At 39.9% G+C, this 72089-nt stretch overlaps 1 long non-coding RNA gene across 2 annotated transcripts; it reads right to left on the reverse strand.

Moving 5' to 3' along the window:
- Positions 1 to 8992: 8992 nt before the first annotated feature.
- Positions 8993 to 57547, reverse strand: LOC121133054. Of its 2 annotated transcripts, XR_005869798.1 has the most exons (6): positions 57506 to 57547; positions 55759 to 55857; positions 42530 to 42712; positions 40610 to 40686; positions 12209 to 12575; positions 8993 to 9080 (listed from the first exon to the last, which is right to left on the reverse strand). It is a non-coding gene; the product is annotated as an uncharacterized LOC121133054 (long non-coding RNA). The 2 variants fall into 2 exon arrangements; XR_005869797.1 differs by lacking the exons at positions 8993 to 9080; positions 12209 to 12575 and adding an exon at positions 39792 to 40049.
- Between the last annotated feature and the right edge of the window lie 14542 nt (positions 57548 to 72089).

Genomic DNA, 72089 nt, shown 5'->3' on the forward strand with positions numbered 1-72089 from the left:
ATCAGCTTTTAAATCTATGTTCTTTATAGCCACTGTCTCCACCTGAGTTTTAAAAATGCTTCCACATTGTGACTAAGATGGGAACTGTATGTGGGGCCTGGTTCACATGTCTAAGCACTGAATGTATAGTCTTGCCTTAGGAGAGACACAAGCTAGTTAATGTTGAACAATGCAGTATTACCTTGGTGCATCTTGCTCTCTCTTTCCCTCAGGGTCTTAAAGGAATGAATCAGAAAATTGTTCCCTCATGTTAAGCTAGCATCTGCACCTGTGTTAAATTCACATATAAATGGAATTGAAGGTTTGGGGGTAGGGATAAATGTCAGCAATACTAATAGGATGATATATCTGAGTTTAAATTCTCAAATGGACCAGCATCTGATGCAGAGCATCAACGGGAGTGTTTTTTATAGGTGCATTGGTTCACAACTAGCACTGAAATTAAGGATATAATCGTGCTGGCAAACTGTCCTCAAGCTTATGATTAGAAGCATCTGGCTGCAAATATTAGGAAACTCAGATGATCAGATATTTGGAAAATGTTGACAGGCCAAAATTTTCATTTTGCCTTCTTCGAGTACCCTGTATCATCTTTCAAGTTCTACAGCGAAGTCTGGACGGTTCAGATGCCTCACCAGAGTTTGTGAAAGCAAGCAAGCTATTGGAACAAACACAGCACAACCAAGAGCTGAGGGAACAGAAGAGGTGACAGGCATCAAGATCTGCAAAAGCCGGCAGATTTTGTGATGCCCTGGACAGGTGGTGGATACAAGGGAAAGGAGGATGCCTCGATAAACAACAGTGTGCAGATCTAAAGGAGGAAACGTATGTGAATAGAGCTCATTTTGTTGTGTTTCTTTTTCATGCACGGATGAAAGTGCTCAAGACAAATCAGCTTGCTCCACCAAGAAGCAAACTGGCTAATGAAATAATCCCATCTGCTTGATTCACTTTGCTCAAGAGCATACGTCGTTGGAGGTGATCCTGGACATTGTAGGAGATGCACTCTAGATGAAGACTTCTATCTGTGTGAAAGATGTTGCTACCAGGGAAAAGAGGAGGGAATGACAGGGAAATGTAGGGATGAGAATAAGATGCCCTTGCCTTATCAGCACGCTGCTGCACAAACTGAGGGGGACAATTATTGCATAGTGTGGTGGAGGCTGCTCAAAATCTAATCAATTGACTCCAGATGTTAGTTACTTGTGAGGTTTTTTAAGAGAGAGAGAGAGGGAGGGTGGAAAGGAGAGAGAGAGACAGAGAGACAGAGGGAGACAGAGACAGAGACACAGACAGAGAGACAGAGACAAGAGAGAGACAGACAGAGAGAGAGAGAGAGAGGGGACAGAGACCATAAACAAGCATAAGCTAACGAAATCACGAAGTACAAACAACTTCTTTGACTTAGAAGAAATCCTACCTCTTTAAGCCTTGTGATTGAAATAATAAAACAAAATGGTCTATGGTAAATTAGTTCAGGGATATTTACAGATGGGTGGCCTTTATCTAAGCAAAATATTCCCTACACAACTCTAGATGTTCTTGATATGGTCTCCAAATACACACTTACAGTGCAGTACCACTGCTAGTTTACAGTCTTCTGTCAGGAAGGAAACTCCAGGAAGAAAGCCCTGAGGCTCCATCACCAGGTTATGTGGGGGTTATGAATAGAATTTACATAAAATTCAAATATTGAACCTGGGAGGCTGAAGTTCTAACCTCATCTTTGTCAAGTTTTAAGGAGGTGTTGATGTCCATAGGGTTTTCGGTCTGTTTAGAAATTAACAGGGAAGGTTTTAGTTTTCGAACAGGATGATTTGGGAACTGGGGAGGCAGTTTGGTGAGGAAGCACTTGGCATTCAAGCATGGGGAGCAGGGTTCGGAGACCCGGCACCTATGTAAATGCTGGTCTGGAAGGCTAGTTTACCTGTAATTCTAGCATTCAAGGTTGCAGCCAGATCACTAGAGCAAGCTGCCCAGTTAAACCGAATGAATTGGTTACTTCTGGATTCAAGGAAAGGACACTGCCTCAATAATATAAGATGGAGAGCAATCAGAGACCCAAAACCAACCTCTGGCCTCAAAGGCACACTCATGTACCTGTATGTCAGCACACATGTGCCCACGTACACAAACACCCATGTACTCAAGGCACAACATGTACAGGTACACAAGAGGATGAATGAAAGCATAGTAAGAAATTTTGTAGAAAATGTTGCTGTTCTTGTGCTTTTTAGTTGACCAATTCTAACAGTGAAAACATAGCCTTCATCTTGGAACCAGAGTTCTTCAAATACCTTACTTGAGACTGCGGCAAGTGCCATTCAACTAGAAACATTTGGTTTTATGTATTTCCTAAATATTGGCTACTTAAGAGAAGTTGAAAGGACCCATTTCTCCATAACCTAGTCTCCACGGAAAACCAACTTGTTTTCATGTTCCCAGGTCCTTACCAAGTCTGTACCTGTGTGTATCTCTTTCCATAAAGTGGCAGATGTGCTAAAATTAACATTTCCCCTAAATGATAACTTAATAAGAGCCTTAATAATCAAAGACTTAAACATCATCCAATGCTCTAGAATCAGAAATTAAATTTTTATACCTATCTGGCTAATTTTTATCTAAGGTTTTTCTGGTTAATTATTATTAAACATTTTGTTTGTGTTGAGCTGGACTTTCCTCCCTAAAATAATAAACAAGACCTTGGTCTACAGAGTGTCACAATACTGTGCCCTGAAGGACCTTTACTTGGAATCTAATGCATTGGAGCTGATGTCTTGAAATTAAAAAAAAGTATTTATTTATTTATTATTTTCTTGTGTGTGAATATTTTGCCTGCATGTACATCTGTGCACCAAATGCATGCCTGGTACCTGCAGAGGTCAGAAGAAGCCACTGAACTTTCTGGAACTGGAGTTAGAGTTTTGAACTGCGATGTGGGTGCCGGGAATTGAACCCGGGTCCTCTGGGAGAGCAACCAGAGCTCCAGCATGGATTCCCCTACACACACACACACACACACACACACACACACACACACACACACACACACACACACTGTGCCTATTAGCAAGCAGTAAGGAGAAAGCTAGAAACACTCTAAGTGTGATTGCAGTGACTTGCTGGAGCCATTTTCACAGCCTTGGATCAGGAGTCAAGCTTGCCGCAGGGCAGAGCTTAAGGTTTCCCAAAGCTTGCTCACTTGAGTGGGTTGGAGAATTTGACTTCACGGTCCTGGCCTATGCTTCATATTTATTTTGCACTGAGCTCTACAAATGTAGGAGCCAGCCCTAATCTTGAGTCAGGGTAGCAAACTGGATCTTAGACAACAGTGGGTAAGCGATAGAACAGAGGCCCACCCTAAGACCCGCCACTTTCCACTCTACTACTCAGAGTCATCTTACTTGAGAAATAGCTGTGTGAGTGAGGGGCACCACTAGGTGCTTGGCCTCTGTGTGTGTCCTCTTCTCCGCAGTAGCCTGTAGGTGACCGGGACACTTCTCTCTTTAAGACAATGTAATTATCACACTCATTTATTTGTGGTTTCACGCTTGTGCGGACACAGCATGAAAATACCAGAGCAGAGGTGTGGGATCAGAGAACGATTTGGGAATGGGTTTTCTCCTCCTACCGTGTGACTCCTGGATGGCAAGTGCCTTTATCTGTTGAGCCATGTACCAATCCATGAAACTGTTTATTAACAATGTAGACCTGTGTTCAACCAGTTCTAGATTTCCATGGTTTCTTCTGGTGAGTGGAAAACCCTTTAAAGAGAAATGTATTGCCACTGATCCAGACCCCCTGAATGTGGGTGTCAGTGAGGAAGCCTAGGCAATCTAAGGGTCCTTGGGTAGTAGTATTTATCCCCGGCATACAAATGGACTTTGGGTGCCCATCCCACAATGAGAGATGCACTCTCAGCTTGGACTCTTGGTGGAGGGCCTAGGTCCTGCCCTGGATGAAATGACAGACTATGGACACCCCCATGGAGGGCCTCACCCTCCCTGGGGAAAGGAGTTGGGATTGGGGGAGGTAAGATGGGAGGGTTGGTGGGAGGGCATGGGAGGAGGGGAGGGAGAGGGAGAGGGAGCGGGAGCTGGGATTGACATGTGAAGCAACCTTGTTTCTAATTTAAATTTAAAAATAAAATTTTAAAAAGCTCATTACCATGGTTGAATTTTAGCTCATCTAAGTTTATAACTTAAAACCCTAATTTCTTCTATCTCAGAATGTGATTGCATTGTTGTGTTTAGACAGCACTTATGGGGGCAGTTAAGTTGAACTTAAACCGTCAGGATGGACCTGAATCCTATCTTCCCAGTGCCACCATAAGCAGAAGAAACTGGGAAGAAGAAAGAGACCATCGGGTGTGTATCCTGAGAGGAAGGACACACAGGAAACAGTCACATTTATCTTAAAGAAAGGACAGAGGCCTCAGGAGAGACCAACCATGTAACAGCTTAATAACGGATGCTCTTCTAGCCCCCAATTGCAGAGAGAGAAGATTCCTATTGTTTCCGCCTCTCAGTCTGTTTTTGTTTTATTTCAGTAGCCTAAAAAATTAGCGTATGTGCACTGCACACAATAAATTTATTACTCTTTTGTTGACCTCACTCATATAGTAGCAGAGTTCTACTAGGTACGTTAAAGTCAAAGATAAGTGAAGGCTATTGAGTAAGACTTGATACATCTATAGGAAAGAAATCTGTACGTTTGGAAAGCTAAGAGAGCAAATGGGATGGGACTAGACAAAAGAATTAAGAGGCCACCGGTAAGGAATTATTTAACTCCTGCCAACAGTTTACTTTTGATATAAGTAAGCAATATAGAATAATGCATATTATTTGTTTCTTTCCTGGATGTGTTTATTTTATGTATGTGAGTGTTTTTCTCATGCATGTTTGTGTGCCTGCAGAAGTCAGAAGGAACTGGAGTAATGGATGACTGTGAATCACCATGTGGGCACTAGGAACCAAACCTTGTCCTCTGTAAGAGTAACAAGTGCATTTAATAACTGAGTCATCTCTCCAGCTCATGTTGGCTGTTTTTTTACAGCCACTATATCAACAGAAGAAAACCCAAGTCTTTCTGTCATCTTCCCCCCTATAGGTAATATTCTCCCTGACTATTTTTTAAATGCACTTAGGAATGCATATTCATATCTACAATGCTTAATTTTGATGATCTCAGTTTCAATTATTTAGAAAAACATGAACCCCACAGTGTGGGTTTTTTCATTTGTTTTTCATTTAACTATGTGTTAAGGGTTTTCCATATCTGATATGTACTTCTCTTATAATTTATTCCAAAGATGTGCAACACAAGGTATAGATTCTTTATAATTTATAAGTAACTTGCCTTAGTGATAGACATTTAGATTATTTTCCATATTTTCCAGTCCTGGTGATGAAACAAATTTTGCATGTGCTAGACAAACACTATACTGGTAAGTCAAAAACACTCAACACACCCCATTTTATTTTTCTTTCTTAATTTAAGACCAGGTTAGGTAAAACTCATGATATACTCCTATGACTTTTAAAATTCTGGAATTATATATCTGTGGCCATCATACCTGGCTTTCTAACTTTTAATTATTAAAAATATTGCAAACATTTTTTTAGTTGGGGTTTTACTATGTAGCCCAGACTGTCTTGGAACTTGCTATGTAGACCAGATTGCCTCCCAAGAGCTGGAATTAAAGAAATATACCACCCCTCCTAAAAAAATAACCTTTTTTTTTTATACACATACATGTGGTGTTTAGATTTCTATCATCATGCATCTCAGGATTATTGATGACCCCAGATTTACTTCTGGATTCCTTTGGGGGGAATGTAAGTCTAAAACTGACTTTTCCTAAACTGCATCATGTATGCGCAAACAGGCTAAAATGTAACAGGGTTGTGGAGAGTTTCCAGCATGCTTGGTAGAACATGATAGGGCTATGTAGCAAGTTGTACCCAGGCTGGAAGTTTATAGTAATTTCATAGGAGGAAGGAAAATTTTTTGAGTTTAGCATGTAACCTCTTTGTGGTTTGAGGTGGAGAGATAATAGAGCTGTGGCCAAAGGTCTGACTCAACACCAGCAGACATCTATGTCCCGGGAGAATGGTACCAACTCAGAATGACAGAGGGTCATCTCTCAAGGGGCTGTGTTGGGCATACGCTTCTATTCTGAGAAGATGAAGTCATAACCTGAGTGAGGCTAAGCATTTCCTTCTCATTTCTGTGTTTCAGATCAGGCTTTAGGCATATGTTGGCACGCCATTTATGTGAGCAACTACATATCTGTGGTCTTTGACTTATGAGGGGCTGTATCCTGATAAAGCTGTTGTAATCTGACATTGCATTTAGCCCACTTATCCTACCTAATAAATCATCTTAACAATGCAGTATACTACAGAGGGCTGGCTGTCTCTCCTCACAATCGTGTGAGAGCTGTGGAAGCTGAGCTTGCCGCCAGTGCATGGCACCAAAGGTGCTATTGTACCACCCGCCAGTAGTCCAGGAAACAGTCCAAATTCAAAACTCAAAGATGGTTTCCACTGAATCTCATTCGTTCTTGTAGCTTTGTGAAGCTAGAATGTCAGGAGGAAGTCAGGGAGCATTCATGGCCACTGTTGCTTTGCGTGTTTTTTTTGTTTGTTTTTCTTTACAATTTTTTATTTTATTTTTATTTATTTTTTAATTTTTATTTTTAAATTTAAATTTAAGTTAGAAACAAAGTTGCTTCACATGTCAATCCCAGGTCCCTTTCCCTTTCCCTCCTCTCCTCCCACACACTCCCACCAACCCCCCCCCAATACCCCTTCATTTACTCCTGTCAGAATGGCTAAAATCAAAAACACCAACAACAGTTTGTGCTGGAGAGGATGTGGAGAAAGGGGAACACTCCTCCACTGCTGGTGGGAGTGCCAACTTGTACAGCCTCTTTGGAAATGAGTATGAAGATTCCTCAGAAAAATGGGAATCAGTCTACGACAAGACCCAGCAACTCCACTCTTAGGCATATATCCAAAAGATGCACATTCATACAACACGGATGTCTGTTCCACTATGTTCATAGCAGCATTATTTGTAATAGCCAGAACCTGGGAGCAACCTAGATGCCCCTCAACCGAAGAGTGGATAGAGAAAATGTGGTACATTTACACAGTGTTTGTTTGTTTGTTTAAGAAGCTAATATTTGAAGCGACTTATTCCAATAGCTCAACAAACAGAGAGGAGGGCACACTAAAGAACTATGTTTAAAGCCAGTGGGGAGTTAAGGATAAATCTGGCCATGTCCAGCCTCTCTTCTCCCCTCTACACAGCAGTAATCCTGTGGCCTTTCTCGGCGTCAGAAACCTTCCAGGGTTCAGTTCTCTTTGGCAGAGCTTCATGCCTCTCCGCTCCAGGCAGGCAATTTGTCAGAAAGGTCTGGCATTGTGGCTTGCCTCACCTTTACTGCTCTTTTCCTTCATCCACACAGGCTTCAAAAGCCTCTAATTAGCTACTTGCCTTAATTACTTCAGCCAGGGCTTCATCTGGTCGCTGAGTCTCCCATTGCTTAGGACTCAAAGTAGCCACACCTTCTCAAGAGGAAATGTCTCTTTTCCTGGAAATCCTTCCCTGCATCTCCATGCTGTCTGGTCACTTCCATAGGGTGACATGGGAGTGGGGTGTGTGTGTAAGTTTATATGCCTGATTCTGAGCCACATTTATTTTAAGTTCAAGAAAATAAAATTCTTATGCAGTGCCAAGTTGAACAAAGGACTCAGCACAGGCAAGAATTGGCTGCCTAGTTACTAAGCTGAGGACCTCAGCATGGAAAGCTTAGCTGAGGACCTCAGTGTGGAAAGCTTAACTAAAGATCTCGGTGTGGAAGGCTTAGCTAAAAATCACAGTACAGAATGCTCAGCTCATTTCTATCATCTGTGAAATATCAGATGATATTGAATTGGAGCCCGCCTTCTCTCATTTTAAATGACATGGGTTTTGTGTGCTTGTGGAGGTCAGGAGATGACAGCTTGCAGGAGTTGGTTTTCTCCAATCACCATGCGGGTCCCAAGGCTAGAATAAATCAGGCCATCAGGCTAAGCAGCAAGCACCTTTACTCATGGAGCCAACTTGCCTGTCCTGATGCCCTTGTCTTTACCAGACACCCTTGAGTGTTACATATTTTAGCTTATGAGCAGATAAGCCAAATTAAGATACTATCTGCCTTGAGGACAATGTCTAAAAGTTGTGAAACTGATGTAGGTCACAGCACGATTGACCTGTGAAGACTAGGTAGAGATTCCACTGACACCACATATATTTAAACATTCAACTTGGAGTTTCTCTACACTATCCCCAGAAACAAAACACATTATTTTACAGAAATTATTTTGGATGACTAATGAATTAGCTCTCTCAGTACCTTGGTAAGTAACAGTATTCATACTAGATATTTTACTTATAGAAATGTGTTATCAAGTAAAATTGTCTCTCAATTCAGTCATGAATAACCCTAGGCCTATCTTTTTTTGTGGCTGTAGTCGTGAGAGTTTAGATAGCCTTGTCACACTTGAATTAGAGTGTGATAGACACTGTCATGAAACTCTTGAGTATTTAGATATTAAATTTGAACTGGGAGCTGACTAGGTCCTGGGTTTTCCAAGCCCCTGAAGATAGAGTATGAGATCTACCAGCTAGAGCCCAGGAAGCTGCCTTTAAGACAGAGTACCTCCTTTGTCGATGATGTGACTGCTTGGCTGGAGGAGGGCTGTCTGTCAGTCATACAAGCCACGGAAGACTCCTGAGTCTTTAAGCAGGATGATTTGTTGTACTTGGAATTCTTGCACCATTAAGTTCTCTAAAAATCCTCATATATTTTTAAATTTATTTAAAATTCAGATTCTCTATTTCTCATTTTATCACTGCTTTAATTAGGCATAACAGATTGAAATTAGGTATCATAGAATAACTTTGCATGTTGAGACTAACAATACTGCAATTTATTCCACATGATGATACCCCCCTCCCATACTGTCTGAGTCACCAAGCAAACATGAATATGCAAAGAACAAAGCTTCATACTTCTGGGTTCTTGGATTCTGAAAGAAAAAAACCAGTCATTTATTTACAAGACTCACAATCTAATCCCAAGAGTAGAATTCTTTATTTGGGGTCTCATGGCATAATGGCACGTATTGGTATGCCATAGGAGAAGCTCCATAACATAACGGGTTCACATAAAAATAAATAAATAAAAAGGGAAATTAGCCACAATTTGCATATGATAATTTCATAAGATATTCCCCCTGGGAGATATGTGAGTGAAATTAATTCACAATCAGTAGGAACCCAGTGGGAATGTGTTCGTTGAAATAAGTAATCCAAAATTATTCTTGGGCTGTGAAGTTTGTTTACTGCCTTAACTGAAGTGTGTATCAAACACAGTGCATTAATGTCAGCTGTGGGCTGGAGGAGCCAGGTATCCCCCATGTTTTTGCCCATTCTACTGTTAATATTTCTTGGCCAACATTCCAAAGCATGAGTAAGATTTGTCCCGATGGTTGAATTCTTGAAAGCTACTTAACAGTTTGGTAACTTAAAAAAAAAATTAAAACACATCGCCACAGACCAAGAGCAATGAGGACCTTTCAAGAAATAGAGAGTTTCTCTCCACTTGGAATTCCCATGGCTGCATGTTATTCCTTGGAATATCTATTTCTGTCCAGCCTCCAGCTGCAGCCTTGTAACACTGTAGAGGTTGTCGCTGGTGATGTTATTTTAAAGGTTTCAGTGAAAGGAGACATTGTAAACTTCGTGCAGCTCTGGACATCAGATCAACAAGGTTTTATGTCCCCAAGGGAAAGGCCCAAAGCCTAAGGCACGGGTTCCATGTGCATCATCCTTGGGAATAATCTCAAAGTGGATGAGAAGATACTGGTAAGTAAAAGAAGCTAACAGGTGGTCTGTGGCCCTACTTGTGAAACAGACAGATAGCGTTACATTTCTACTGCACCTGCACTGAGAGAGAAGGGGAACACACATTGGTCTTAATCTTAGGTGAGAGCAAACCCTTGGGGTCCCTAATCATGACAGGTGAATGATTATTTAGCAATCCTTGTCTCCTGTATGCTGCTGAGGTCACTGGTGCAGGACTCTGGAGATGTGGGGGAAAGTGGATGTTTTAGGAGCTAACAAACTTTATTCAGGACAGAGAACATTGGGAATGGGAAGAAAAAGATAGATGTTGACTACACTTGTGTCTATTTCTAAGCTTTCTCTTTGATATGATCATTCTGCATGTTGCCACTTGGTACAAACCTGAGTGTGAGCATATTTTGTTTATTAAGCATACTGTGCCTGGCATTAGGCTGCAAAGAACTTGACAGACATGATTTTGCAAAGGTCTTACAGATTTGAAGTAACAAAGCAGGATTTTAACTTGTGTCTGGCTCGATTCCAGAGGCTGTTTACAACGGCAAGGTCCTCCCTTTTCCTCCCTCTTCCTAGACTAAATCTCTTGGCAGAAATATCTATCTCTTGGTTGCCCTTTCCCCCATGAAGGCTACCATCAGTTTCCATCAAGTTGGGAACCTCACATATAAAATGTTTGGCTGAATAGAGGTTGTACTTATACTGAGAACTATGTGTATTTTAGATCCATGTGAATGGGTAGATGGACTGATTCATGGATAGACAGTCACAATCACTTGCTTGGAACAGTGTCCCTGAAGTCTTGTGGGAGTAATGCAATGTTGACAAAATATACCAGCTAAGCAAAGGGATAATCAGGGCAGATACAAAAAAATAGCTCCTTCAAGGCATCAAGAAGGAAATACAGTGAGCTGTGGGTGGTCCCATGTAGTGACACTAAGCTAGATGAAATTAACCTCCAATTAGTGGTATATTATAGTGCCAAACCTGGAAATGATCATTGAAGGAGGAAACAGACCCAGAAAGACAAATGTCACATAGTGGCTTTTATTTGTGGATCCTGGCTCAATATCTCTGAATTTTAGCACATAACCTGATGTAACTACAGAAGCCAGGAAAGTAGAGGGAGACCATGGCAGGGAGTGGTAGAGAAGGAAGTCTAAAGAGGAGGCTAATGAGGCAAGTGTTGTGAGTGTACAGGGGAGAACAGGGCAGCAGGCTTTAACTGGTGAGGGAGGAGAGAGAGTAATACAAAGGGTGACGGAGGAAGGGGCAAAAAGTAGCGCTAAGAATGCCTGATAAAGCCAAAGTTAGTTGAGAGCCTTGATAGCTTCGGAAATTTTACTTGTTACTTCATTGTCATTTTCATTGAATTAAATCCCCTAGAGTAAGTTTCTATAGAAACTCTATTTATATAGTTTTTGCAAATATGGTTGTTGATCAATGGAGATCTATATTTAGAACAACTTTTGGCTAGTGCCATAAGGAATGGGAGCAGCAGAAATTGGGGAGGGGATGAAGGAATAAATAGTTTCTTTTAAGACAGTTGCATGACTCGACTTTACACTTGCTTTTTGTAAGACCACACAAAGAGGCCTTCTAAGTTAACCCATGCTCTGTATTGTCACTTTGCTCAGTCATGTCAAGAAGCAACATCATTAATTACACGAGTGGAGGGAAGGCCTGCCAAAAGAATGCGTCCTTTCATTAACTTACAAAAATACAATTAGTAATTATTAGTGATTTCCTGGAGAAAGTCCAGAGATGAATTAAAAATATCACGAGCCACAGAGATCTTCATTGGTTCCTCAGAGGGAAAAAAATCACACTGTGAGGTTTGTCCATTGTACTTTCTTTTAAAACATTAAAGGACTAATTTGTAACGCTTTTAATTTTCTTTTTCACTCCCTGGGAAATGTGAAGAATGTTCCCTGTTCTAAAAAAATGCCCTATAGCATTTAGTCTAGGATGAGAATGGTTGGTTATTCTTTCATTTGCAATTAGTGGATATTCTGTCAAAAATCATTGTGTCTATAAAGGCACATTTTTAAAAATTTTGAACATATTCTGTTTTAGTAGGAATGAAAAGGGGGAAAAACCCTAAAATAAGAACCTCTGGGGCCAGTGTATTCCTTTTATCACTTAATATCCAGGATCTTACAATTAAATAACGATTGCCAAGGAGGCCATTGCTGTCTGCTTGCTGTAGCAAGATCTCCCAGCAGTGGAGGGAACAAACTTCTGGATGCCAGGAGATGCCTACCTGCGGATGCTTTGCATCTCTTTGTGTACTTACTTGAAGAGAGACACACGGTGCAGACCTTCCCTAGGGTATAGCGAGGGATAAACTCCGTTTCCAAGCATATGGCTCTTTGAAGACAGGTGTGTTTTGACTGGGAAGACCCAGGGTCACCCGAGCTCTCCACTGGCACAGGGAAGACGGAAAAGGAGGCCCGGTTCTGGGAGCATTCGGAGCAGGACCCCAGAGGATTCTCTTGCTATGTTCATCTGCTTGCTATTTGTACAGAATTTCAGCCCGTTTGATGATCACTCCTCTTTTTCTCTCTTGTCTTTTGTTAAAATGGTGATACTGAGAATCTGTGGCACATGCTGTAAGGTTCAGTCATTTCTTGAATGCAGATGGCCTCATTTGCTAAGTTAGACTGAGGAATGAATAAGAAGTTAATTTGCTTCTTAGGGAAAAAAAAGAAAAGTAAAAAGAGAGAGAGAAAGAGAGAGGCATCCTCCTTACACAGCCACTCACCACATCCTCCATTCTGTGGGAAGGCTCACATAGAGTTACTCACATGTGTCTGGCCCTTGTGAGAGTTCATAGTTGTTACAAAGGAAACTCCAACCTGTATTTTTCAATCAGGAAAAAATTTAAAGATAGTGTGTGTGTGTGTGTGTGTGCGTGTGCACGCGTGTATTTGTACGTCTGCAGTGTGTATGTGGGATGGCCTTGGAGACCAGAAAAAGGTACTATGGGTCCCTTTTAGCTGGAATTATAGTGATTAAGAGGCACTGGATGTGGGTGCTGGTAACTGAACTTGAGTCCTGTGGAAGAGCAGCAAGCACTCTTACCCACTAAGCATCGTATTGGTTCCTTAATTAAGAATGTCAAGGTTCTAGGTCCACTGCGTGCAAGAGTAGATGCTATATCGTCACCCCGCCTGGGAAGCCCTTTCAGCCCCTCTATGCTTATGCCTGTGGGGTGGCTCAGGAAGGTGACAGGACTCTAGCCCAGTTATGGTCCAAGGTGACGGATAAGAAGAAAAACAGAAAGGATTGGGGCTCCTGGAAACCCACTTGCTGCCACTTTAATGAGACCCAAAGATAAAAGAGATGTCCTTTGTTCACTTGAGACTGGGTGTGGAAACATTGTTTTCAAAGGAATTGTGTCTTCCAGTGCTCCAGACATCAGGGAGAAAAGGAGAGAGGTTTATCTGTAGCCTGGGGTTCAAAGTAATAGATATGGGGTTATATAACTTTTGTAAAAACTTGTCTCTACTAGTAGAAACTCTAATGATCAAAAGTTAGATCTATGCTGTGACACATTGTGTATCCATTAAGTAAGAATGTAGCAGTCGGTGTAGCAGTTGTGGACCAGATTCTGTAGCCTCAGCTATGAATCCACAGGGAGGAGGAGCCCACCTCTAGGTTGGATACAGTTGGCGAACCAATGGGCAGAAAGAACTGCAGATTGCATTTGGAACAAAGATCTTTCTGAAACAGCAGGACTCCTTGTCTTTAATCTTAGGGAGCAAAATTAAGGCTTCCTCAGAGCAGTTTTACAATTCCAAGAGAACTGGGTGTTCTAAAGCCACACCTTGGTTACTTCCCAGCAATAATTACAATGAAAAGATCATTGTCGGATGCGTGTTCAGGAGGAGGAGAGATAGGAGATTGTAATTTGCTTGACTTCCATGGGAGGGGCAGATGGGAAACAGCCCCAGGGCAGTGAATCTCCTACAGGCTTGGTACAGTCCTTCAGGCAGGTCACTACTGCGTGGTCAGGGCAAGTGAACCTTAGACTCAAAGGAAAGAGTTTTCCAATTTCAGAAATGGGATGGTAGGTCTGGAGAGTTTGGTCACTTCTCTCTCAATCATTCTCTCTCCTTCTCTCCACAGTTTTGCAAATTCCCAACTGCTTTTAGTGGCAAAAACATTTTATGTTTTATTGAGTAACCATGGCCAAAATATTCTCAACCCATCACAAACTTTATAAAGAGATGTAGACCTGCTCAGAAAGCATCTCTCCTTTCTGATCCCTAGTGTAGGGAAGTGCCTCCAAGGGTCCTTAAGATGTGATGATGCTGATGCAAGCCTGCTCTCAGAACAAATCCCAGCTTTGAAGTTATGGAAAAAGAAAGACTACAAAAGAAAGCAACCTCAAATTTTCCTGCGGATTTTCATTTTAAAAATTGCCTGGAGAGGACATAGCCACTCTCAGTGATAAGAGAATTCCCTTGAAGGTACAGCCTTATAATGAACAGCTGAGAAGCGATACTTTAAAAATATTCTACCAACTGTTTCTTTATCTGTAAAATGGGCACCAGTAATCATCTGACACCTTAGAAAATTGTTACATGGATTGAATGTAGAACACTGCACAAGGAACGTGAAATAAAGCTACAAGCATACACATCACCTAGGACAAAACACAAACAAGTTGCCTGTGACCAGTTATACCTAAATACTAGATGAAATCTACTAATAAAACAAAAACCAGTGATTGTTCTGTGGCCGTTAGACTAAGTCTTCTACATGTATATTGTCATATAAGGAGCACTTTACACTATAAGATAAACCAGTAAGTGAAACTTTTCAACCTGGAATAGTGGTGCAAGTCTAGAATCCTGGCATTCTCAGGCAGAAGGATCACAAGTTCAAACCCAGCCTGGAATCCACAGTGAGATCCTGCCTCAAAAAAGTAAATGCATTAATAAAACAAGCCAATAAGAGACCTTCCAACATTGTGGGTCATGTCTGAAACTAGTTTCCAAAATTCTTGAAACCTGCCACTCTTTTTCTGTGAGTTACTTACTGATCGCCTAACAAAACAACTTTGTTCCTGAATTCTGTAACTCTGATATATGATGGTCCTCGTAGACACTTGGAAGAGAAATCATGTGCTTTTTATTCAAGGTGCTGGTCCTCAATAGATATACCCTGTGAAATCAAAGGACCAGGCTTTATACCTTCAGTGCTGACCAGTCTCCAAGTGGGCTGACCCTTAGGAACTGGGCATGTTTGAGGTAAAACAGCTTTCTGCGTGGAGGAAAATTCTAGAACAGGGATGCAGTTGTGACCCTCTGGCAGCTGAATGAGTGGTCTTTCAGAATCCTGGAACGTATCTCGGAGAACCAATTATCAGCCATTTTCTAAAGTTTAGATTTCTGTTAAGTAGTTTCTGGTAGTATACATTGACAGATTATTTTTTTTAATGATTTACACTTCCATCAGAAATGTATAAGACTGATGCTTTCCCAAATACTCATCAGCCCTTAGTATTAGCACATTTTCAAAGAGTAACAATTGTGTGAAATTGTTATTTGAAGTTTCCCATCTCTTTAGTGGTGTTGTGTTTGTCTCTTTTGGTAAAATAATATATATGCATGTATAAATGTATATATGTGAATATTGATTTGTGTATATATGAAGATGTTATATACAATATATACATAAATAGTATATATATGTATATATACATGTTATTTAGTCATTACCTTTTTGCATTTGTTCCTTTGTATATAAATGATATTAATGTATTGTAAAATAGATCTTTTAGATGCCTCTTGAAATCTGTTTTCTATCTTGTTGCTTGGAACCAAGTCTAGAGAATGCTCTTCTGACTCCTTGGAAGTCAAATGTGATGGTGTGACTACGTTCAGAATGGTGGACTATAAGGTGAAATGTGTTTCTTTTGATCTTCCTCTTTTGGGTGGACAAACAGAGTGGTTATGGTGGACCTGTGATAATGGAGGAGCACTGACCCTTAGTTACTGTGTGGAAGAACTGACCAGTCATAAGCTCTCATTATGGACTATTCAGGGGACAGACACAAGTCTCCTTCATATTTGAGTTACTTTCTTTTCTTAGGAATCGTGGCTTTAGTAATCCTAAAATGGATGCATTGTCTAACTTTTCTTGGGTATCATTTGTATTTGACCACATATGAGTGGTGCTTTTAGGAAAGGACAGAACAGTTTGATGCTATGAAAGCCAAAGGAAATAAGTATTTTTAAGAAGCAGGGTGTGACAGGCCATGTATCATGCTATTTGAGCCTTAGTGAAGGAGACCCCCAAACCTGGCTGATGCATGGTATCAAGCAAGGAGACTGTTTGGAGTCAGGTCCACAAGTATTAGGAATTTTCCTATGGTAATGGCATCTTACCTGGAAGACAAATGCATGCTAAATACCGTATTCTACCAAAGAATGGGTCAGGTCTGAACATGTCTGAAAAGTGACCACCCATGACTCAGCCTGAAAAGTTCAATCTACATATTCCTTTAGCCTGACCATCTGGATGACTATGGCTGAGCTGAGATAATCTGAAGGACAGTTCTGTCACCTTCAGAGAATCCCACTGGCCTCCAATCCTAAGCTTAGTGCAATTCTCTCAAGGGCAGAACTTTAAGAATCAAGTTGTTGCTTCCTGTTCCCTGTGGTCGGAGAACAATCAATTCCCCACAACTATTACTCTCTCTTGTTTTGCTACAGGTGAGCCTGGAAAAATGATGTCCATGGACAGAACATTCTGGCTTACAAAATCATGGGACATAAATAAATCATCTGATTTGTAACAATTAGCGTGGTGACATTCACATGCACAATCTGATACTTTTGCCTGCTCTTGAGATCATTTTGCTCCTCCTGGGTTGCCTCATCCAGCCTTGATATAAGGGTTTGTTCCTAGACTTACTGCATCTTCTTATGCCCTGTTTGCTTGATATCCCTGGGAGGGCTGCTCTTTTCTGAAAAGAAATGGAGGAGAGGGGAGGTGTGAGTGAGCTAGGAGGAGTGAGTGGAGGGGGAGGAGGCTGCAGTTAGGATGTATTGTATGAGAGAAGAATAAATAAAACGAAATTAAAGAAGAGGAAATGGATTTCAATTAATCCTTTATGTCAAATGGCTATGGAAATACTTTGCCCACTATAAAATAAAAGGTACAAAGATGTTCAGACGTGCTGAAAGACATCAACACTTGTGCTCATTAAAAGTATATAGTGCTGGATTTAAATAGCCTGGGACTGAAGGTGACTTTTCTAATTACCTATGACATGTGAAGTCAATTGTCCCTAATACATTCAGAATGACACATTACGAATGAATAGATATTACAGCTTTCTGCTCTACTGCTCATAGAAAAATCTGATGAAGGACCAGCACTTGGATATGTCACTTTATGTCACAGGAAAAGAAAAGAATGAAAAGATGACGAGAGGAGAAGACAGAATCATTCTTTTTCACACTTCTAGAAGTTTGAACATGGTAGAATTCTTCGAAGAAAAAATTTGTGTTTTAAAATCTAAAACATGTAGCAAGTTTAAACTATAGAATTTAAGATCTTCAATCTTACTCAATTCAAAATGCTTATTACTTCCTGGCAATTAAACAGCATACATGCTATCCATTTAAAAGTCATTTATCTCTAGTTTCTTTCTATGAACCTATTTAGAAAACCATATAGAATTTAGATGTAAGAATAAAAACAGCCAATTATTGTACTGCTGCCTGCCTACTATGTACTTTAAAACATGTATTTTCATGATCAGTTTTATAAATCACTCTTATTCATGTCAACAAGTAAAGGGGGTATTCCCATCTTTTTGAAAACCAGAAATTCTCCAGAATTCCATGACATTCACATATTCGTTAATATTGTAAATGGATTCCATACAAAATTGTTTTTATCTATACCCTGAAACATGAGCATGACATTTCCAATATTTATCAATATTTCTAGAGTTAAGATTATCCTACATATTTTGGATAAACTTTTCACATTGGGTCAAGGGTCATGGAAGGTAAACTCAGTAGTTTGATGAGCCTGGATCTGACAAACAGTTGCTAGTGAACACCTTGGTCTTTGAAAACTACTGTGCCTCTTCTTTTTCTTTTTTTTTAAAAATAATTTATTTATTTTTATTTTATGTGCATTGGTGTTTTGCCTGCGTGTATGTCTGTGTGAGGGTGTTGGATCTCTTGGAACAGGAGTTACAGACAGTTGTGAGCTGCTATGTGGGTGTTGGGAATTGAACCTGGCACCTCTGGAAGAGCAGCCAGTGCTCTGAACTGCTGAGCCATTTCTCCAGCCCCCTCTCTTCTTTCCTTAGAGGGCTTGCCACCTTCTGTTTTGTAGTCTTGTAATTCCAGAGTGTTTCCTTTTTCTCTGGATGTGTAAGCTTTTTAAAAAAGCACCATGTTTCACATTTTCTGGAGTCCCCAGGAATTCGTGATATCATCTGCTCTTAAAACATTTTTAACTTATTAAATGGCCTTGAGCAGGTCTCAAGGATATTCTATTTTGTCTTTTTTAAATTAACAAGATGAAATTGGTTTTATGTGAAAATAATTTCTAATGATTCGTCTATCAGAAATATTCAAATAGGACCGCTAGTCCTTATAAGTTGCACTAAGAGCAATGAGGAATTACTAGGCCTGCAGGGGACTTAGCAAATGAAGATCCTCTTATTATATCATTATCAGATCGATGTTTAGAGAAAATCACAGCCAAGTTTGTACAGAGGGAAGAGCTGCTCAGACTTATGCCACTCTCTTGGAATTCTAGGCTAAGACAGCATCATATACAAATGTGCTAAAGTACTATTGTTTTATTAGACATATTATTTGGCATGAAGGGGTAGCATTTTATGGTCTTATCTTGGTCAGAATGTATCTGTCTGTACCTATCCTCACATTTGACTTTATGAGCCTTTTTCATTTCCCACATTCAACATCTACTCACATCGCTGCATGTTCTCAAGGTTCCTATAACTATTACAACTAGTTCACCAATGATGGGAAAGCTATGCAAATGGTCATAGTCGGAGTTCTTGCTCTCCTTGAGCTCCAGTGTGCTCATTTAGCAAACCTTTTCTAAGACTATTGTTTCGAGTGACACATACTCTAACAAGATTTCTTTTTAGATTCTCATATAAATATAGGTCATTGCATGCATACCAATGCAGATATTTGTTCCTAATTTGTACAATACTTTATTCAATAACAAATTTTGCTATGGTAAAACTTTGACTTGTTTCTCAAACAGCCCCTGGGAGTCTTTCTAGATGACTGGGAAATTGTTGTGTCAGTGGCTGTTATTTGTTAACTGTAAGAACACCCAATATGAATCTAGAGTTAAACCTTGAGGAAAATAAAATGACTACCAGTGTCCGTGAACCCTTCTTGTACTGATCAGCTCAAAACTTCACAGAATTTCAGGTCTGAATTGTAACTCTGGAGGTTACAATCACCTGTAAGTCAGGCTTAAGTAATCCAATTTTCACACCACAGCTGCATCTGTCAAATATGAACGACATCATCCTATCAACCTTTTACTCCTTAGAAAACCCCTCAACTCATGATAAGCTGAAATCAAGTTAAAATGTTTTCCCTTGTATATTGTTTTCAATTGTGTTTATTGTGCATGCATGTGTGTACAGTGTGTGTGTGTGTGTGTGTGTGTGTGTGTGTGTGTATACTACACAAGTGAATTCAGGAAGCCAGGGAGACCTCAAAGAGGATTTTGGATTCTCTGGAGTTGGAGTTACAGGCAGCTGAGAGGCACTGGGCACGGGTACTGGGAAATAAACTCCTGTCCTGTGCAGGAGCATTCTGAGCTCTTAACTGATGACCCATTTTTCCAGCCCCCACAAAGTAGTTTCCAAACCTTCTCATCAGTCTGGATTTTTGTCCCTGGGAAGCTGTGTGATTCAAGTTAACTGTTGGAAGAAGCTGGATAATGTTGAGCATCCTCCCTTCTCCTCTATTCCACATTCATTCTGGTCAGAGATGTGGAGAGCCTGCATTGAAACAGCCATGGTACTAAGAACAACAGCCACACAGGCAAGCACAGGACACAAGTCTGCCTTCAAGGACTTGCCACTATATCTGAGGAGTCTGTCAACACAGATCAGGAGAAGTAGAATTTGGTCACATCTCTAAGGCAGTTGTGAATTGTATATTAGATGCAACAAGCAGGAGAAAATGCAGGCCTTGAAGTCAGGCAGATCTGGTTTTGAATGCTAGCTCTATAAGTTATTACCTATAAAAGATAGATAGATAGATAGATAGATGACAGATGATAGATAGATTGATAGGTACATAACTAGATAGATAGATAGATAGATAGATAGATAGATAGATAGATAGGGAGATAGATAGATAGATAGGGAGATAGATGAATGATTTCAACTTCAATATTTAAATGTGTAAAAAAACAATAGCATTCATCTTTTGAATTTCTTATTGTAGCTAGTTGGTACTTAGAATTAATTATTTTCATACCTTTTTCCCAGTGATTTGTGCCATGAAGAAAAGTATAATCAAATTAATTGGAAAATGAATAGAGCTAAACACAATTACTTATGCTTTCTGTTTGATGACAGGACTTGTTGAACATGCTGAGATGCTTTGGGAGTCTCTAAGGATATTGACGTCTCAGTGTTTCCCAAATTTCTTTGACCACTGAATTCTTTGGGTAGCAGCACACCAAACACTAACTAGCTCATGTTCTCCCGGAAAATGAAATGAGAAGTATTGTTCTAGAGGGATCTTTGGGCATGCTGAGTCGTCCCCTGGGCGTGTCTGAAAGCGAAACTATCCCTGTGGGGTCCTAGGAGTGGCCCACAGGAAAATTTACTCCAGACAAACACAAAGATAGTAAATGCTTTCCCTCCACTTCATGCAGGAAAAATGAGTCAGAAATGAAGTAAGAACTTAAGTCTAGAAAATTCTGTTCATTTCTGATGCGGAGGTGAGTTCTTGTGTTTGGAGAATACAGAAGGATTGCTATAATGAAATTACTATGAGAAATGAACTATAAAAAATGAAGAAAAAACGGAAGATGTTATGTGGTAGGTGGACAGAGTCAAGCATGAATTCGTTCATGAAATTAAATATTTCTGTTTATATGATGGAAAATCTGTACTGATTCATTAAAGCCCCAGCAAGTTCATCAGAAAAACTTTATAGAGACCTTGGGGAAAACTCAGCAGGGGGGCATTTCCTGTTGGGGGCTGGAAAGCAGGGAGAGAGTGTTTTCTCTTTATTGGGGTTTGCTTTGTTAATTGGTGTTTGAAGAAACCCCATTTCTTTCATAGTTGAAGCAAAGCCGAATTAATGTTAATTAAAAAATCATGTTAGTGTTCCCAGAGCACATTCAAGTTCTTATTTGAAAAAAAAATGCTCATTTCAAATGCCTTCATGATGGTGGCTTTGTTTGTTTGGGGAAGGATGGAGAGTAGGGAGTTCCATCAAGGCAGGAGAGAGAAGTATAGCTGATTTCCTAAGCAAAGGAAAGATGTGTTTCATGAGACATTAAAAATAAAAGACACATTATCTAGGACCTGAAGACTGAAGTTGAATACCCATAAGCTAGGATGCTGTGTAGACTGTGAGAGTGGGCATGGGGTTGATGTGAAAGACTTGTGTGTGTGTGTGTGTGTGTTATTATCACGGTTCTAGAGTATGCAGTTTTTAAACTACGTTTGAAGTAGACTGTGGTTTCCTGTACCTGTATTAATTTATACTGGGTCTTTCCATTTAATATTCTTTAAGGACTGTTTTATTCCTCTCACAGAGGACTTCAATAAATAGATACACTGCCATCAAATCCCTGAGGTCTGTGTACCTCCTTTGGGTATAATTAATTCAGATGGCTCACTACTTCTAAACAACTACCTCAGTACAGGAGGAAAATGGAAATGCTATATGTATTTTTTCTACAAATTCTGGAGCCCTCTGATTATTTTGAAAGGTATTAGTTTCATATGATAGAGCAAGAATGCCTAAAATTAAGTTACATTTAGGTAGAAGTAAATTGCCACTAACAAATGCTGAAACTTGACTTTCAAATTCAATGAAAATAATTTGATCATTCATTTTGGTAGTATTCATTTCTTTTTCAAAATGCCTTAAGTAATTTATTAGCCAAGATTGAATATAAAATAGGTTTGATCATATAAACCCAGGCACTGGAAATGTGATCTATCTATGAGGTGGGAACAAACCTGATAATCTCTTTTAGCCTTAATTTCCTGGAAGACCAGAATTAAATATAAGCATCTTGAATTAGTTTTGTTAAAAGTGAAGAAAAATACAGACAAATTTTTCTTTAAGGGTATTTGGTTTTTTTTTCTGTTTCCTTTTTCCTTCCTCCCTTCCTCCCTTCCTCCCTTCCTCCCTTCCTCCCTTCCTCCCTCCCTCTCTCCCTTATTTCTTTCTTTCTTTTTAATGTAGCCCAGGCTGACCTTGAATTCATTAGGCAGCTAAAGCCTCTGCCTCCTGTTGAGATGATAGGTACACACTGTCACGTCCAATGAAAGCAACTTTTTTTCTAGCACCAAATTGTAAAGGAAAACTGAGTTCTTTTCATGTGGTTTTCTTTTGGCATATGACTTAGCTCTTCGAAACTAAGTTTCAGAAATACAACTGATTCACAAACACATTTAAACCACACAGAGACATAGATTAGAAATGTAAAGTCCCCTCCATCCTTCCAAGTTCTCTCTCTCTCTCTTTTTTTTTAAATGTGCCCTTAACTTCTTTTTAAGCCCCATTTCATGCCCCATGGACATCATACAGAGAGATCATTTATCTGGATTATTTTTTGATCTTACTCAGCTACATCTTTAAGATTACCCATTCAATGTAAGTAACTCTTTTACAAAAGCTACTGCAGAAATCTAAAATTTACCAAAACATTCTATGTTTGAGTTTTTGTAGTTCTTAACTATAATAACTGATGTTATGATGAATATCACATATGTCTAAATATATCTGTGTAGTTTCTAAGATAGAAAGGTAGTAAGAAAGAGAAAGAAAAAAGTCATTGATATATACGAACCACAACCACAAGCCAAAGACTAAAGTTTAGCTAGCATTTCTTTGAAAAGGTAAACCGCCAAAAATAACTTTCTAACATTTTTGGCGCATCCCAAGTTGATAATATTTTATTCTCTTCTTAATTATTTATTTAGCTCTGGATTTACTTCCCACTTCCAAATCAGTTCATTTCCATATATACAAGTAGATTTTGGTTATGCTTAGAAAATATCTACTTTGGCTGATATTTCTGACTCTTCTGATAGTGTTTGAGAAACAGAATGACTTCTTTAAACCCAGGGTTCAAGGGACTTGGAAGAAATACATAGTGAAGACAGTGACCTGAACAATACATAGCATGCTTTAAAATCCTGTAGTTGTCCTCAAGGGCAACTTGAGCATAAAGAAGACAGAACTTTACACCTAACGTATACATGAGTATCTTCCTCCCTTCTCTGAATTTGCTGTTTCTGGTGGAGATTTAAAGTGTGTTGTGCTCCACATAATCCTTGGAGAGTTTAGTCATTAAACAATTGCACAGATCACTTCCCCTCTTGCAAACTCTTCTTTTCAGTTTATTAAGTTAGCGTCAGTCACTAATGATTTCACTCAAACTTTGAGCAAAGTAGGACAGAATGCAACAACATCCATTTCAAAATGATAACTATTAAAAACAGGAAAACAGGGAATACTGCAGAAGCAGATAGTTCACAATACCCACAACCACAGAAAGTCTTCAGAAATATGCTCTTGGTTATTTTGCTTTCAAAACAGGTATTCAGTTGATTGGCTGTGTTAAAGGATTTTGATGTTTGATGAAATGTACACATCTTCCCTACTTTACCCTATCCACACCTCCGCATGATTGTCTCAGAGGTTTGAACTTGATGTATCTGACTTGAGAAGTTAACATTCTGATGACAGCCCCTGAACTGACCGTATGGACCTATACAGCACTTCAATTGCTAAATATTGTATTTTTCAAGTAGGGGCTCCCCCAATTTACTTTTTTTGAGGGGACAGGAAACAGAGATGATCACCGGAATCAACAAGAATGAATTATGCTATTAATTCCCTTTCTTCCCAGATTTTCTTGAGTGTGAATCCCAACTTTGTAGTTAAAGCCGATGACATGGTGTTGGTGATCCCAAACAATGGCTATTCTGCCTACAAATATTGCCTATGCACTCTCCTAATCATACCATGCACTTTACATGGGCAACACAGATCCAGATATTATTCTGGATGTACTAGAAATCGTACATCATGTTTTCCACCCCAACCATACATGACATTGAGAATCAGGTGAATCCTATCAGGTTACATGCATCCCTTGTAGAAACAAATCAACAACTGACAAGTAGATTTTAAAATAGGGACATTAATGACATATTCGTTATATGTGATGTGAGAGTTAAATGAGTTAATATACATAAAATGCTCATCAGAGTCCCTTAAGCCAGAGTAAAAGTCCAAGAAAAGTTATCTAGGAGAAAGTAAAAGCAGACAGAACACAACTACCAAGGTTCACTGAGATCTCCAATGATGGTTCCTTTGTCCTCCTCTCTCCCATCCCAGGTTTGGATTGTTTTTAGGTCACATAAAAACGGCCAAATAAGGGTACATAACCGTTTTCAATGGTATAATGTCATCTAATGCTCCAGCTTTTAAAACAACTAGTATAGTAAGACTAAGCCTTGTATTAAGACTGGGCAAAGCAACCTGGTTCATACTGGGTTTAGTGGTTAGTCTTGCTACAACTTGATATGCATTGTTTTGTTGATATTCATTGGAGGCCTGTCCTTTTCTGAATAGAAATAGAGGAGGAGTAGATGGGGAGTGGGGCAGAGGCAAGGTGGGAGAAGGGATTGGGAGTAGAGGAGAAAGAGGAAACTGTGGTTGGGGTGTAAAATAAATTAATGAAAAATAAAATCAGTAGTATACAAAAACATTAGCATTAACTACTTTGCATCCAATGTGTGTGGGAAAGCAAAGGTGCATCCAGGTCCTGCAGTCACTAAGAGTAGAACACCTCTAGGAATTCTATATGCACAGGACTTGCTCCAACACTTTAATATTATGTTGAGTTACAGTACCTGGCCCAACAGACTATGCATGTCTGCAGGTTTGGTAAACTGTACCAGTATAACCAACACTCTCAACTGGAGAGTGTTTACTTGGCCAGGCATGAGCACAGTTTCCAGGACCCAGCCTCAATCTGCTGATATATAAATATGCCTCTCAAGATTCTTTTCTTCCTACAACTTAAGGGGTAAGACTCCATTCAGCATGTCCCAGCACGAGAACCAGTAGCTTTTTCTTGGTGGATCAATCTTAGTACTTCTGAAGATCGGAAAGAATTTTGAAAACTTTGCCTGTGCCAGATTGCTTCACGGGGATATACAGTTCATCTTACTAGCAAAACTGAGAATTTTTTCTTTCAATATATGTTTTTGTTTAAATTAGAAACATGAATGATTCACATGTCAATCCCAGATCCCTCTCCCACCCCTTCTCCCTTGTCCTTCCACCAGCCCTCCCAGCCCCCACCCAATCCCCATATCATCCCCAGGGAGAGTGAGGCCCTCCTTGGGGGGGATCTCCAAAACCTGTCATTTCATACAGGGAAGGAGCTAGGCCATTCCCCATGTTTCCAGGCTGAGAGAGCATCCCTCTATTTGGAATGGGCTCCCAAAAACTGAGAAATTTAACACAGTATGACAAACAAACAAGAACCCCCCTGTCTAATTATCTGAGTTTCAACTTTCATGTAATTTTTCCCTATCACACATCTTTGGAGAACACAGCAGGAAAAGATGTTCTTGGCAGCTGAGATCCTGTTGGAAGCATGTTGTACTCCAGATCACTGAAAGTTCACCAAACAACTGGATAGTTCATTAATGTTGTATGTGCTGCTCACTCATCTTCACCTGATTTCACTTTAAGATTCTGTGCAGCTTGTGCTTGCAGAACCAAGAGTTTCACGTCCTTAACCTCCATATCTGGTCTAGTGGGAGTAGGAAAAACTAGGCAGAAAATGCAGAAAGGATTTCATGAATATCCTGGGACTGTATTAGATCCTTAGGATCCATTGCAGTTATTGCAGAATCTGTGCAGGGAAGTTGTATAGTACTGGACTTTTCTTTAACACTGTGTGTCTTTGCTCAGTCACTTCTTTCTTAATCCTGTCCTGGGCAAAGTCACAAAATGGGTATGAAGAGACACATGCCAGATGCAGCACCTTCATCTATTACTGAAGAGTGAAGCACATGAACAATTGAAACAGCAGGCACCAGAGAGAAAGGAGGTGTCATAGTTTTCTTTGGTTGCCAACTTGTCACATGTGGGGAAAAGGAAACTTCAACTGAGCAATTGCCTCCATCAGATTGACCTGTGGGCATGTTTGGGGGGCAACTCTATCATAATCATCATCATCATCATCATCATCATCATCATCATCATCCAGTAATAGTAGTAGTAGCATTGTTAATTGATGTAGGGAAGCCTACCCCACTCTGGGAGGTACCATCTCCAACCAGGTGTGTCTGGGCTATACAAGAAAGGCAGGTAAACACTGATTGAGAACAAGCCAGTAAGCAACATTCCCCCATGATCTTTCCTTGAGTTCTTGGTTCCAGGTTCCTGCCCTCACTTCCCTTGCTGATGGAATGAAACCCAGGAGTATATTTTATTTTCACAATCCAAGTGAAGACTGCACTTTCTTAACCCAACTCCTCCCCTTCAATACTATTCTGTTAGGAAGGGGGAGTCTTCCGGGTCACACAGCTAGAAAACATGAAGGCCCAGCACGGTGATCTCCTGGTGAACATACCATGTAATAAAAATAAAGAGATAAAGAGTCCTTCTGCTCTTATCTGCCTGGCCAGTCATGCCAGGCCCAGTGGGGATCATCATGAAGAGAGCAAGAGGCCACGGCTTGTAGCCTCCCATGGATGGTCTCATTGCTGGAGCAGGTCCCACAGGCATCATCTCAGAAGCAGGAGGGCTGTCACTGGCATCAGGGAGGACATCCCATGTGCAGTGTGGGCATCGCACCAGGGTGAGGCAGCCCCTGAAGGGTTGGAGGAGGCTGAACCATGGCTCTTGCAGGAGGAGAAGGAGCAGAGAAGGGAGCTGGAAGCATCTTTCTTTGTTGAAATGCAGCAGCCATGTTGTCAGTCAGGCTCTGGGCTGGCTCTTCCATGAGTTTCCCGTAGTGGTCTTTCAAATTCTCTTTGTTTCTTGACGCAAATGGAGAATCATGGGTAAGATACATACCGCAGTAACCACAATAAAGCTTAGGCATGTTGCTCTGTAGGACATTGACTACCTAGTTCCATGCTGCCAGGAAATGATGACATTTATATTCTCAAAGGAATATGGTAACAGACAATGTGGAATCAACAGGGAATGTAGGAGACTAGAGGTAGGAGGCCTGGTCAGGATGCCATCGAAAAATCCAGGCAGATGTGATGATCCTGAGCTAGTACAAAGGGCAAATGGATAAAAGTAGGATACGAATGGGATGCATTTAAAGATAGAGTCACGGCAAGATGGTAAGTGATTGGAGATAAAATTGCCCTTGATTTTGGAGCAAAGATGGATATAGTATTTCTAAAACAGAGTAGCTTTGAGAGATGCCTGACTGCCAGAAGCCAGGCACAATTAATTACTTCATTCCATGCTCCCTTCTTCACCACTTAGTCAGAAACTGGGAGAATCTATCAAAGACTCCATATCACCTAGTAGACATTTCAGATTGCCTGAATACTGAGGAGATTTTTTTAATGTTAGAACTTGGTCTGTTCCTCTTCTTCGAGAAAGAGAGACCTGTATGTTCTCAGTGGCTAAATGGAGACACACATCTGGCCTGGTTGCTCTTGACCCTGAGTTCTGTTATATATCCCAATGCTTACTCTTCTAACTAGTCAAAGCTCATAACTTCCTTGTATACTAGTGAGACATGGAAGAATATGAATACAGGGATTTGTCATCTGTTGGGGCCAAAGGAGGAAATCTTTGCCCTCAGAATGCAGAGAAGATGGTCAAGTTCTGACTCTGTTCTTACTAGACTTTCATGCCCCATCTTCTTACTGGACTTTGCTTTGATAGGGGATTAGTGAAGGTTTTCCTGGGCCTACAAAAGGATGGGACCTAAGTGGGGTGTAGCACCAGGGACACAGACTGCCAAAGCCAGCAGCTCACTATACTCACAAACATGGTACCTGCACAGTTGAAAGTCATCTGCAGACAGCTGTTCCAGGAGCTATCCTAATGAAGTACTGTACTCTTGTTGGCCTAGAACACAAGCAACAGACCTTGTTTTCTTATAGTTCCGTAGCGTAGAGGAGCAAAGCCAAGGTCCTAGAAGTGCAGAGCTTCTTCAGAAGGTTGGGGAAAGGATCTTTCTTCGCTTCTCTCCAGATCTTGGTGTTTGCTAGCAAGTCCTGCTGTTCCTTGCCCGATTGCTGCAGCATTCCAGCTCTGGCTGCATCTTTATGTGAGCTGCACTTAAGGGTTTATCTGCATGTCCAAGTTTCACTGTTGTTATAAACCTTATAAGCACACCTAATCCATTATGATTGCATCTTAAATTGGTGAAATCAGCAGAGATATCACTAGGCCACCTTCACAGCTACTTGGAGATATCCATTTTCTTTCAAACCACCACAGGTTCCGTAAGAAGAAGTCTCCAGCTTTACTATTCCTATAAACTTTGGCTGGGACATAACAGCGTTATCTATCTTGCCCTTGGATTCTACCTCGTTACTTTGCCTGTTCATCTTTTCTGCTTTACCATCTTCCCGTCCTTCCTCCTTTAAAACTAGGGATTTTGAGATATTTTTTACCAACAAGCTAGCTTTTATTCTTACAGTTATTGGCAAAATGTATTAAATCCCAAAGTAGATGTCTTAGTACTGTTAAGACTTTGGCTTGACCTCCATTTCCCATGATCAACTTAAGGGGGGAAGATCACCAAAGATAAATTACAAATCAGATGCCCATTCCTATGGAGTGACTATGCTTAACTTATTTTCTGCACACTTGTAAAACCATGGCTCCCTACCATGCTTGTGTGGTCCAGTCCCTTGAACTCAGGCTTCCACCAAGCCAAAGCCACTTCCCACTTCCCTTCTGATCGGAGACCCTCCATTCTGGTTGCTGCCTACAATCGGAATTGACAGTCTAGGACCAGTGCCATGAAAGGTACTCTTTTATTTTTATGTTTGTCCTTTTGCATTAGAAATCCTAAGGGATGCTGTGTTCACACCTCAGTGGACCCTTGACTGAAATGCTACTGGGAGCTTTCCCTGTATGCTCTGACTTAGATTAACTACTGTCTGTCTGTTCCTAGCCCGGAAGTATTTTTTCTATGAACTTAAATAACTCACTTAGCCTATCCTTCCCTTTCTTTATAAAATAATGTGCCTATGGATATTAATAGGTTTTACAAGGCCGTTGACAAGTGATTGCTTGCACGCCAACACCAACCGTGAAACTTTTGTGGCTGTTTTGCTTGGTTGTGCTACAATACACTTCAATCCAAGAAGCCTTTGTTTGTTTGAAACTACAATGCACCTATCATAGTATTGCACGTTATTTGTAAACTGTAGCTTGTTGGGAGTATAGTAAGTATCCAATGTAGAGCTAACTAATTACGGCATAGGAAATGGTGTCTGCTTTTAAGGAACTTAGAACTTGCATGGTTAACAGTATTTTGCTTGTTTCTAAGAAATCCATTTACTTACATGATCTCTGGCAAGTCTGGTCCTTAGCAAGGTTAAGGGCTTAGAAAGAAGAAAGGACTAATTGTTACTAAGTCCTTACTACTTGTTAAATACTTACCAACATACATTATACTTCTTACCACAGACCTGAAGGCTTGGCTTTATCCTGTTTCCAGGAGGAGAAACTGAGGGTCAGAGAAGTTTGGAGACTTGCCCACATTTCCACCTAGTGAGTGGAGAGTGAGGCTTTGCTGGCAAATGCACTGAATGAAGGTTTGTTTCACTGCAAAGACTGCTTTCATTTCTACCTTAGCTCGCTGAGACTGCATGCCACGCCCTGGGGCTTGCTCCTGTTGTTCAGTCCTAGTTGTTGCTTAATTCGAGATGTTCAGATTCTCCTAACAACCCATGAGCAGCCTCGGGGAGTAACAGCTTAGGGTGCCTAAAGTGTGATGATGATCTAATGCTTCAGTTTTGTAGCATCAGAGTCTTCCTACTTTGCACACTGTGTCATCCATTCCAGTCATCATCTTTAAGCTGCTCTATCCCACACCTTGCTTCTAGGCTCTCCTACCTGGAGGTACTTCTAATTCAGCACATTCCAAATCAAACTCATTCGTACCTCTCCTCTTCTGAATGCTCAAGGTTGAGGTGAGAACAATTGGCTTCTTTCCCCCTTGCTATTACCTTTTCTAGGTCAATATCATCCTCAGGAGTGGATGTCCATAGACAGAAAGAAAACCGTTGTGGCTTCTTTGCTTTACCTGGTTCTCTCCATTATTGAAATGGCCACCAAGTCCTCTAGAGTCTACCCATGGGACACCCTACTCCCTCTCTCCCACAGCCTCACTACCACCACCACAGGCTTTTATGGTCTCCAACTTGAGCAGTTGTGTGAGCTTCCTAATAGGTTTCATCAGCTCCGGTTTCTCTGTGTGTCAGTTCAATCCCTTCATACCTCCAGCGACACCCCCCACATGCTTGCTCCAGCTTCAATCACAGAGTCTACCCAAGCCAATCTCTGTCTATTTCGTCTGCCTTCCTCACCCCCTTCCTCTGACCCCAACAGCTCCAGGCTCTAGAGAGGCACAATATTGCAGTCAGTTGAAGATATCAAACATATCTGTACCTCAAACTATCTTTGTATTTCTTCCCTCAGAGAATGAACTCAAGCGTTAACAGCTAGTGAGGTCTTCTTTGATATCTGCTGACTCTGAGTCGGTGTTGCTTCTGCTCTCCTGGTGTTTGCTTACCCGCTTGGCACACATTTTGCACTTTAATGGTTTTAATGATCAAGCACCATTTAAAAAATTGTATTATTATATCATTTTAATCTAAGCATTCTATAACATTAGAGCTATTAAATAGTCATTCTTTAACAATGATCTGTTTTGAGTTCATTGTTATACCAAAAAAAAGTATAATTAATAATCTAATGGTGCCAGTGGACCCACTTTCTGTCTTGGCCATATTTTTTTGGTAATGTTTTTATTTAAATTAGAAACATGAATGCTTCACATGTCAATCCCAGCTCCTTCTCCCAACCCTCCTCCCTTGTCCCTCCACCAGTTCCCCGAGCCCCCCACCCAATCCCCACATCATTCCCTAGGGAGGGTGAGGCCCTCCTTGTGGGGGGATCTCCAAAGTCTGCCATTTCATCCAGGGCAGGACCTAGGTTGAGAGAGCATCCCTCTATTTGAAACGGGCTCCCAAAGATCATTCATAAACCACGGTAAACACTGATCTACTACCCAAGGCCCCAGTGATTTCTGTGTTGGCCATATTTCTTTTAATCTAAAAAGCAGAAGCTGCAGATACATTGAAAGCCTCTGTGTGTCTCTCATTTCCTCTCTTGCCAAAGATATCTGCTACCTGGACTGTGGTCAGTCTCCAGGAACTACATGTTCTTACATTTGCTATATGTTTGTATCTACATAATCAATAGCTTCATATTTTTTACAAAAACGTTTTAAAAATGTGATAATGATGCCACCTTGCATTTATCGCTCACTCCTACTGTGTTTGGGGGATTTAGCCACATTGGTAGCTAGGGCACTCATTTGTTACAATACAGTGTCCTCTCTTCACTGGGATTTTGCTTTTTAGAGTTTCAGTCATCCTCATGGCCAACTCTACCCCAAAAGTGTTACATAGGAAATCTCAGAAACAATTAGTCAGTTTAAACTGTTCATGGTTCTTAATGGTGTAATGAGATTTTGTACTATCTAGTTCCATCCTGTCTAGGTGTCTTAGTTAGAGTTTCTATTGCTGTGAAGAGACAAGATGACCACAGAAACTCTTACAAAGTTAACATTTAATTGGGGTGGCTCACTTACAGTTTCAGAGGTTCCGTCCATTATAATCACGACGGGGAGCATGGATGTATGAAGGGGGATGTGGTGCTGGGGCTGACAGTCCTACATCTTGCAGGCAACAGGAAGTCAACTGACAAACTGGGCAGTATCCTGAGCATAGGAACCCACAAAGCCCACCCACAGGGACATATTTCCTCCAACAAGGCTATACCCACATGCAACAAGCCACACCTCCTAATAGTGCCACTCTCTATGAGGTTACGGAGGCAAATTACTACACTAGGACATCAGTCATCCATCGTCTAATGTGTCCAAACTGTATCCCTACCCACTCAGTGGCCATCTCAGCAGACCCTTTGCTGTAGTATTATGGTGCTTGTTTGGAGAATTCAAGATTATATCAATTTCAAGCATTGACTGGGGGCTGTTGGAAATAACTCCTGTGAATAAGGGACAATTAGACAATATATTTTTTAACCTTTCACCACACTCAAGTACCCAGTAGTTTCATAGTATCTTCCAGATACCCAAAATTTATGCCTATCATGCTTTCTTGGGGTGGAATCCACAATTGTGAATGTGTTTTTTAAATTAATTTTTTAAAAAATTTAGTGCATTATCCATAACACAAAACTAACAATATTAACTATTACTACTTTAAATGTGTATATAGTGGGATTAAATACATTTACACTGTTGTACAGCCATCACCCCCTACCATCTCCAGAGTTTTGTCATCCCCAAACCCCAAATTTTATGTGCTTTAAACTTTAACCATGCACCCCCACTACAGCTTCCTTCAACTGCCGTTCTGTTTCCTATCCTTCTGAATATGATTGTTCTAAATATCTTATATAAGTAGATGTGCAAGACTGTCCCTATGGCTTAGTGTGATATCATCAAGGAGCAGTCATGACACGCCTTCCATCAGAATTTCATTCCCTCTAAAGGTTGAATAGTATCCCATGGCTTGCATGTGCCACTTTTTATCTTATTTTTTTGTCCCCTTGTACCAGTTGAGTGACTACTTAGCTAAAACAAACAGACAAATAAAACTGCCCATGATGAGCAGATACAGATCTTCTATGATGGTCCCAGGCCTGTAGCATGACATGCTCAAAAGAATGACAGGTTAGAAAGGGGTTAATACTGGGCTGGTTTAATCCCCAGAAACAGCTGACCTGACAAGGGTTAGCTCTTGAATCCCAGACTGATGCCTGGAAATCCAGCACGGGACTGATCAAGACCCTCTGAATGTGGGTGTCAGTAAGGAGGCCTAGGTGATCTATTGAGCCTTGGGTAGTAGATCAGTATATATACTGGGTATACAAATGGACTTTGGACTCCCATCCAACAATGTGAGATGCACTCTTACCCTGAATTCTTGGGGGGAGGGTCTAGGCCCTGCCCTGGATGAAATGACAGTCTATGGACACCCCCATGGAGGGCCTCACCCTCCCTGGGGAAATGAGGGGATATTGGGGGGGGTTGGTTGGAGGGCACGGGAGGAGAGGAGGGAAACTGAGAGGGACTTGGAATTGACATGTGAAGCAACCTTGTTTCTAATTTAAATTTAAATTTAAAAATTATATATATACAAAATCACAGGTTAGAACAGGCTGTCTAGGATGGTCCTAGAAGCTGGATTTGACTTCCCAAGCATTAGTTCCCTCATCTAAGCTAAAATACCAAAGCATTCTTAGCCCATCATTTTAAGAGTGTTTCAATGCATTTACCTAAAGTTGATTTTGAAAGTAGATGTAAAGGCACTGTAGCAAAATAAAGGAACTATTTCAAGGAACACTCAGCAGTCCCCCAACACAGGCAACTCACACTGTGATTAAAACTATAATGGATTAGCTACCTCAGCCTCCAGTGTCTGTTTGTTTAGAGTTGAAGACTGAGCCTAGAAAGATTCCTATCTTTTATTTTTTAGCTTTCTTCCAGGGCCCTGAGATCATTCAAGTCTTGTTAGATTTGTTGGTTGGTTTCATTTTTTAAAAACTTAATCACATAGAATAGCTCAATAAAGAAACTAAATTAGGTATTTTTGTATATTGTAGATTTTCTTCTTTACTGCTATACTTCTCTAGGTCCTTTTACTTTTTGTACTTATAGGTGTTTCTCTCAACTTTACCCTTGATCAATATAATTGTTCCCAACAGCACCTAAGAGCATCCTCAGAAAGTAGAGGGAGATGTAGAGATGAAGGAAAAGGGAGAGTAGAGAAGCTTCCTTGTATCCCTCTTGAGCCTATCTGAAGACTGATGCAGAAAGGAGGGGGAAGAACGTTGGGGACTCTACACTTTCAAACTTTATCCTTAACCATATTTACATTGCCATTGTTCTTGTTTCTAATTGCTTCTGCCATGAACTTGATGAAAAATGAAAAAAAACATATTTTTTATTATGAACACTTTCTTCATGTATGTGCTTTGAAAATTTAGCCAGGTAAACACATATGGTACTAATTCATTAATTTTAACTGCACTACACATTATGTTTTATGAATGGGCATGAGTTATTTAATCTGTTTTTTTTTTGTTGTTGTTAACATCCTGCTTTTAATTTGTCACTGCAACATATCTCTATGAATGTAAAGCCTTATCATTTAATTTCTACTTTGTTAATCTGCCTTATTTATTGAATTTATTTATTAAAAAAGAATTTCTATGAATTGCAAAGAGTTCCTTAATTCAACAGAAATAATTTAAATATTTGCTGAGTACAGAAAAACCAGAAAGAAAACCCAAAATTTCTGTTCTTTAGGAGGAGCCACTAGAATAGGATAGCAATAAAATAATAATGCAAATATGCATCAATTGCAAACATAATGAGTTAATTAAGGAAAGGCTTTATCATCATGTAAGAATCCATTTGGCTTAGGGCATCAGTGGTAGCTTTTCTAATGGTAGGTCTGAAAGAAGGACGAGGAACGAGTCAATTAGCCTGGCAAGGGATTTGGGACTTGAGCCAGAACTGGAGGAATCTCAGATACAGGGTTCGAGGTCACAAGGGAAAGTGAACAATGAAGAGAGAAGGCCTCTGTGTCTGGAATGAGTTTAGGGATGTGTAAGAATAGATTAGAGAAACCAAGAAGATGACTGAAGTCACAGAAGATATTTGGCTTCTGCGCTACAGTGGTGGAATTAGTGTAAAGCAAGGAAGAAATCCTGGTATTTTTTAACAGGAAGGACCACACTGTATCTGAGTTTCCAAACCCCATGTAAGCTTGGTCCTGTGTGGTAGTCTTTGTTAGAACCTTTGTACCAGTTTAGCCAAGCCTGCAAGGCTGATGCTAACTACCTGGCAGCCACTGGCAGGACTCCCCCCTTTTCCAGAAGACTAGCCAGAGGAAATGCTTGGAAGTTAGAGCATAGCACAGAAAGTTCAAGGTGGATAGCATCCACGGAGTGTTGAGAGATCTCGGAGAAGAAGGACAAACTGAAAAGAGTGGTGATAGGAAAGGTGTGTCCCCAGAGAAGAAAAGGGATGGGCAGAGAGGAAGAATGGGATCCTAGAAGTGTCCTGATCATCCAGTGGGTGCAGAGATCAAGATGGACAAAGGCAACACAAGTATAAAATATTAATAGAACATCAATTTGCAGGGGAAACTGATGGGGGTTGTCCTTCTGTAGTCTGTGAATATGTATTTCTCTTATTGGTTGATGAATAAAGCTATTTTGGCTAATGGACAGGCAGGATGTAGACAGCCAGGAAGTATAGGCAGGACTACCAGACTAGGAGAATGTTGGAAGGAGAAATGCAGAGAGTCACCAAGAAGATGCCTTGCAGACACCGAAGGAGTAACATGCCAGAGCATTACAGGTAAGCCACAGCCTTGTGGCAATACATAGTTTAATAGAAATGGGATAACAATTGAGAGAGCTAGCCAATAAGAAGCCTGAGTCTTTGGTTAAACAGTTTATAATTAATATAAGCCTCTGTGTGTTTATTTGGGACTAAAGGCCTGCGGGACCGGGCTGAAAAGAAACTCCGTCTTCAGAAAACGTATTTCTTCAGCTGTCTAAATGGACCAAGCAGTCCACAAAATGGAAAACCCATTGAGCAGCTAAAATTATGTGGTCTCCACATACAAGCAACCTCAGATGCAGCCCATAAACAATTCTCTATCTTAGAAAATCCAAGTCATTGTCTGCAGTCTGTGGTACCATCATTTAGTAGTTCCCTTGGTAATGCAAGTCATTCGACCAACTACTCCCTGGAGTTCATGGCTGTCTTTGGCTCAAAATACACTCAGCATTACCACAGCTCCTGAAGAACCTGTCTTCACTGCTCTGCCAGTTAGCAATGTGTGCCCCTCTTAATCTGTTTTTAGTTGTATGCACAGTTTCTAAGGGGGAAGTGGGTGGGGGTGAGTGGGTGGGGTGGGGTAGGGTGGGAGTGGATGGGTGGGAGGAGTGGATTCTGAAATTCAATTCGAAACAGGGGAAAATGATTTACTATGGAATGGGGAAGGAACCTTTCTGAAAAACAATTTTATTTGGCTTTTTCAAAAAGTATTTATTACTACAAGAAAGTCTTAGACACTAACAAAAACACAGCCTTGGAGAAGAGCTTGCCCGAAGTGTAACTGATTATCTTGGACTGTTACAAATGCCCTTATTAAATAATTGCATTTAAACTGCATGATAGCCTTATAATTGATTGATAAAAACAAAATTGTGAAAGTTTAAGTGACATAATTGTTCTCAGTATCACTACAATTTTCAAATGAGGCAATTTCGCCTTAGAAGCAATTTTGCTTTTCACTGGGATGTTATTTTGGTGTCAGGCTGCCAGCTTTTGTTCCACTCCCAAGTTCCGGGAGCGACGCTAACCCCTTCCTCTCCTTGGCTGAGGCAATGGTGCATCTTTCTAGCATAGCTGCAAACCCAGTGTGTTATAAAAAGAATGGTGTGTAGTCTCCTAGGTGTTCACAATCTCCATTTAAGGGAAAGTGGAAGCTGCTGCATGTGGAGGGGGGAATGTAAATCATTTTAGATTACTTGCTAATGTCAGGAAAGAAGTGTCTTACACGTGAGGATATTGATAAATAATGGCAAGACTACATTTTTTTCTTAAAATTACATCCTTACCAGAGATACTCCAACTTGGTTTCTCAGGCACATATCCATAGAATGCTAATATAAGGTATGTGAAGAAGAGATCTGTATTTCCATGTATATGAATAAAAGGATCTCAGAGCATTGAGCAAATACAGATCAAGGGCACACCATTAACACCCCTTTATTTTTTTGTTTCGAGTTTGTACCTGTGAATCAAAGAATTGTGCCGAAATAATATTGCCATGTCGTGCACAGAATGGTCAAGCCATATTCTACATTGGTAATAAGAGCTAGGCTTGATGTATTTCATTTTAGTGTTGCTGATAGCATTTATCAGCAAAATCTGGCTAAAAGCAGAATATGAAACTCAAGCCTGATCATAACTGGGCTGCTGAGGAAGAAGGTAGAGGATTATCTGGAGACTGGAAGCACAAATATAAGATTGTATTGTCATTGTGTGCTATAGGCCTTTTGGCAAACGACAGTGTAAGCCCCAGCTGACAGGCCTTTTCACAACTGACAGAAGAAAATATGAAACTTAAATTCTTCATGACAGATAAATCTGCTGAATGAATGGAAAACCAGGGGGATAACAGTGGGACCAGAAAAAAAAATGCTGCTGGGTATCTCTCTTACAGCTACTTCTTTTGTAAATATACAAAGTAGGTATTCACTAGATATCTCCTAAACTCCTACCCATCAACTTTGCTAAGCAAGCTGTTAAGTTGGAATGATAAAATAAGCATCTTTTCTCCAGCACAGGAATACAAAGTCTTATAAAGCAGGGGGCAGATTAAATTTAATATGGAGGCATGAAAGATGTTTCCTGGATGACTATCAACTGAAGTGGCTTTTTTGAATCAAAGCTGACATGCTACTATTGTAGAAGGCTTATTAATTGAGATATTAAATGTACCTAATCCACCATGATTGGGATCTTTGTCAAATTAAAAAAAATATGACCATAAGTAATTGCTCTCTTCTGTCAGTGGGCCTGAGTCTAAGAAACGTAACCAGAGACTGCCTCTTGGGAAAAATAGCACTGCTCTTTTTCACTGGGGATGCATACTTTCTACCTTGTCAAGGGTACTGGGGCCTCCAGTATCTGGGGCCTTTGATTTTTCTCATGCTTGTTTGGTACTAACGTATTTTTTTATTTCATCCTGGTTGACTATATTAATTCTATCCAATCCTAGTGATGGCCTTTGAGAAATTACCTTAAATCATAAGAGGCCTGATTAAACTGGAAAAAAAAAGATAAAAGTTTCCTTCTTGTCTTAAATCCTCAGAGTTGAATGTTGTGTGACCCGTTCTAGTTTAAGCATCTCCTGAAGGAGCCCTGTAAGAAGCCCTGTCTACACAAGGAAAGCAGGGATTCTCACGAGCTCCTTCAACAGGCTGCTCTTTATTAGGGAATGCCAGGCAAATCCCAGGTCAAGTTGATAGACAATGTCTTGTTGACAAAGCCTGAGAGGCAAGTTTCAGGACCTAAGAGCCAATCTTCCTCAAACTGTCACTTTCCCTGGTTGCCATGACAATGAATGGCTAATCTCCAGCAAGAAAACTCAGAATAAGAAGTAATGAATGGGAGAAAGGAAAGATGAAACAGATAAGAGTGCTGAGGGTCGTTTTTCTCTCTGACTTCACGTCCTGACCAGACTAGTGTGGGTTCTTTTCCTCAGCCAGACAGCCCTGGAATGTCTGGCAGCAGAGCTAGGCCAGAGTCTCAGGCCATGGGAATCACCAAGGCATCAGGAGGAGGAAGAAAGACAGTGAGGGTTAGAGTTAGAGACTCTGAAAAGGAGGAGGAGGAGCAGGGGAGCCAGCCAGGAGTCTGAGAAGAATCCAGGCGCCACAGTGTAACAGCTGCCTCAGGTATGCTGGCCAGTCTCAGCTCGTTCCCAGTTCTTGTTGGCAGGCCCCAGGCTCCATGACACACACATAAACACACACACACACACACACACACACACACACACACACACACAGAGAGAGAGATACAAATACACACATAAATACATACACAGAGAGAACCACATGCACACACACACACAGAAACATACACACATAAACACACACAGAGACACATGTACACATGTAAACACACACATTCAGAAACACACACACATTCAGAAACACACACACACATTAAGAAATACACCACACCCCCCCCCACACACACACACATACACCCCAAGTGCTGTTTGTTTTGCAGAAGTTGTTGCCCTGTCTACAGAACCATGCCCTAGATACTTGTGACAGAGTGACACTTGTTAGGTACCGCTCTTCATAATTGTGGTGAAATTGCCTAAGACCTTGGTAAATAACAAAATCTCCCCAAATACAATCTAAAGATGATTATGTTTTGTATGTAGGATAAAAATTACTTCCAAAATCATTAGAGAAAATAAACATTGGCATTTGTCTGTCTGTAAAAAAGTAAACCACACACTGGCAAAGGTGCGATGTTATATGGTAATTATCTAAAATGCTACTGCTTGGAATAATAAGGGTGCTGGATGTTTTCATGGCATCTTTCTTTCGCAAAGAATTCAATTATCTACACTTCCCATATCCCATCATCCCTGTTACTGGTCCTTCATGAGCTGTGCAGGAGGCAAGGATAATTAATTACAAGACAGGGCAACAGAGAGGCATGCAAAATCACACAGTAATGAAATAGCAATTCTAGATTTACTATATGAAACATGACCTCTCTACAGTTTTAGTATTTAAATGAAGTATATGCTCTCTATTCTTATCTTGAGTCTCTGAAGACAGTTGGCCAAGACCGTCTTTCTTTCAGGTCCTCTTTTCTGAACTTTGGATGGAGTCTTTGTCTCAGCCTTTAGTCATGGTTCTGATTACTGCATGCATAGTCCTGAATCTTTTCTAATATATTGTTCTTGAGGCCTGGGACTTACTCAGCTTGGAATCTGCCATGCCAGTTGGTACTTCTTAAATGACTATTAGCTGAATGAATGAGAGGCAAAGAAATGAATGAACGAATGAACAGTCTTCTAAGAAGAACTTATGATAAAGTAACAATAAGTGTAAATTTAGACGTTAAAGTTGTTTCACCTGATTTTTATCTTTGATATAACAAACATGTCCACCTCAAAAGCTTTCTTGTAAGAATTCACTGAATGCATTCTAAGCTAATTCTTTCCCTGCCTGGGCTGTTGGGCTTATTGTTTGGAACAATAAACTTAGGCTTGTGGAAATACTAGTCCTTTAAATGGTCTATTGTAATTATTTTCTTCCTAGCCTTCTCTTTTTGATATTTAAAGGAAAGCAGTTAGGTGTGGAGGTTGGGGGAAGTGTTAATATATAGTTATTATGCTGTCCCAAAAACCTTTTCTTCACGTATTGAATTTTCACACCAGACTGTTATTTGGGGGGGAGGAGGTGTAAACCCCAAAATAACAATAGGAACAATGATTGCTCTTCAAGGAGACTACAAATTTAACTCTCTTCTGTACATTTTTCAGTGATCGATACAAAAAAGCAAGGTAATATATGTTAATCTTTACCAGCTGTACTTTATGTATCCCGTTACGTTGGAAGCCTGGCAGGAGTAGGATGTCACAACAGACATTTACTGAAATACCTGGGGAAATGTAACAAAAAGTGTTAGAGGAAAATGGTCTTTCAGCTAAATTACCTAATATATTTGCTAATGGTATCTGATTTAAAAGCCATAAAAATACCAAGTTAAAAGCACATTAGAAGATGTGTTATATTTATAAGTGTTTGTCACCTTGGCAACAAAAGCTATATTCCAAATCTCACACTAGCTATGATGGGCCAAGACCTTTTAATATTGGTAAATACGTCTTCCTGGCAATGATCTGCTTTCAGCTACTGAGTGTTCCTGCTAGAAAAGGCAAGTTCTCCATTGCTTAGTGGGTTTGCAGGCTGCTGTGGGCAAGTCTTTTCTTTTTGTTAGTTACTAGAGTTTATTTTGAGCAGGAAAAGCAATGCATTTTCAAAGAAAGCATCAGTCTCAATTTTTCCCTTTTTGTATTTAGAAATGCAGATATAATAGCTAGCAGATTCCCAGAGATGGAATTTATTTATTAACCTGCATTTCAGTTTGCCACAGATGTATGTTATAAAATCAGCTGTATGCTAAAAATATCTACACTTCTAAGCAGGTCTGCTTTAACAGGGGGTCTTACACAAGGGAAGTTTCAATATACTTCTACCTTTAAGTAAGCTGCAAGAGAAATGGAAATTACTTTTCACTATTTTTCTTTTTTTTCCTGTAATATCTAGCAAAACCAGAGGACTTGGTGGTAGGAATCCATATTTGAAAAGGTAGGTTTCCAAGATGTTTAGATGAGAACACTTACCTTCCTTCATTTTGGAAGCTTCACTCTCATTTCTGAATCCTATGGAAACTCATTTGGGTTTTTTTTAACCAGTCAAAGATTATAATTCCATGAGTCTAACTCGATTCCCATGTGGTTGAACCAATTTTCAGAAGTAAACCATGAAAAGGTCTGGGTAAACACACATTCCGTGGGCTGTGGCTGTTTGTGGGGAGCATAGACCAGTTGTCTCTGCAGCCAGCTTGGGAAACCTAAGACTCAACTTTTGACTTGTAATCATGCTCATCAGTTCTCTACTTGATGGATGACTTAAGGGTCGAGAGTATCAACCCCAGGGGTTGGTATCTTCCACGAGGAGAGTATCACTTCTCTTTATCCTGAAGAAACTAGTACCTATTCCCTACCATGTTGGTTCATGGTAGATATTGTTAGACTCTTATGCCTCTGGGGGTTCTAAGAAATAAAGTGTCTTACTGAAGAAGCAACAATGTTCAGTCTATAGAACAAGCAATTAAAGGATCCCAGTCTAGGAAAATCACTGGATAACCTTCTGCTCAGAACTGATGAACTTTGAGTTCAAATAGAACCCATGCAATGAAACTGGCAAAGTAGATACAAACTTAAACCATGCTTATGGGGATTGACATAAATTGTAGTACTCACATACATTCTTTTCCTGTGATAGACAGATGTGAATCACCTCAAGAATTCTCTATTTACACAGCCTTACCACTAAGCCTTGTTTACTTCTAGCATGCCAATTATCAAGCCACAATCTTTGGTAAATGAAAAAAAATCATTTATTTTTCTCTATATGAATTTTACTTGTTACTTGTTTACATTATTATTATTGTTATCTGTGGTACCAGAGATTAAAAACAGGGCTAAAGGCACTTTCTACATTACATTGCAATTTTAATCCTTCAATATGAATTGTAAACAACCTAGATAAAAAATTATAATACTTCCTTTTTAAAGAAAAGAATCACTATATGCCATATGTTTAAAGTGTAAACTGCAAATTTGCATTTTACTATACAGAAAATACAAGCAAAAGGCTGCCTGTGGCATGATCCTCAGCAAATATCAGGGCACAATAGAACCGTACACGACACCTACCTGACAAGCCTGCTGCTCTGCTCTCTGCTGTGGTTGCCGCGCTGTTTCCATACATGACATTGGCATCCGATTTGGAAGCTGATTGTTGTGTTTGGGTTTATGTTCATCTAAAAACTGCCTTGAGCCACTTCCAAGAGAGGATAATAATGACAAATTTGAAAATTTTCTCCCCAGGAAAGGAGGCTGTGGTGAACACAAGAGACGGCATTTAAGTAACTACCATTAAAGACATTTTAATTTTCTGTTGACAAACATGGTTTTCCAAATGATTTGCAGTGAGGTTTCTGGGCTGACAGCCATAAATCCTTTCCAGGACAATGTTTTCTGCTTCTATAGATGTGCTAACGAAATATTCATCCTTGTGTGGGTTACTTCCACTGAGTCTCTCTCTCTCTCTCTCTCTCTCTCTCTCTCTCTCTCTCTCTCTCTCTCTCTCTCTCTCTCTCGATGGACTGTGTATACCCCCATGTTGGCCTTGAGCTGCCTGTGTAACTCAGGATGACCTTGAACTTCTGATCTTCCTGCCTCCTGTACCCTAGTGCTGGGGTTCAAGCGTGCACTGCTATGCCCAGTTTTATGCAGTACATGGCCTCTAACCCAGGGCTACCTCACTATGAGGCAAACATTCTACCAGTTAACTATAACCACAACTCAGGAGTCATAATCACTTAAAAGCCATGGCACAATTTAGGTGGTTAGATTCTTGGCCTCTGCTCCAGTGTTCCTACAGATTCCTGCCCCATCTCTTGGACCATACTTATCTGATCTCAAACATCAGTCAGCAGGGGATTTGAGACAGGAGTGTTGGTTGTAAAGTACTCCATGTTTGAAGGAAGATCTATTTGATACTCAAGATATACACTAGCTCTGTCATGGGGAATGTATTTCATGACTGACCCAGAAAATACCTGAAACCATGGATAGAACCAATCCCTAGATGCAATGTTTTATTCTATACAGACTTATGATAAATCTTAATTAATACATTTGGAATGGTAGAAGATCAACTACAATAACTAATGACAAGATAGAAAATTTAAATAATGTGCCATAATATAATTATTTAAAGGCATGAACCGTTTCTTTTGGAATTTTTCAGTTAATATTTTCACAGTACGGTTGGTGGTAGGTAAGTAAAAACTTCAGAATAGGAAAACTCTTGAGTAACGTGAAGGTTGCTGCAGAGCCCTTTAGAGAACGCAGTCTTGTTTTAGGCTTGGTTCTACAGAATGGATTTCATCTATGTTGGGAAGGTCATCCTCCAGTCTTACGTTAGCAAACATTTCTGCCTCAGATGCTCCTTAACCTTCAGCACATTAGGCATCAGAATACAGCCTATCTTAAACATGGAGCCCACTATACTCTTGTCACTTTGTCATTTACGGTTTCCCATTATACCCAGGGTCTAGAATTTTCCTGGTGCTCCACGCCTGCTCTTCTCGCTGTCCAGATTTTCAGCTGACTTTAAACATTACTTTAGACAATGCTCTCATGTTATAAACAAGAATGTTAGAGTACAAGAAAGCTGAGAATTTCAATTCTAGTTATTCAACTCTATGTCTACTAACTTTGAGGGAGATGTGGCTTTTACAGTTGGGCTAATGTTACAGGCCTTCTTTAAGAGACTATTCTCTGTGGGAGGTGATAGTATCCTCAGTATGCTGGGTTTCTCCTCAGACAGCTGTGCCTGTGCATATAAGCATAAACCCCCTGCAGCAGTTGTGTAGAACAGAATTACATTGTCAACTGATGGAAGGAACATATTTTGTGTGTTTTAGTTTATAATAACATAACTTTTGTTTTAAATAAAATAATTTATTGGAAAGAAAGAATACCTGTGTCCAAAGAAGACATACTCAACTCTTAGAAATGGTTCTACCATCTCCAAATCAGTGCTGAGGATTTAGGTGAGGAAATGAAGAACTCTATTTATTTAGTGTACTGCCATTTGCCTCTGTCTGTTCACAGGATTCCATCACAGGGTGTCACTGCTCAAGATGAAAATCAACAGTAATGAAAGTCTCATTTCCTTAATTTGGGCCAAATTCTCACAAGTGACTGGATGACAGGGTTCCCTAGTTGTCAGTCCCTGCCTTCATCCTATAGTCCAAAAGTAGTAGATACTGGAAGAGTCCAAGGTAGACAAAAGATGCCTGATTGTCTGTTCTGGAACACTGTTCTGATCCCAATATAGTCTAGATGTCAAAGACCTGTTGCAAGAGATTCCTATGCCACTAAGCTTTTATAAAATCCTGAAAATAGAATATATTAGTTTCATCAGAATTCTAAACTTCATATCTCAGTATATCTTTTTAAGTTACTCAGCTAAGTTTTTGCTATATGACTAAAATATCTTATTTTTCAGGTATAGAAAACAAGGTTCTTCATGGAATGCAAGGTCAGACAAATAGATACAGAATCAGGCAGAAGGCTGATGTTCAACATCCTTACTGATTAGTGCATGTTTTGTCTTTCACAAGCTCTGTCATGTAAGCAGCATATTCTGGATCCTCATCCATATATAACACACATGCACAGAACATTTCAAACCGTAGCCCATTATACACCTCCCTCTCTTATCTGATGTTTTCTCCGGAAGGCTGCTGAACTGTCACAATGACAGCATGATTCAAAATTAATGACAAATGGAAATTCACAGGCCTCCAGACGAGAAACATTCTCTTATGTTGCTCAGATAAAAAAGATTCCATGTTGAAATAGGAGGGGGGAAAAGTTGTTTCTAGCATGAAACTCTGACCTATAAATGTTTGGAGAGTGTATTCTCTGATGTCAGCACATTATTAGTGATGTTCAAGATGAAGCTCTACATCTGAAACAGTTCTCCTTGAAGGGCCAAATCAGTTTCTAAAATGTGCTTAGCCATGAGCCAAGGAAGAGCCTAAAGGCACTGTTACTATTTCTATTTCTTGTCATACCTGCCTTACTCGCACATCTGTTTCCCCCATCTCCTCCTAGGATGATAAACTTCTTTCCCTTTGTTCTTTCTTGGATTAACGGACACATTCACCAGCCTTACATATAGCTCTGTCTCACTAATGCTAAATCATTTGACTTCCTTTGACCAATGGGATATTACAGTATCAGGTTTCTGATTCTTGAAGAATATTCAGACAACAACAGAGGTGGGTTTTTTTCTCCTGAATCCTTGCCTTGACATGGGGAAATCTTGAACCATTTAGCCACCTAATCAAAAAGAAAATGAGGAGAACAGAGCCCAGTAGGTCCCAGGCAGCCCAGGGAAATGACCTCAAATCACTCTGCCTATGCATGAACAAGGACAGAAGAAATCAACAGGCTGACCCATGGATGTATGGTCAACATAGCACTCACAGTAACTGGGTACCACTCACAGTAACTGGGTACCACTCACAGTAACTGTGCTTATCTGTTACTTGATGTGATTGCAAAACTGACTGGTGGATTTACTCGTTTTGTTTTCTTGTTTAATACTGAGAATAGGTCTTATTACATAGCTCAAACCAGTCTTCAACTTATGAGACTCTTACTCCTGTCACCCAACTACCAGTATGCCTGCTCTGGGACACCAAACAAGGTCCCAAATTCACTATTAATGTATTTTCTTCTCTCCTTTCCTCATCCATCTCTCTTGCTTCACATATTTCCCCTTAAGAAACACTCCTCTTCTGTTGCAGTTGGCCCCTTAGGCTTATCAGCTGTTTAAATACTGTTAAATTATAACATCCATTCCAAATAATCTACTTATAAATTTATTGCAACAAAGGAAAGGAGTCCATACAAAATAACACGGATAGGCAGTATCTTATATAGAAGAGGCAGTGTTTATTAGTTACTGGAATATGTTACTACCGTTCCGAGTCATTTCCATGGTGACACCAGGCATTACAAAGTGAGGCATAGTATAAAAATTGATGCGGAGGATACCTGTGACACACAAACTATTCTGCATGAACTCATCAAGAGTTGAAGGACCCTCAACGCCTTTCACTCTCCACCTCCACAAATACAAAACATCTCTTCTTGAGTCCTGTTTGCCCTTTTCTTTCTTTCTACCCAGCTTGTCTTTCGTGAAATGATAGGCTAGCAAAGACTTACTTCCTTTTCCCCCGCTACCATGTAAATGTCAGCTGAAAATATGCTAAGTTCCAGATACAGTATAATCATAATGCTACCACTGTGTTTCTGTATTAATTAATTGTGATTAATGAAATTTTTCTTGATTTTGTATGCCAAGTCTGGAAGCATAATTCAATTTCATCTTTGACTTCTGTTGCCTGCAGCAGCCATTTAAATGCAGCTGTCATAAAACTTTTGGAAGGAGATCAAAAAACACGAAATAGAACAGAAAAGAAAGACCCAACTTGGGAGGCATTAGGGGAAGCATAAAAAAACTTTAAATACACCAAATGAAGGACATATTCCTATGTATAAAAGAAGGGAACAATACAAAGGTATTTGAATGTCTGAAAATAATGTGATGGCACTACTGAACTACTTCCTAAACAGTGTCTTGGTGTTTTTCATTCTACACAATTTCCTCCTGAACCACCTGAAAATAGTGTCATGTTAGCCACAAGAGAAACACTCAGTGAAATAGTGAATGGTAACATTTAAAATTCGAGGAAAAGTAAGCTAATTTGAAATCTATTGACACCTGTTTGAGTATTTGGAGACAGTAAATCATTATGGAAAACACCAAGTTACTGCTTCAGGAATTAAACAAGTTCAACATGGTCTTTTGCTTTGTTTGCTGGTTTTATATATAAATCCCAGTGAGAGCCCTTTATACAGGAGGCCAAGTTGCTTGTGGTGTAAGTTACAACATGTAACATTTGGTGTCTTAATTCACTATAAAAATAAAGATGACTATAAAGAAAAATATAATATCCTTTTGTAATTCAAGCACTTGGAGATATTCCAAGCTGTTATTTTGGTGTGTCTAATTTCACTTTGCACCATGTGTTGCTGTGTGTATCTGATGTGGGTTCAATGAAACAAGGCTATATTTTACATACTGTATTTTCAGATAACAAGATAACAGGAGTCTCCTTCATTGCCACCATGTCAAGTGCTGTTCATTTAATGACTCTTTCAGGGATTTTTTTAATAGAATTCAGCACTGAGTTTAGACCCACAAAGATATGATAATGATGAACATTATCTAGGAGAGAATGGGAGCCTGGAATGGCTTCAGGTGGTGAACTGGGTTTGTGCTTGAATTTTGCCTGGTTCTCTGACAGAATCTTAGATTTCAAGTTCATTTATCAGGACTGTGAGAAGAGCCTGGTATTTCTGAGAAAATGGCTACTCTCCTTCAAAGCTTTTTACTTTCCTTTTTGGTGAGAGCTCCTTTGCCATTTTGTTGCTAACATAAGTTAGGCACAGCCTTCAGCACTACTCAAAGCATCCATTCCATCCCAAGTACCCTTTCCTCTGTGACATGACAGCAGCCTAGCTGTTTAAATGAACATGTCTGTTTCTCAGTGGCAAGGAACTGGAGAGAAACAGTAAGAAAGCAGCTCATGGCACACAAAAAGCATGGTGGACAGTCAACCCCTTGTATTCACATCCAAAGCCACTCACAGGTAGATTGCTGGGGGCAGATGAGAGAGTGTACATGCAAGTTCAAATGTGCAATAAAGGATGGTGCAGAAGAAGCCAGAGCAAGAGGAGATGGGAATAATTATCCAATCAGAACCATGAAATGATAACTCAGAAGCCACAGAAAGGTACCAAGCGCAAAAGACTCAAATGAGTTACATTACAGGAAAGAACCCCAGTCCAGAGATCTGAGGTGCTTTGGTGGTAGCTGCGGACCCCCACTGAAATAAATCCACTTAATCTTTTATTACAACCTCTAGCTACAGTGAAATAGTTATGTATTTAATATTGGGTTGAATCTACCACTTCAGTGAATGGGTTTTCGTTTGAACTCTCATTCAATAAAGCCTTTTAGTATTTGTTTAAGAAAATCACACTTTTTTGGTGTGGCAAATCTTAGGCAGATGGCTATGTAAAGATGAAGCTGACTACCTCTTTCCCAGCCACAGACTGTCAGAAATTCAGTGAAACGATCGATGACAGACATAAATAAGCTTCATATTTTCTATGAGAAGCACATGGCCACAGAAGTAACTCTGATGCTCTGGTGAAGGGTGGAAGGGTTATGTGGTCCAAACCAGTGGTGGGAATGAAAACCAGCATTTTCTCACAAAATGGGGAGTCTTGATCCATGGAAGAGTTTGCATTCTGTTGAGTAAGGGGCATTCTTGTTGCAGGCCACAGAATATCAGATAGAGGAGGCACAAGTTTGTTCACAGAGGCATTGTGTATGGTAAGCTGAGTGTTCATTCTGTGACAAAAGCAAAGACAAAAAACCAAACAGCCAAACAAACAGAAAAGAAGGATATTCTTGGACTTAGTGCTTAGGGCCCAAAAGAACTAGTAGAATCTGAAAGCTTTTCAATCTCTGAAGAAGAGGATGTCCACCAATATGTTGTCAGAAATCCCTTAAACAAAGACGAGAAGTTCAGGATCCAAGTACCCAAAATTCAGCATCTTGTTCTTTCGCATTCCCTGTTACACAAACACTGATGTACTGATCTGAAGAAATTATGCAGTAAGTATATGCTGAATTTTTAGGCAAGAGAATGCAAGAAGCCAAACAAAAATCCCAGGAACAGGTTGCCAAGAGACATAAGCTGTCCAGGATGAGAATTCTACATCTCTTTATAAGTCTAGTCAAAAAAGTCTCTAAGAGTAATAAGTAAATGATCAGACCTTGAAAGAATACAGAAGTACCTCAGCATGAACAAGACCTGTGTAAGCCTGAGCCTCACCAAATCCCAGCACGGAGAAGGGAGTTGAACAGGAAGTCCCACGCCTAGCTGCAGAGCTTTTGGCAGTTGTCATCTGCTGACACAGGAAGGGTTGGTTTCCTCTAAAAGTGTACCCCTAGTAAGTTGACCATGCTCCAGTCAAAGGCCACACATCCAAGAATATTTGGGCAGCATAAATTGGCCTTGATGGGGGGAGGTATAAAGTTGGGTAAGTAGATAAAAGACAGTACATCTCTGAAGAGTTGGGGAAAGATTGTGCATAAAACCAAAACATGTTAAACAAAATTCTCAACGAACTGTGTGTGTGTGTGTGTGCACGTGCGTGCCCATGAGCACAAGCATGCTCCTATATGTTTAAATGATGTTAGATATCCCAAATTCCAGAGACACTGGTTCACAGAGCACTGTATGAAAGGTGAAATACCAGAGCAGACATAACTACATATGTGCTCAATTTTCCAAGAAAAAAATTAGACTGACTGACAAACTAGGAAACAAGCATTCTGATGACATTTCCTAGTCATGTATCCCCACCATCCTGTCCACTGATTGTCTGTTGATGAATCATCCCATAGAGTCCATTAGAAACCTGAAACAGATTCCCACTGGAAGTTATGGCTTCGTAAGAAAAACTGAAGCATGTTGCCGAGGGTGTGTGTTAGGAATAATGACGTGTTCCACTGTTCAGGATGAACTGTTTCCATACAGTTTTTGTCGGTTTCCAGAAGAAAACAGCAAAAAACACTGTTGGTTACTAAATAACCATGCATGTGCATGTTCTGCCTGCTATAGCGCCTGTATCGATGCTTCTGAGAGACTACAGCATAACCCCGCCTAAACCTCGGGATGCTCGAAGCCTATATAAATGTCTGGTAGCAAGTTTGATTCTGTGGTCCTATAAAGAGCCTGCTACAGGGTCTCTCAACAGACATGTATTCTAGTCTCTCATGTAGTGCCAAATACTCCTCCTTCCCACGGAGTAAGCCTACAGAGGCTTCTCTCTTTGGCATTTCCAGAAAATTGGACTGGTCTCTCCATCTCATTTGAAATGAAACTTCACCTGTCTGAGGTCTTCACGGACAAGCACTGTAGTATAGGTTTTCCAGCCACAATGGTCGGCGTGGGCTGCCTAACAATGTACTCATTGTGATCGCTCTGTAATGCTAAGACTTACATGCGATGCCTCCCATTCTGGGAAAAGAAATGCTTGTTAGATGCTAGATAAGTTGCTCTTTACTGTTTCTGTCGGGTATCATTTTCTGAGGGACAGTAATATGCTTTATGGAGATACGGTGAATTGAGTATTTCATGGCACCGATCTAAAAGCATCCTTGAGTTCAATTCAGCAGCCTGGCGACCAGACAGCATGTAATAAGACAGGAGAGAAGGGGATCTTATCTGCGAAGAGCACACTGTTAAACTAGGAATAGGACGCGCTGACTGACCTCAGCGAGGTGGATTACAGTCAAACACACAGAGAGGCCAGGCCGGTTTGGGAGAGGGTGAAAATCCCCTTGCTTTATCACACTCGCCTACTTTAATGTTTCCTGTTTTTTCCAAAATGTTTTTCAACTTTGTTAATAAGATCAGTGGCTTTTACCCCAAACAGATTTGGAAACTTGTTGCCTTTTGCTTCTTTGCTGACGACTCCCTTCCGTCTGCTGGCTCCCCCATCATACTGTTGTGGTACTCCAGCCCCAACCTGCCGAGTTCATTACCGTGGGAGGGCAGAATCCGATGCTTTCCGTCATATTGGATGTGAAACTTTTCACAAATGTGAACTATGTGAGGACAGAGCGGGCCTAGTGTGTCACTATCTTCCTCATCAAGCACCCAGCACAGTGCATGGTTTGGTAGATACTCAATGAGTACTTATGCTAAGTGATAAAGCTCAATGATCTTCAATTCCAGAGAGAGAGAGAGAGAGAGAGAGAGAGAGAGAGAGAGAGAGAGAGAGAGAGAGAGAGAGAATTTCCTATGATGACAGAGGCTGGGAAATTATGTCAACCTGGAGAGCCCTAGAAGCAGATCGCATTACGCATTACTCAGCCGGAGTCCTGAAATCTCAAAACCAGAGAAGCTACTGCTGTAACTTTCAGTATGAAGACAAAGGCCAGCTGGAGAACCTAGATAATCAATGGCATAAAACCCAAAGTTCAAAGAGCAGAAAATCTGAGCTCTGGTGCTGAATGGCAAGACATTAGTGTCCCAACTCCTGGGGGCACCGGGGAGTAGAACACTTTCCCTGTTCTTTTCCCTCTTTGTTTACCCAGACCCTCAGATGGGGGCCTCCCACACAGGGTGAAGGTGGAGCTTTATCACTCAGTCCATTGAATTAAATGTCCATCTCTTCTGGAAACACACTCCCAGATATGTATCCATGCTCCGAAATGACACCTCACCGTGGATACCTAGTCTATGGGTATCTGAAAATCCTAAACCCAACTAAAATTTCACTCCACTAAAACATCACTCAACTGGACTTTCTAAGATTCTCCGTATTTTAGTAATTTTAAAAAGGGCATGCTTGAAAGACTACAGTTCTTAATTTTGAGGTAAGGTAACTTATTCTCCCCACCATCTTCCCAGCTTCCCAAGGCCCATGACGGAATCTTAATAAATTACTGACAGCTGTGTGACCATGCTTTCCATTGACTTGCCCAGCCTCTCATACTGCCAATAATTTCTTGAAATGTTTAAACGATCATCCTCGTTTTTCTTATTTTTACAGCCTTAATGTATTTCTTTCATTATAAAGGGAGTCCGGGCCCCAGTACTGTGGCGAGCAGGAACTGCTTCATGCTGCCAGACACAGAAGGGACTCGGAATCAGAAGTTTGCAGTTACACGCTAACACGGGCCTCTTGGTGTTGAAATGTATTTACCCTTGGCAAAGCATTGCTTCTTGTTTTCAGAAGAAAAGTCTCTTTAAAGGGCTCAAAAAGCTTATTTGACATCAACAGGCTTGTAAAAAAAATACCATTTTGATTATTTAAATTTATATAAATCAAAACCACATGGGTTAAATTTCCTTTAAAATACATATGGTTTTTAAAATGAGAGGGAAAGGTGCTTGGCAAAAAGCAGCTTGGGTTTTATTGAACCCAAAACTTTTCAAATACAGTTTAAGTTGTCTGATGAGTCCAAACCATGCCTATTTAAAATATGATTTTTTAAAAGGAAGGCTAAAAAGATATTTCATAAAACACTAAAATGCCTTCTATAAAATGTTATTAATAAGCAGTACAGATTTAGAAAAAAACTTCATATAATTCACTTGATGGATTCCACAGCCTCACAGAACTGAAATTGAATTTCAAAATGACTGCATGGCCGGCTACCTCAGCACTATTCTTCTCTGACACACAGAGTACCTCTGCCTCTCAGGCATGGTGACCATGTTGCTACTGCACATCTATACAGATAAGTGTAGAAACCATTGTGTGCCTCTTTTAAATTACTTTTGCTGGAATTCAGCACCATGCTGACCCCGTCTCCTGACAACGGGCAGGGCATACACAGTGGCACGGCCAGGTATTTGCTACATCACTCCTTACAGGGCTGCTTAAGGACTCAGTAGGCATGTGCAAGCTTCCACTTTTAAGTGAGCACCTACACGTGATCGCCCAGTCTCTCTCTTCTCCCTATCTTACCCCCCCCCCTCTTTAATAAACTCTATGGTTAATGTACTCTCTTGGTTAGTGTTCCATTTAGCGCATTTTAAAAAGAAAGAGCAACAATTTTATTAAGTCTTTGAGATTTTGTATCACATTCACCCCCCCACTTTGCCCCCTAACTCCTCACCCTCCTCCTTTTCCTTTTCTTTAATAATCTGTAGAGTCCCTTATGTGCAGCCCATATACTTCTCTGTGTGGGGACACCCACTGACCCGCCAGGGGCCACATCCTTATGAATATCTGACTTGCCTTCCATGGAAGCCATCAACTGTCCATAGTTCCTCAGTTGGATGGGAGGTCATGAACACACACACACACACACACGCACGCACGAATGCTGACTGGCTTGATCTTATGCAGGTGCCCTCAGCTGCAGTGAGCTCGCTCAGGAGAGCAGCGGTGCTGCCATAGCCACAGGACACTGCTTCCCTCCAGTTCCTCCCAATCTCCGACTCTTACAGTCAATCATTTTGTGCTCTTATCCTTGAGTTTTGCCTTGTATGGCATAGTGACACACATTATTATTGCATATATCTCTGAGACCGCTGCAAGGAGCAATTAGCTGTTATATTTTCTTTTACCAGGTTTGTTATTTTTTTTAAATCATTGAGTTACTCACAATCACCTGGTTAGAGTCATCCTTAACTTTCTCCTTAGCCTTTTCTACCACCCACTTGCCCATCTGTCTTCTGAATGTCCTCTAATTGAAACAGTGCCTGAGTATTGCTCTAGGAGTATGTGTGTGGTGTCAGTTCCATAGATCATTACTGCGGAGGAATGAAGATGTGCTCTCCTCAATGAGCAGGACCATTATCAGCCATATGTTTGCTCAAGCATAGCTAATTAGTCTCTGTTTAATCATCATACAAAAAGCTATTTGTTGTTAAAAAAAACAAAAATAACCAAACAAAAGGAACACTTACCCTATTCTGTACAGGACCCAATTAACAAAATTCTAATGGACCACAGTATTCCAAGTGTCAACAGATTTAACAGGAAGTAAACTTAGCTGTTTTTCCTTCCACTTACCACCACCAAGGTGTCTCTAATTCTTCTCTGCCTCTCTTTGTCCTACTTGAGGTTATTATGGGGGAAAATAAAAGGTTGTTTTGTTTCATTTTGTTTTACCTTTATGTATACCAACATAAGCTTTAACCAACAGAGAACATTTTTCCATGTACAGTGTGTGTGTGTGTGTGTGTGTGTGTGTGTGTGTGTGTGGTTTAGCTTGAGTTATGTTCCAATAACAAGCAGCCTTAAAATCTCAATGACAAGAAAACAGAAACATCTAAAACAAAGAAACGACAAACCCCATGGTCCCGGTTCTCAGGATACAAGTGAAAGAAAAGCACCCACTTTTGATTGTACACAACCACATAGTCAAGCTGTGTTTAAATTTAAATAAGAAAAAAATAGATTAAGCTTTAAAGACTTAAATGTTCTTTCTCACAAATGGTACATATTGTTTTCCTTTATGTTTCATTGACCAAAGTAAGTCACCTGGCTAAGCTTATTATCCACATCTATAATCAGTTTCCATTAGGAGGAGATATTTTGAATAATGATATATCTGCCACACCATAGTTAGAGCTATTTGTTTTATTACAACAAATATTTGGCCAGTGGTATATTTTAACTGAAGTTGTTAAAATGTGGAAAAGCTATCTTCTAAAACTACATGAAAATCTCTTTTTAGGGTTAGGTAGTCAAAATGCTGATGACCTGGTTCCTGAATGGCCACTGCTGTGACAGGAAAGATCTTTGCTTTCCCACGAGCATCTAGTATGACTGCATGAGACATCCTGCTGGTCATCTGCCATGGTTCATTCTAGCAACCCCAACACCAGGTAAAGATACTAACTGTGAGTTCTAGAGCAATCACTCAGCACTTCAAATAAGTAATGCGTTTAAAGGACCCAAATTCTATTCCCATCATCTACATCTGGCTGTTCACAACTGCCTGTAGCATTCCAACACACTGTCTTCTGGTTCCGTGGACACTACACCCCCCTCCCAATGCCATGTGCCACATCTGTCTCCTCTCTCTCCCTTTCTCTTTCCCTCCTTCCCTCCCTCCCCCCTCTCTTGTGAGCGTACTCACACACACACATACATATAGATAGAAAAGAATCTTAAATGTAATTGGTCTGGGAAACCAGCATAGATCCTGAGCATGGATGTCAATTTGGAGGCCTGGGCAATCTATGGGGCTTCTGGTAGTAGATCAGTATTTATCCCTAGTACATGAATGAACTTTGGGAGCCCACTTCACATAAAGGGATACTCTCTCAGCCTAGATACATGGGGGAGGGCCTAGGCCCTGCTCCAAATGATATAACAGACTTTGAAGATTCCCCCATGGAAGGCCTTACCCTCTCTGGGGAGCAGGAATGGGAGGGAATAGGGAATTGGTGGGGACAGGGGAGGAGGGGAGGGAGAGGGAACTGGGATTGACATGTAAAACAAGCTTGTTCCTAATTTAAATAAAAAGGGAAAATTTAATTGGTTTACATTTTTAAAAAGTAGACTGAAACTACTTTTCTAATCTTCCTAATTTATATTTTCTTCTTGAGAATTATTATACCCAAATTGAACTAATTTTATGCTTCTATTAATTTTAGCCACTTCCATCATCTTCCTTTTCTAAAACAATAAAAACATCTCACACACACACACACACACCCTTCTTTCTTCAAAACTTTAAAAAGGCTTACCTAATTTTGTTCACTTGCCTTGGAGACATAAAAAAATCATCTTTGGCTTAAACTAAGCATGGAAAATTTTAGCTCCAAAATACTATTTTGAAGACAGTTCTATAAACAAAAGAAAAGACTTGAATTTGTAAGGCTTTCTCACATTTAAGTAGAGCATTCCCAACTAATTTAAGGCAAAGAAAATGTACAGAGACTATTAGCTTATTCTTAGCAATAATAACAGTAATAGTACCTTGCAACACATTTATGTTTACTGTTCATCAGTTTTGAGTATACTACACCATTAATCCTCACATCAACCAGATGAGGACAATATGAACAATAACATTGTATTTCACATACAGAGACGTCACAAGGTAAGAAATACAACCAATACTACACAGCTGGTAAGTAACTGGGTAGATCTAACATGATAGTCTAAAAGTAAACATGATTTCCATGGTTCCTGAGTGTAATATTTGGAACTGCAGCAACACCACCAAGGAACTCACCAGAAATTCATATTTTTCAGTTTCCTTCTTTGATGCATTTTGATAGATTCAGAACTCTAGGGACTATGGATGTATGTTTTTACAATATAATTCTGGGAATTTAATGAGCATCATGCTTGCTCCTACAATTATTATTTATTGTTATTATTATTATTTTACAAACTTTTTCCTTTCTTTTTACTGTGTATAACATACATACAGTAGAAAGCTTACTATATCCTGATTTGGATATGCCTAGAACCTTTTGTTTGCTTGCCTCTTATTGGGTATGTAATGTTGCTTAGTGCTGAATCTTGTTGTCTCCCTTGAGAAGTACTGGCTTGACTCTGATGGACTAGTATCTCACTTCAAATCATCATGAGACCTGCTTTGAGGAATTTGTAGGGTGACTGTGGCATAGTCAATACCTTAGGACCAGTTTAGCTTTGCAGAAATAGACATGATACTTCTACAATCTCAGCTAAATGACCTGGCTAACCAATCATGCACCCAATTCTGCTGCTAGAAGCTTGGATGGAAACAATCCCTGTGTGGATTATGGGCAGTTCAGCTCCTAGGTATGTTTCTGTCTTCCTGAGCTCAGAGACATTTATTCTACAGGCACAGGTCTTAGCATTCTGCAAACAGGGAGGGAATTCTACACCATGTTTAAAGTTAACATACAGGTATAAGATATCGTTGTGACATTTCTGAACAAGGTGTTTTATTTGTCACCAGTCTTTTTGACTTTCCCTTTTGAACTCCCCATCTCCTTTTAAGTCATAAAAATACTTCTGCTTTTAACACACCATGTTTCCCCACATCTCTTTTTGCCATTTCTTGGTCTCTTTTCTGTTTTTTTCTTAATACCTTCTCTTTTTTTTTGAGTGAGAAGTTTTATTAGAAAGGGCAGGGAGGGGGAAGGAAAGAGAAAAGAGGTAAAGAGACACAGAGACAGAGAGGAAGGACAGAAGAGAAGAGGAAGAAAGGAACAATTAGAGAGGAGAGCAGAGAGAGCAGAAAGAATAGTAAGAGAGCATAAGTGGGTGGAGAGCTTTCTTTTAGAGGGACCCTTTGCACCTGCTGCAGGCTAGTACTCATGGAACCCTGGGCTGACCAGAGTACTGCCTGAGTGCATTCTGCTAGGTGACGAGCAGGCCAGCATAATGCATGAATCCTTACATTCCCACCTTTACTTATTATTTAAAAGGTGAGGAGTTAGGTATGGCAGGTTAGGGAATAAAGATATCAAGTTATCAAGACTACTTCTTGCTGACCTGGGGGATATTGACCATCTTTGGGGGACCTGAGAAAGCTGGCGTAGCTGGTTGTTTCATTGAAGTCCAGGCTGTATGGAACTCTCTGGCACCTCTTAGACCTGGCAAAATGTTGGCAGAGTAGAGTAAAAAGTTAAGTTTAAGAAAAAATTTTCTTAGGTGCTTGAGAGGAGGAGGGTCATAACATGAGGAAGGGGTTACTGAGGTGATCCCAAGATGAGGGGAGTCCTGGGACCAGAGAAAGGTTTATCTGGAGTGAATCTTACCTGCTTGGTTGGGTCCAATTCAGCTCCCTGGAACTTACAAGAATCATTTGAGTTAGTGAAAACATAAACACAGACATATTAGCAGTATAATCATGTCAGAAATGATTTGGTTGAAAGCACTAACACTTTTAAAACTGACAGATATCTTTAGCAGAATGAAAAGCACCTTAATTTTGAGCTTGCAGTCATGATCATATAGTGGTATAGCATGGTATTTAGTACCCTGTATTAATTAATGTTAAGACTTTGAACAGTAGCATAATGAGAGAGAGAGAAATCTGGAACATGTTTCATTCTTTTGAATGTCCCAAATCACTTTGTCATCACTTAAGCCTTTTATCCTCAGACCTCCCTAACTTTAGTCCATACGCCTTACATTACCATCTTAGACCTTCTGTTCTCACACCTTCACAACCTGCGTTCATCCACCTTGTTAGACCTCTTCATCCTCAGACCTTTGTAGCTTACACTTTCTTATCTTCATAGATAAACCGTAAAATACCCGTTCCTGAAATCTGTTTAGTGACAGAACCTTCAAAGCATCAGAGTTCTTGAGAAGGATAAAATTCTACCCTAGTTAATGACTAAAGAGTAACAGAGACTCACTACTAGCTGGCTGCATGAATAGCCACCCCCAGGTCCTCCACAGTTGTTGAGGTCAGAGGCTTTAAGGACACCTGCCTTCTGCTGATAGCATGAGACCTGTGGATTAGGTTCTTTAGAAAGACTCAGCCTACCGTTGGTCCAAGCCACATGGAGAAAGTCGATTTCACTGTCCTCTTGTTCACAGTCTGAAGAGTCCTTTGCAGCAACTGAGGTGAAAAGCAGGGTTCTCAGTGGCTAGCATTGCCACTTTTGTGAATGGAGTTTCTTCAGTGTCCACCAGTCTTCTTGGAGGACATGGGGTGGGGCCAACAGTTGGCCTGTCTGTTATAGAAACCAGACATGGCAGTGGTGAACGGAAGAATCCAGAGGTCCTTAGTTGGAAAGTGACCGAGTTGAAGGTTACAGGGTCTCAGCATATCGCAGACTGCAACAGGTAGGAGCAAATGCCAGGAAAACCTGCCAAGTCACATTCACCAAAATGCTGTTCTTTTGCTTAAGTTAGAATAAAGCTGGAAGGTGGTCCTGTGTGTGGGACAATGGCAGATTCCATCACTGGTGAGGGTGACGGAGGAGGGGCACAAACACGCCAGCTCTTAATATCTTCTTAATATGCATACATATATGCATTGATCCACATATGAGAGAGAACATGGAATTTTTGGTTTTCTGAATTTGGGTGACCTCACTAAATATTATGCTTTCCAGATTCACCCGTTTTCCTGAATTTTTCATAATTTATTTTTCTTGACACCTGAATAAGATTCCATTGGTCTATGTGTCCCATTTCATCATCTCATCATCTGCTGATGGCCATCTAGGATGTGTCCATGTCCTTGCTATTAGAAAAGAATGGCCATAAACATGAACATGCAGATGTGTCCGTGGTAGGATGTGGAGCAGTTTCGGTACAGATTCAGGAGTGGTGTCGCTGGGCCATACAGTAGTCCTGCTTTAATTGTCTGAGAACTGATTCTACAATAGCTTTAGTTGTTTGCATTCCCATCAGCAATGAATTCTTTCCCTATATCCTCACCAGCATTTGTCGTCAGACGACAGCCATGCTAACTGGGTAGAATGGTGTCTCAAAGTAGTTTTAATTTGTATTTCCTCAATTGCTAGAGATATTAACATTTAAAAATATATTTATTGGTCATTTGTGGGTTTGTTTGTTTTGTTTCTTTTGAGAATTATCAATTTGTTTCATTAGGGAGGTTGTTGATCGGCAGTTTATGTTAGGAGGCATTTAATTTTCATAGTTCTTTGTAAATTCTGACTGTTAGCCCTAATTATAGCTACAAGGATTTTGTCCCATTCATAGGCTATTTTCTCTGATACTAGTTTTTGTCTGTTTGTCTTTTATTTTTTTTGCTATGCAGGAACCTTTTAAGTTCATGTAGTCACATCTGTTGATTCCTAGGATTGCTGTCTGTGCTATTGGAGTTCTCAGAAAGCTAATTCCCATACCTAAGTCTTGACTTGTTCTCTCTCTTTTCCTTTAGCAGTGGCAGTGTTTCATGTTTTAAATTAAGGACTCTGATCCACTTTGAATTGATTTTTTTGTACGGTGTGAATGACACAGATTTAATTTCATTCTTCTGTAGGTGGCTATCCAACTTTTGCAGCACCATGTGTTGAATAGGCTCTTTTCACTGACTGATTTGATACCTCTTTTGAAAAAGACTATGTGTCCATAGCTTTGTCAGTTTGCTTCTGGGTAATCTATTCTGTTCCATAGGTTGACCTGCCAGCTTTTATGGCAATATTAGGCTGTGTTTGTCATTATAACTCTGTGGCATTTCCTCTAAAATCAGCAACAAGACAAGGATGCCTACTCCCAGTTCTCTTTTTCAGTACAGTGCTCAGAATCTTAGCAAGAGAAATAAAACAAGAGAAAGACAGAAGAAACATAAAAACAAGAAAAGGAATCAAACAACCATATCTGTAAATGATGTGTTTCTGTACTTAAAAGACTGTGCATACTCTACTGGAAAACTCTTAGCTCTAATAAACACTTTTAGTAAAGTTTCAGGACGCAGTTAATGTAAAATGAATCAGCAGCCTTTATATATATATATACACCTTACAGTGAAGAGATTAGAAAAACATCCCATTAAGTTTAATACCCCACACACAAAAGGTACTTAGTAATAAATTTAACCAACAAACTGAAAGACTTCTACAATGAAAACTTCAAGACATTTGAAAGGGAACCCAGTAAAGATACTGGATAGTTCAAAGGCCTCCCATGCTTCTGTATCGGCAAAATTAATAGTGACAATGGCCATACCACCAAAAGCAATCTACAGATTCAGTGAAATTGCCACCAAGCTTGTGATGTCATCATTCGCAGAAATGGGGCGGGGGGGGGGCAATCCAAGAGTTCTTATGGAACTAAGAAAGACCAGGACTAGCCAAAGCAATCCTAAAGAGAAATAAGGCAGTTAGCAATATACCAGCACCTGGCTTCCCTTACACTCCAGTACAATGCTAATTACACAAAGCTCTCTTTTTGTTTAGCTGCCCAACTTCTTGATTTCTTCCCTACAGCTTCCCCTACCCTAGATACTGTGAAATCGCACCTGTCTTCAGCAGGATGACGGCTCTCTTCACCATCCTTTGTCCAGAATTTAATGTCCTAGAATTTTAATGTACCTGTCTCAAGACAGCAAGCTGGGCCAGTTCTCTATTGTCCTTCTCTGAGGAACCACACTCTTGCTATCCAGTAGCTGGGGCAAAAGTTAAGTTTATGTCTCTCACCCAGTTTTCCGTATGCTTTAGGTGAGAAAATAAATTTAGTTCCTGTCACTCCATCATGGCCACTAATGAAATCTCTCCACCTGTTTACAAAGAACTTGACAATGTGATCTAAAATACCATATGAAGGTAACAATGAGGTATCAGTTCAAGGGTAGTTTATATATTCTCAGTGGAATGATGCCATCTTCAAGTTGATAAAAATTGATTATTTGAGGGGGAAAATCTTACTTTGCGTATAAGGCACTATACATATATGTAGATGTACAGTACATCTCTAGCATTGAAATTTGTGGAAGAGTCCCCATGACCAGTAGTAATTGTCCAACACAAAATGGACTCTATGCTTTTTTGTGCACTGTTTGCTTTATTTTAGTACTATGTTTTGTCTTACTGGTATTTTTTTTAATTTTCAACTTTTATTTTGAGACAGAGAAAAAAGAGTATGAGGTTGGGTGTGTAGGGAAGAGGTGAATACCTTGGAGGAGCTGGGGGAAGGGAAAGAATATAATCAAAATACATTGTATAAATGTTTAAAAATAATTCATGGAGGAATTAGGAAAATAGTTTTCTCAACAAATGATGCTAAGAAAATTGGACATCTATATGCAAAGTAATTAAGTTGAACATTTATTTTACATGGTATTACAAAAATAGTTTAGAATAGATCCAATACCTAATGTTAATACATGAAATTTAAAACACTTAGAAGAAAAGTCAGTATATCACACCCTTAAGTTGGCAGTGATCTCTTTGACATAATATCAAAATTACATAGTATGAAAGAAAAATATATGAATTGGATTGCTGACGTTTTTAAATGTATGTATTCAAAAGCACTATGAATAAAATAAAAACCCACGGATAGACAGATATTTAAAAATCACATAACTGATAAATGATAAGTTTTCAAAATGTGTAGATAGCTAGCTCTCAATAACCAAGCCAACCAAATTCAAGAGTGGAGGACTAGGAAAGATATCTGTCTGAAGAAGACCGAAATATGAATGATAATCAGAAAAACTCCACTCATAATGACTAATCACTAGGGAATTACAGATCAAAACTATAGTGGAGGACTAGGTCACACTGTTAGGATGATTATCATTTAAAGAGAAGCAGGAAACAGCAAATGTGAGTAAGGAAGCGAAGAAAGTAGGACCCTTATGTGCTATTGATTGGAGGATAAACTGGAACCACTATTGTGGAGGAAACTATAGAATCTCCCTACAAAACTTAAATTTACAATAACCATTTGATCTAGCAATTCTATCCCTAGTTATTTACTTAAAAGAATTTAAAGCAAGGGTTTGAAAAGATATTTTATAATCATGTTCATGACGATATCCTTGGAGGCCAGTCATTTGGTCATTAGCAGATTGATATAAGCAATAAGTAGTCCATACATATAAAGGAATATTATTCCACCTTAAAAAGGAAGAAAATTCTGGCATATACCACAACATGGATGATCACTGAGTTCATAGTGCTAACTGAAATAAGTGAACCACAGAAATATGAATACTGTATGTTTCCTGTCACATTGAAAAATCAAAATTATAAAGATGGAAAATAAAATGGTGGCTGCCAAGGGTTGGGGGTGAAAAATGAATATTAACATTTAATGTGTATAGAGCTTCAGGTTTAGTTGTTATTATTGTCATTGTATGTATTGTTGTGTACATTTTGTCATGTGGGATTGTTTGTATGCTTGTGTGTGTTGGTGCAAAATGTGAATGGCAAGTGTGTGCAGGTTAGAGATGAACCTTTGGATATTAGTTCTTGCCTGTCTGTCTTGTTTGAGACAGCATCTCTTTGCAGTTGAATAAGACATGGTAGCTGACTTGCAAGCTTGTGGAGATTCTCCTGTATTTGCACCCCATCTCCCTACAAGTGCTCAAACTGAGATTACAGATGCTTTCACTGTGATGTCCAGATTTTATGTTGGTTCAGGAAACACAAACCAACATTTCAGGCTTGTGGAGTGAGTGTTTTCACCCTCTGAGAACTCTCTTCAGTTCCACAGTCTCAGTTTTGTAAGATGAAATGAGTTCTAGCTGGCTGGTGATGCTGTGTAACAACATAAATGGGCATGATACAGCTGTGCTACACACTGAAAAACAGTGACGATGGTGGATTTTATGTTGTGTATACTTCACCATAGAGTAAAACTAGAAAATTAAAGTACATGGGGGAAAGTTAATAAAATTATATAGAAAGGTACTTAGAGGGGTAATGATAAAACAGTATGATGCTATAATAGACAATTAGACAGGTAGCCTTGAAATAGACTCAACAAACAACTGGGCTTTGTCAAGCCATTAATAAGGAAAATATTCTTCAGAAACAGCAATGTAACAACTGGATATTCAAAAGGAAGGAAATGAATCTCAACTTCTATCTTATCCCAGTCACTAACAAATACTCAGAGTGGACAATGGTTCAAATAAGAAACCATTCAAAACTTCTGTAAGAAAACAGTGGTGATTACATCCACATGGTGTGAAAAATGAAAGCAAAGCTTTTATTTTTAGAATTAAAAATGAAGTAGTTATTTTGTCTATCCAGAAACATCATTAAAGAAGTTAATAAGTAAGCAACCAGCTGAGATAAGTGTTTGGAGCACACACGTCTTAGGAAACTATATAAAGTTTATAAAGAATTTCCACAAAATAGTAACAAAAAGAACAACTTAGAGATGAACAAGGGACTTGAAGTCACTTCATAAGGATGAATGTCTGATGCTATAAGCACAAAAGATATGCAGTGTGATCATTCATTAATTGTTAAATTAAAATGAATTGTTGTAAGTTGCATTGTTAAAATGGCAATGATTAACAATACTAAACATAGACAATTGTTCCGAGTTACTAGGGCTATCATACATTGCTGGTAGAAGAATAAAATGAAACACCCTCTTAGATAAACTGTTTGCCTGTTCCTTAAAAGGTTACTTATACTTTACACGGTGCCCAAGTAATTCCATTTTTGGGTATTACCCAAGAGCAATGGTTACACATGTCCCCCTTGCAGGGACTATTTGGCAATGTCTGCAGGTGTTTTTGTTAATATAACTTACAACTTGGGGTCAGGGGTGGGTGCTCCTGGCATCTGGGAGGCAGAAGCCTTAGAACACTCAAGATAATCCTCTGCAGCAAGAGATTCTCCACCTTGAAGATTAGCAGCAGTTAGATTGAGAAACCATAGCCTACTCAGAGATGTGTGATACCAGGGAAATGCTTTTAAAAATTAGGTATAGAGGCATAATTTCAAAACACAGATGAAGAGAACTCGGTTCGTTAGAAGTGTTCCGGCTATATAAGTAGCTGTGTTGTCTAGGAGGGGCTGGTTTTGACTCCCTCAAGGATACCATAGTTTACAAACACTTGGCTCATATGCGATACGGCATATTCTCATATAACCTAGGTCCATCTTCCTATACACCTTAAAGCATCTCTAGTTTACTTATAATACCTAACACAACGCAGATGTTTATTTTGCAATGAAATAGTTATTCTGCTGTATTGTTTAGTGGGGAAGAACAAGGAAAATTGTCTGTGCATGCTTACTATAGATGTAAGTTTTAAAAAGTATTTTCAATCTATGACTGGTATGACCCATGAGTGTTGAATCTGCACATCAAAAGTGACAATTATTTTAGGACCCCCAAACCAAGTGAGGTACCCTCTCCCTTTAAGAGAATTACATTTTGGCTGGTGGTTGTTTGCTGTGGTTTTTTTTTCTTTAAAGGCCAAGTTCACACTGTATTTAAGGAATATCATTCTAATATAGTCTCTATACTATCTGGAATCAAAGCGACAATATTTCTGAGAACCACTCATCCATGCAGTGAGACTGGCAGGGTGCTAACAACGCTTTTTTTTTTTTTTTGGCACTGTAGAGCATGCTCTATCCAATAATCACTGCTCTGGAGCTTCCTGTCGTCAGGCTGACTTTTTGTTGATGTCGTCCTTGTTTTGGTTTGGCTTTTATGATGTCTATCCTGATCTAAGGCAGCTCCTGCTGAGTTGTGCTTCCCTGAGCCCTTTTCCTCCACCACCCTCAAATCTAGATGGCAGCATGCACGATTTCCCTGCTCACAGGTCTGCTTCCTTCTTCCTTTATCATTCTCAGGACACCGTTGTTCTCCCCTGTCAATCTGGCTAACACCTCCTTGAGGGGTACCACAGACAACCCTATGGAAGGTGTGTGGAAACTAGAATTGTCTCCTTGATGAGTCTTGCATCTGTGTCTCACTCCAGAGTGGCCAGCTCTTTGCAGTTAAGCCTTTGAGTGCAGTCTTAGCACCCCTCAGTCTAGAGGTCTACAATGCAAGTTTCTCCTCTACTTCCAGAAGAGAATCCTTAAAGGGTTCTTGTACATGGTTTATAAAGTCCTTCTACCATTCTGTCCTTTTTTGCACAGAGATCCTTAGCTCTTTTTCCAGAGAACTCTGCGTTTTTACCCACAAGTCGCTCACAGCGGTACAGCTCCCAGATTAATGTATCTGCCTATCATGCTGCAAACCACTCTGCTGGCTGGGAACACTGTTGAGTTTTCAATTTTTCCATCTTAAGAAAGAAGACTTTAAGAAATAGATGGATAGATAGATAGATAGATAGATAGATAGATAGATAGATAGATAGATAGATAGATAGATAGATAGATAGATGCCAGCTCTATATGCTCGGTTTGAGTTGCAAGGCTGACATTAGGAAAGGGAAAAAAGGAGTATTTTTCTTTTCAAAAGTTATTCCTTTAATGAAATAGGCTGTTTGAAGGCTTTTGCCCAAGTCTCTGGAGTCTATAAGCACTGAAGCATTTCTGGATTTCTCATCTCTTGGTTTTTCAAAAAATGCCGAGACACATAGAGTCTCGCTCTTTGACTCCAGCAGCACCGCCTCTCTCCTTCCATTTCTGTGTGGTCTTGTAAGGAAAGAGTAATTACCCTGTGGCTTTCCCACTGCTATTCATTCATTCAGCAAATATTTATTCAATGCTTGCCATATGCCAGGCTTTTTAATGTATATTTCATTTTATTAGACAAAATAAAACTAAGAAGCAAAATTGAAACAAAACAGAATCATCATGTGAATTTTGAAACTTTGAGTCAAGGAGGTTTTGTTTTGTTTTCTAGCACCAGGTCAATGGAAGGTTATATCAAGTGGGTGGCATGAAAAGGGACAGTTAGGCAACCCGCTGTTCTCTTAGTTCCTTAAGTGTATGATGCAGGAGAAGTGACTACAGTGAGCTGCACCTCACACTTTCTCTCCCTGTAACTGAACTTCTAGGCATTATCTTACACTTCCTATCTCACACACAACCCACAATTCAGTAAATCTCACCCTATTCTTTCATTTTCTTAGGTTCTGAGAATCCTATTGACACAGCCTTCAACAATACTCAGACTCCAACCAAGGCTTGTGCTACTTCCTGTCACACTGTAGTCTAAACCACCACCATGCCTACCCTGGGCTACTCAAGTAACCTTCCTGATTTCGGTGCTAACATCTTACTTTCAGGGGTACCCAGAGTACTTCAGGGCTATTCCTCTGCTAACCACACCCTCTTGCCTTTCCAATATATAAATGCAGAAAACAAATTCTTTCCAATGCTATGGAAGACTCTAGATCAGTGTTTCTCAACCTGTGGGTTGCAACCCACTTGGGGTAACATATTAGATATCCTTAATGTCAGATATTTACATTATGATCTATCATAGTATCAAAATCACAGTTATGGAATAACAATGAAATATTGTTTAAGAATTACATACATGAGTCCTGATTGCATTTATACCATTTCTACTCCTCCAAATTCATGTTTTGAATGATGTCTTCAGTAACTTCTTTGTCCAAACTTTACATACATTCATTGTGCATTTCTCCTATAGTTTTTTTTAACATTTGTCTGTATACATGCTAATCCTTTACTAATATGTCTCAATTTTTATTAATAAGATTGTAAGCTCCATGTACATACGAAATTTATCTATTTTTTGTTCTCTATGCCTAACAATGTGTGTGTGTGTGTAAAAGAGTTTGTGAGGTAATGTCTGTAAGACAATAGCAAAATATCATGGTGGGATATATTTTTGGTTTTTAGTTGAATAGATTTTTTGGATTTTTTGTTATTGTTACACAAAAAGTTAAAGTTATCTTTTTGGTTTAAAAATACCATCATGATCTTGACTCCTTTGTTCATATTATCACTCCTCCCTCACTTGGACTATACTCCAGGAGCTTGGCTCAATGGTTAGTTGTGGATTTCTGTATCTGCTGTATTTTATGGAGTAGGCTATAAATCCAATCAAGAGTGGTTAGTGACTTCAATAACCAGTGGGCATATCTTGCCAGACAAGTTTACCATTCAGTCACATTTATAATAGTGTACTTTCCATATAATTAACATAGCACATGAAGTTTGCGTTGCCTCAATTTGGACCCCATGTAAAAAATCATGCTGAAAGTGATGACAACACGTAATCAGTAATATCCTCATCACCACACTTGTCCTCCCCTATCTCTTTCCTGTAGAAGCTACTCTGAACTACATGGAATTTCTTGAGTACCTACCACCTCCCCATTCCACGTTTCTTTATGGTCTTCTCTTTGTTTAGACTATCTTTCTAAGTGATTTGCCTTGTATGTATTCTGGCAGGAGGTTCTTTAGAATACCCCCTGTCTCATCTCAGTTATGAATATATTAAAAAGAAAATGAATAATGAGGAAATTGGAAAATCAAAACAGAATTTGGATAAGAGCAGGAACTGATGCCAGAAGTCATGGTTTGGGGGCTATGAACTCAAGAGAGCTGCTAAGAAACAGCCCCAGAGGTATTTAACTCACCAGCCCCCTGGAACAATGAATGATGAGAACACATCATTCCTGGTGGTTGATGGGATCCTCAAGAAGAACTGAGTACATTGCAGACAACAGATCCCAAAAGGAGGAAAAAATAAATGAACTGAAAAACCCTGGATTCTTGGTATATTTTATTCAGCAAGTCATTGTATTTTTCACTGGACAGAATGAGGTTGGACAGAGAAACATCAGCCATGTCCTTGTAAAATATCCTTCATATGGACACAAGAGTGAGGGGAAGGCAATAACTGACTTCTTTATTGATTCTGTCTATGTCTTTCCCTTAACATTATCTAAGAGATTTATAGATACTCTCCCCTTGTCACTGGTTCTTCAAGTAGGAGTGTATTTTCCTTTTGGTGACATTTGGCAAAGTCTGGAAACATTGTGAAGAACCTCAGTGGGGAGAGGGTTCCACTGATATGGTCTGGATGCTTTTAATTGCCTTACAATGAGCATGATGAAACCAATAATACATACTTATCTGCCTTAGGTATGGTTACATATGCCTATAATCCTAGCACACAGGAGGCTAAGGCCAAAGGATTACAAATTCAAGGTCAACTGGAACCCCCATTTTAGATATTATCTAGAAACAAGCAAAAGCAATTATCTGGATCAGGATATAATAGTACAAAGACTGACAAACTTAGTGCTAATTTATATTCTGCTATTCTTAAGTCCCCCAAACCCAAAAAGGCAAGTATGTTTATTTGAATCTTGCATATTCAGTATCCAGTTGATGATTGATACACATTTCTTAAACCATTTAGTGAATGAATGAATGAATGAGAAAATAAATAATATCATGAATAGTAAAACACCAAATATAATAGTCACCTAAACCTTTGGATAACATTAAGACCACTATGGCAGTTTGAATAGTAATGGTTCCCATAAACTCATATATATTGAAAGTTTAATCACCAGAAGGTGCAACTGTTTGATAGGATTAGAAGGATTAGGTCTTGTTGGAGGAAGTTTCTTATTTTGAAGTTTCAGAAGCCCATGACAGACCCTGACTTACTCATTCTGCCTGCAGATCAGGATGTAGCTCCCAACTACCACTCTGGTAACATGCCTGCTGCTGTTTCCCACCATGATAATGGACTAACCCACTGAAACTGTAAACAAACCCCAACTAAATGCTTCCTAAGAGTTGTCATGGTGTCTCTTCACAGCAATAGACCAGTGACTAAGACAGAAGTTAGTACCAGAAGTGTTGTGACAGGCCTGACCATGCTATTTGTTGGAGGAAAATGGAAGGCTTTGGGACTTTGGACTAGAAAAGATGTTGGATTTTTTGCATGAAGCTTAATTGACCATCCTAGCAGGAGCATGGAAGACAATACTTAGGGTGATTTGAACTGTGGTGACCCAGCTCAAGTAGTTTCAGAGGGGAAGAATATTAGTAAGTGCTCTAGAGACCATTCCTCTAAATGTGGCTGTTCCTAAAAATATTCGTGAAGCTAAATTGAAGAGTTTTGAATTCATGACTTTGGCAGAGGAGATTTCAAGACAGCCTAATATTGACTACACTGTGTGGTTATTAGTGATCACTCTTTTTTATCATTTTTTATTTTAATTTTAAATAGCTTGTTTTACATGTCAATCCCAGTTCCCTCTCCCTCCCCTCCTCCCGCACTCCCCTTCCCCCCTCCCTCCCACCCTATTGCCAAATCCTTCCACATAGGGGATATCTAGAGTCTGTCATTTTACTCTGGGTAGGGTCCAGGCACTCCCCCTAAGAGTCCAGGCTGAGAGAGCATCCCTCTTTGTGCTATAGGCACACGAAGACTGTTTGTATATCAGGGATAGACACTGATCCACAGCTTAGGGCCCCATAGGTTTCCCAGGCCTTCTCGCTGACACTCACATTTTGGGGGTCCAGATCAGTCCCATGCTGGCCTCCCCACTGTCAGTCTGGGGTCCAAGAGCTCTCCCCTGTTCAGATCAGCTGTCTCTGCTGGTTTTGCCAGCCCATTCTTTGCCAATTTGCTCATCACTCCTCTCTCTCTGTCACTGGGTTCCTTGGGTTCAGTTCAGTGATTAATTGTGTGTTTGCCTCTGCTTCCATCAGTCACAGGATGAAGGCTCCCGGATGGTTATAGACATCAAGTTCATTATCAGGAATGGGCATTCGAGGTGGTCTCTCCACTATTGCTTAGCTTGCCAATTGGTGTTATCCCTTTAGATCACTCGAGGTCACTCTGGTGCCTGATCTGTCTTCGATCCTATGATTCCCTCTTCCCCCTATTCTACCCCCACCCCCTCAACTTCCTGTTCCCCCATGACCAACTCTCTTCCTCTTCACCCCTCTCTTCTTCCCAGGTCCCACTCCCCCCACCCCTCGCCGTGTTCCCCATCCATTCAGAGGATCTTGTCTCAATCCTCTTCTCTTGGGTACTATGCATATATGCATATCTTTTAGGTTCTTTCCTGTTTCCCAGACTCTCTATCAGTGGAAGTGCAGACTGGCACTATCCTGATCCATGTCTAAAATCCATGTATGAGTGAGTACATACCATGTTTGTCTTTTTGCGACTGGGTTACCTCACTCAGGATGGTTTCTTCCAGTGCTATCCATTTCCCTGCGAATTTCAAGATTCCATTGTTAAGTCCTTTTTATCTACTTAGTTTCTTCATCTGACAAAGAAAAAGGTACAAAAACTGGGAATTACCTAGTAGGGTGCATGTAGAATGCTTAAGCATTGCGTTAAGCCAAGTAAGTCTGTTTAGTGTTAACATTATGATAGTTTAATGGGTTATTATAAAGACTTACAAGAACTGATTTTTTTGACTTCTTGGGAAATTAATAAGAACTTAGGTTTTCTCTTTCAATAATTTAGATGAAACATCTTCTTGACATTTCTTTCTTGAGAATCTTACCACTGTGCAAGGGAGGAGCTTGGAGTTTAATTTCATGTTGGCAAACTACTAATCAAAATTGCTGCTTAATCACCCCATTCTCCAATTAATGTGTGCAAAGTAGTCTCAGTACATGGAGTGGATACGTTTTCTGCTAAATTAATTTGAATGCTATCTTAGTTCTGCAAGTTGCTTTTCAGCACTCGATGTTATTGATCTTTCAAAGCTGCAGAGGAATAAAGCAATGGGTGGGGTGCTGACTGCTGAGAAACCTTTGTAAGAGAAAAATAAAAAGCACTAAATTAGCCGAACTGCTTTTATTGGTGTGACTAGTGGTTAGTCATAAAAATAAACTTTCTCTGCCAAGCATGGTGACACATGCTTAAGCCCACATCTCAGGAGGCAGAAGTAGGTGGGTCTCTATCAGTTCAAGGCCAGCTGGGTATATATAGCAAATTTCAGTCCAGCCACAGCTCTGCTGTGAGAGCTTGTCTCAATAAACAAAACTACAAAAAGAACTCTCTCAGTAAAGCTTTTAGAAATAAGTTTTTCTGACTTGACTATTTTGGGGTATGAGTGTATTTGTACGTACCCAACCATTTGAGAACAAAGAATACACTTATAACAATTAGACAAGGCACCTAGTTTTGCTATGTGTTTTGAACTTTAGAGGCACAGTTGTATTTGTTGTACTTGAATTCTACTCTCAGTATGCCTTCCGACTCATTTTATTTTTTCCTTTCAACCCCATTGTTTACTCCATTTATTGACTGTCACTTTAATAACTGTCAATTGTTTGTGTCCTTGAATAAGTATATCTCTTTAAAAACCGTATTAATGAAAGCACTGCTTTGATCACTTGGCACAACTCTTTATGACCTATCCAGACACAACTATGTATACATTTAGTGCATGGCTCTAACTGCTGCAATATTTATTATACATTTTCTGAATTACTAGGCCTAGGTGTCCCTAAGTCACATCTCTTACACACCACCTCATGTGACCATCCTCTTCAGTGACGACTTACAGACCCTTTAAAACATGTTTCCAGGCTACTATGAAAAGTAGGACTAGGTCACCATGGTGGGAAGGTGTAAAAAAAAACATTTTTATGTGTGTTTTATACTTATTTCTGCTGTAATTTGAATGGCCATGGATACTTATATCTATATCAGCAGAACTTTGGGATTCCTGATCTACCTAGATCTCATCAACACAGGATAT

This window comes from Mesocricetus auratus, unplaced genomic scaffold (assembly GCF_017639785.1).
Source record: "Mesocricetus auratus isolate SY011 unplaced genomic scaffold, BCM_Maur_2.0 Super-Scaffold_100019, whole genome shotgun sequence".
NCBI classification, from domain to species: Eukaryota; Metazoa; Chordata; class Mammalia; order Rodentia; family Cricetidae; genus Mesocricetus; species Mesocricetus auratus.